At 42.9% G+C, this 72,089-nt stretch overlaps 2 long non-coding RNA genes across 3 annotated transcripts; one reads left to right on the top strand and one right to left on the bottom strand.

The window, feature by feature from the left end:
- Positions 1 to 32,980: 32,980 nt before the first annotated feature.
- LOC311518691 lies at positions 32,981 to 62,499 on the bottom strand. Of its 2 annotated transcripts, XR_014711079.1 has the most exons (4): positions 61,157 to 61,220; positions 58,539 to 58,687; positions 38,397 to 38,476; positions 32,981 to 33,617 (listed from the first exon to the last, which is right to left on the bottom strand). It is a non-coding gene; the product is annotated as an uncharacterized lncRNA (long non-coding RNA). The 2 variants fall into 2 exon arrangements; XR_014711078.1 differs by lacking the exons at positions 58,539 to 58,687; positions 61,157 to 61,220 and adding an exon at positions 62,409 to 62,499.
- LOC311518692 lies at positions 44,267 to 55,122 on the top strand. Its single transcript, XR_014711080.1, has 5 exons — positions 44,267 to 44,391; positions 46,803 to 46,926; positions 47,561 to 47,662; positions 50,401 to 50,510; positions 54,704 to 55,122. It is a non-coding gene; the product is annotated as an uncharacterized lncRNA (long non-coding RNA).
- Positions 62,500 to 72,089: the final 9,590 nt, after the last annotated feature.

Here is a 72,089-nt window from a genome sequence, read left to right as displayed (position 1 = left end):
CTTCCTCTCCCCACCCAGTCCTAGTCTCTCCCCCAGTGTTCTTTGTCCCAGTCTTTCCCCCGACCCCTGAGATCCAGCTTTTCCCCATTTGCATTCAACTCAGGTATCTTCCTTGTCTGGACATCTCGGGGGTGGGATGGGGTGTCATTGAGGGCACAGGAGAGGCCACCTGCCTGTTCTTAGTTCCAGTGCCCAGCCCCATCCTGGCCCAAAGCAGCCAGAAGCACCATTGCCCCCATACTGTAAGCTAGAGCTAAGCTAGAGCATGGTCCGTGACCCTGTGGAGCTGCTGCAGGCACAGTCTGGTCAGCATCAGGAGCAAGGAGAGGCTGGGAGCATTCTCAGTGAGGATGGAATCTGGAGATTTTAGCTGCTAATATTTAAGAAGTCTGTAATGAGCATGTGAAAACAGATTCCCCCCTCCCCCCCCCAAGGGCTTATACAGTGGCCAAATGGGTCTTATGGGAAGGGTTGAGCAACCTTGATAAAGGCGATGTTATCAACCCCACCTGTAATAGAGGCCATACTCTGGATTCATTTACACTGAAGGAAATCTATGATCAGACTCTGGCTTCTAGTCTCTTTCATTCTAACTAAAATTAGGAATAGGGAAAATCAGACTGTGGAATGAGAATCACCCCAGTCTAAAGGCCAGTTTGCCCTTCCCTAAAATGAGCCTGTCTAAAAGAATAGTTAATGGAATGAAACTGCTCCTCAGTGGACCACATGCCTGATTCTCATGTGATCTATATCCATTTTACACTTTTGCAACTATTTTATAGTGGTGTAAGTAAGAGGGAACTATGGGCCAGATTTTCAAGTGCTCAGCAATCACCATCAGGGCCAGATTTTAAAAATAGCTCACATCCCATTTAGGGTATGTCTACACTGGAATAAGAAACCCACAGCACAGCTGAGGCTGGCTTGGGTCAGCTGTTTCGGGCTAGTGGGGCTCAGGCTGTGAGGCAAAAATTGCTGTGTAGACCCCTCACGGGGTCCCAGAGCACTGGCTCTAGCCCAAGTATGAACATCTATGCAGCAGTTTTACAGCTGCATAGCCCGAGCCCCATGAGGCTGAGTCAGCTGCCCCGGGCCAGCCATGGGTGTTTAATTGCTGTACCTAAATAGGGGCACATTTTCAAAAGTGCTCCGCACTCAACAGCCCCCACTGTGACACCAATTTTGGGTACTGAACTCTTTTGAAAATCTGCCCCATGTGCTTTTTAAAACAGAGACTGAGCTGCTAGTGAAAGTTTAGACCTACGTTTTCAAAAGTTACTAGTGATTTTTGGGTGCCTAACTGGAGATCACAGTTGCCAACTTTCACGTGGTAAATAAACACCCCAACTTTCACAATAAGCCGAAAATCAAGCTAATCCCATTTCAAAACAAGGCCAAAACAAGCCAATCCCTAAGAACTCCAACACTCTATGTGACTAGATCTCCCCGGCATGCAGTCTGGGACTGTGGTGGGCCCGCTGTGCACCTCTAACTCTCTCCCCTTTGCCCCTGCTTGCCGTGAGCCGATCAAAAAAAAAAAAAAAAAAAAAAAAGAAGCAAAAAGCTACAGCAAGCTACAAGCCAAAAAACAGCCAACAAGCCAATTAAGCCACACACCAAAAAAGGCCCAATTTCTGCATTTTTTCCGCAGGTTTGGAATGTCTGCTGGAGACACCTTAAAGTTGCTTGATTTTCAGTAAGTGCTAAGCACCCAGCCTGTGAAAATAAGGCCCCTTTAGGTTGTCTCGAGTTCAACACCCGAAATCCCTAGTTTCTTTTGCAAAGAGATTGTTTCTTCTAGCTCATTTTTATAAGAAGAAAATAGTGAAGGAATTCCAAGCAGATCACTAAAGCCTTGGTGATGACCGTGCAATGTTGTGTTCCATTCCAATGCCAGGTACAAGCAGACAGCATGAGTAAGCAGCAAACACAGTGTCAAAAACAGTTGCATTTTTTAAAGACAGCCAAGTGTTATGTTTGAAAAGTCCTGGGAACTGTCAAGAACTTTACTGTCAAGAGATTTGCTGGCATGCAATTTCTCAGGGAGTTCAGCATTAACTTTATTGTGAATGTCTGTCTCTGAAATGAAGCAAAATAGATAACATATTTCATAATCTCTCATGTGCTCTTTATGAGGTTTTCTTGTTTTCTCAGTTTTATTCCCTGTGCAGTCCTGTTGCTTGTTAATAAACTAAAAACATTTCCAGCAAGCTCAGAATAGTCAAGTGTCAGGAAAAACTGGAGACAGTTCGGTAGCAATATTCATTTTAATTCACACATTGAAAAGAAACAATAACTAATTCAAATCTTTCCCATCAATCATTGTTCTTAAAACTTCTATACCCCTGTGTATCCTGGATATTGATTCTTTAGCTGCACATTCTGAAACGTAGCTAGCTTTGGTCACTCATGAGCCCAACTTTATCTGATAACAGGCAATTGAAAGAAAAAGAAAAACCCCTAACTGAAACCTCTGGGGGATACTCGGACTATTGAGGTAGGCAGCTACTCAAACTGATGACAATAGTTCAACAAGATTAGACAGTTCTCACTTGTTACAACTGTCGTTCAAGGATTCAGACTTGTGACTTTTTTGTTTTTCTAGCCAGAACAAGCAGTTTAATTTTACAAAGTGCTGAGGTCTAGGGTTGGGTCTGAGTGCTGATTAGAATGCAGTCAATGAAACATAGAAATAGTCTTGGTGCAGAAACTGTGCATAGCTGGAAAGAGGGGAAATTTGATCCTGTGCTATAGACCTTAGTGCACAGCATGGGTTGCCTCTTTGATACAAATGCGTATGTTGATACAGGGCAGTCCTTTATACAGCACAGTCCTTCGGTTCTGGTGTTGTATTTGTAAACACGGCCACTCTTTATTAGCTTGCTTTTTGACTTTCCCACTTATCAAGATCTCTTTCGCAAAACCACCACATTCAAACCAAATAACATAGAAGAATACGTTAATTACTCCCTCAGAGGCCTCACACAGCTGGGCAGTGACAACAAGGGCTATTAATATAGGGGAGTTTCCCAAAGGCTGCTATTAATGCCTCTGCACAAATGTTTTTAGAAAGTCCTGCACAGTTCCTTTAATACTTCAGTAAAAGTTTTGTGGTTTAAACCTCTTAGAAGATGCTTATATATAACTAGGTTGAAAATCCCCTTATGAGAACACTGTTAGTGGTCAGACAGATTCTTCATGTTTTTTATTACAGAGTTGGAGAACTACAGCGAGGTGCTATTTTGGCAAAGGTATCAGCTATGCAAAAGCTTCGTAAAAGGCATTAAGAAGCAACAATAGCCTGATTATCTTCTCTAGATCTAAGACTAACTAAGTTTAACAGCTTGAACCAGGTACAATGAGTCCTGATCTCAGCTGGGACCTCTAGGCACTGCTGTAACACAAATAAATAATAATAATAATAAACAACCCAGCCCTATGACCCTGGACAGGAACTTGACCTTTCCAAAGGCATTCTCTGTCTTCTGTCATCCAAGCAGCCAATGTATAGTCCTTTCCCTGAATGCCTGTGGAAAGAAAAGGGGGAAGCTGAGCTGTTGTTAAGCCTTTGTCACATCTATCCTCAACAAACTAGAAAAGATGCTAAGATTTTTGCTATAAAATGAAGCCACTCCTCCGTGGAATGTTTTGAGCTCTTACAGCTATCTAATGAACTCCTGTGCTGTACAGCAATTTGTATCATTGAGTAGATGTGGGCAAACTGAAAAAGGTTCAGATAAACAGGGCAGGATTCATGGGTACAACATGGCCAGGCAACATAATCTGACAAGCCCAAAACACAGGCAGGCCCAATCCCGTCTCACACTTTTCCTCACATGAACCGAGTCTTCTGCCTCTCTTCCTAGGCCATGTAAACCCTCCTTTTTGTCTCCTTCCCCCCTAGGCCAGGTAGGTGGCAGAAGTGGCCTGGACAGTATATTTTGTATGGCTCACAACATTCTTCCATGACTGCCCTCTGTTTCTCAGAGCTGTCTAGGTGTTGCACAGAGGTATATGATAGCCCAATGGCTTTGGTAAATCAAAGGGAATTCCAGTAGAATTTTGATGGGCCAAACAAAAATGTGCAGCTCAAACACCCCTACACTTTGGTAGCTCCCTTGTATTTGCTCTTTCTGTCTGGTGTCAAGCATGGGGGCTTTCTATCAGGCTCTTCACCTCTCCTGAGCAGAAAGGACACCACAGATGATCTTCACCCCGGCCTCCAGAGCTGGGAGTGGCAGTATGTGACCATCTTCATCCCCTCTACAGATTTTGAGCTGAGAGAGAATCTTGACCCCCATCTCAGGTCCCTGCTGGGAACCCAGGTTGAGTGAATGATGGGGGTTCTGAAAGTGCTAGGAGAATCTTCATATCCAGACCCCAGGTCTCAGGCAGAGTGAAGAGTGGGGACTCAAATCTTAGATCCATTCACTTCCTCTGTTTTAGTCTAGAACAAGTGGACTCTTCTACATAGGGGAAAATACTACCTTGGTAGCAACAGTGGAAGCTGTAAAGAAGACAGGCGATGACTGATTTTTATGACTAGCAGTGATGAAAATGCCTGCCCTCTTTCTGCACTCCGGCTTCTATTGTTGCTACCACTAATGGAGTTTGGCTCAGGAACTATAGGTCCTGATGTTGCCACTGTCGGTACAGCTGAAGAGTGAGTGGAGCACCAGTAAAAAAAATCCCTTTTCCATTACTAGCTGGGCTATGTGTCTAATGAAAGGGACTGGTCCCACAGGAAAATATCTTTATAGCCTCACACTGCAGTCTCAGCCTGTGGACGAAACACCAGAGAATTTGGGTATTTACCTGAAGTTTCTCTAAGCTATCCAAGTCTGCAAAGTTGGGCCGGAAATCTCATGACAGAAGACTTTCTCAGGAGACTTCTGGTTGTTTGTGCTTCCACCCAAGCTAGAAACACTGCAGGAACAGCTTCTTTGTGGTATTTCTGCACTTCCTCTTCCAGCTCTATTTTAAATCCACAAGTGCATGGAAAAAATAGTTTACAGAACTTCAGAAATGTTGCATTTCAGAAGAGGGCAGAGGTTCATTTGAGGGTGGAGTTTCAGAACTGGTTCATCCTTCTTTATCCCTGAACTCATTCCTTTGGCAGTGAAAATGTGGCTTTTGTGAAAATGGTATTTTTGTGCACATTCTCATAATCTTTTTTATAATTGTTATATCATTACCTTCTCCTGTCCAGGGGCCTTTTAATAGAATCGTAAAAGATGGAGTTGAAAAAGACCAAATAGCTGGATGGTTAAAATTATTTATTTGTATTTTTAATACTCCAAGAATTGGTTGTCTTGCTCTTCTCTGATCCTGGTGGCCTATAGCAGATGACCACTGTTGACTGTTCATTCACATCTTTTACCCAAAGAAATTTAACCCCATTATATTCATTTTTGAACTGGAGCTTTACAGTCTGCAGGCACTATGCATGCTCTTGAGTTATACTACCAACACTCCACTAGCTTTTCCATTGCTGTCTCTCGTATATAATTTATATTCTTCATTATAGACATTCAGTTGTGGGAATCATCCCACCATAGTTTAGCTATGTCCACTAGATCACATACTCTCTCATTTAGTATTGCATCTGGTTCTTCTTGCTAGTTTCCCACTTTTCTTGTATTTGTGCAGACATTTTAGTGTACTCATCCTATTCTAGATCTTCATTTTTTATTTCAAAACAATTCCCTCTTCTGCTACGTGGGAATTACACTCCAGATTTATTTAATTTGTGCTAAAGCCCCCCATCTCCTTCTTGTCTACTTCGTTTAAAGTCTGCCTCACAAATCCTGCTAGTTTTGAAGTTGGAAGTATACTTCTGCTTAAATGGAGACTTTCTAAAGCAGTGCAGAAGGCCTCCATCTAAAAAAAGACTTCCATTAAAGAAGCCTTACATTCAGGGAATACCAAAGCCTGTTTACACTACTGTGTACATATCGTGTACATATCGTGTTTGGTCTCTAATTCTCCCTTTACTTGTGGTTGGCACCAGAAAACTCTCTCTAAGGCAATGTCTACACTGCCATGGTAAGTCGACCTAAGTTATGCAACTCCAGCTATGTGAATAATGTAGTTGGAGTCAAGGTAGCTTAGGTTGACTTACTGTGGTGTCTACACTGCCTTGGGTCGATGGGAGACACTCTCCCATCGACTTACCTTACTCTTCTCGTTTGGGGTGGAGTACGAGGGTTGACCAGAGAACGATCTGCGGTTGATTTAGCGGGTATTCACTAGACCCGCTAAATCGACCCCGGGTGCATCAGTCGCCGAATCATCAATCTGGCAGTAGTGTAGACATAGCCTAAGAATCACCATATTGGCGTTGCCCCAGTCTTCCATTTTCATCCCAGGTCCCTTGAAAGATTCATTATCATCATTAAATTTTCCTCCACTGGTGTCTTTAGTTATCAATGGAAATTTCTTAGCTTCCTCTCGGATATCTGATACTCTTTATTGAGGTAACCATCATCTTTTCTGTATCTGGATCACCAATATCTTGGTTCAGATTCCTCTAAGACAACTTTGTGGTTCTCAAATAACAGAAGTTATTGTTCTCAAACTTCAATGAAGATTTACTGCAAAGGCAGCCTTCATCTAGTGATTAGATGACTTAACTAGCAATTTACACCTGTGCAAACAGAATATAAAGCACTATGGGTAAGATTTTCAGCTAATGCAAATTGATGTTACTCTATTAAAATCAGGGAGGAGGATCTGGCCCTCCCAAATCAAAATAGAAGTTTTTTACACTAACTTTGTACAGGTGTAAATTACTACACAAAATGCAAGACCGTGGAGAATCAGATCCAAGGTGATGTTTGGTTTACATACAAAAATGCATCAATTTAAGTCAAGGTGTGAGTTTGTAGCAGTTTAATTAAACCAGTACAATTACATGTGTGGGCTCTCTTTTACATCAGTTTAAACCTGGCTTACATTGGTTTAGTTTGAAATGTTTAAACCAATATTAGAGTCCAGACACAAAACTGCACTGGTTTAACTAAGCTGTTTTCAGTTAAGCTGGTGCAATTTCTTTTTATAGACAAATGGTGAGTATGTAGTGCTTTATATGAACACTAGCTGATTAGCCCTGACTGCCATCTATTTATAAACAGAAGCGCATAGGCTGAATGACATGAAAGTTCCTCACCAAACTAATGTTTTGAATGTGTATATTCTTCCAGTCAGTTATACTACTACTAATTATTATTAATAAAAATTTATATTGCAATAGTGCCTACAGGCCTCAACTATGTTGGTGCCCCATTGTGCACTTAAGGAAACAATAATGGGATTGTGTGATCTTTGCTGAGCTGGCTACATAGGGACTGGACTTGGTTGAAAATTTTCTGTCAAAACAGAAAATTTGGTTTTTGACGAAATAAAAATATTCAGAGGCAGTGTCTTCTTTCCTCAAAAACTTTCTTATTTTTTGTCAAATAATTAAAAATCTTGCAAACTCTTTGATTTTCAGCATTTTGCTGACAAACTGAAAAGAAAAAAAGGTGAAACTTTCCATGGCCCTCCCCACTCCCCATTTTCCTACTAGCTCTGATTCAAACCTGATAACCCCCTCACTCAAACTGCTTTTACTCTGCTGTAGCTCCATTTACATTGTGACGTCCACTACTGTAAATGAGAGGAGATTCAGGACTGAGTGTGTTCTGGCTTTTAATTTCCCCATAAACAAAAAGAATTTCAGAGTCCTAGTTATGAAATACATTGGAAATGGGAGTTTGCCTCCCTGTTCAACAAAATATTTCTGAGAGGTTTTTTTACATTCTATTAGGAGCTGTTAATTATAAAAAGAGAGAGAGAGCTGTAGCCTTTGTCAAGAAAATGATCCACATTACAGAATAACATGGAAAGGGCCGTGGAAAAATGTATATAGATTTTTATTTAATATGCCCCACCAGAAGTCTTGGCAGCCTCAAATTAGCCTCTTGCAGCGACACAGCGTGAGAGAGGATTTGGCTTTAATAGTGGTATGATCTCATCATATGTTTTTTCACTCTGTATTCTTGTCCCAATCAGCCTTTATGATGGAAAGACATTCATTTAAAGACAGAAAGGTTCAGTGGTGAATCTGATACAGACTATATTCTGAACAACATCCTAGTTTGAACTAAATCAGCTCACTAACATCTGATCCGAACTGACTGTGTAGAGTTTTTACTGTATAAACTCTGGGTAACGTGCTTGGTGTTTCTTCATTTCCTGTTTGCTAGAGGAACGCTCTGCTATTGGTTCTGTATTTTGCTTTCTCTCTCTCTCTTTATTTTTCATAGCAGTATTTATTACAAAAGGGCCTCAACCAAAGCCCTGCATCTGAAGACCCCTAAGCTCTAGGCTTGTTGGATCTAGACCATATCTTGCTAGGGCTGATCTCTAGTATTTAATTCTGTGTATAAAAAAGTTATTTCAAATCCAATATTTTTGGATTCCTAAAGTGGTATAAATCTAGTGTTCCTCTCCTCTCTTCTTTGGATGTTACCAGGGTTTTCCAAACATTCCACATAAAAATGTCTGAGTTGAATTACTCTAATTTTGTAACTTGCCACGTGTTAATTGGGAATGAAAATACAGTGCTGGGTTAACTAAAACAAGGCCCACTTCCTACACACCCACTCTCAAATTAAGGGCCAGATTTTGAGCTGTGATTCAGTTCCTTTCTGCTGCTCTGGTGGTTCACAGAATGCAGACAGATCTCCATAGCTGGGGATTCCCCTAGTATAGGGCAGTCTACTGCTGGCGTAGTGTCAACATAGATAGGTCAACCCCCTCATCTGCAGCTGCTGGCATAGGAATGCACTACCAACAACCATTCACCAGCCTGAATAATTTAGGGCAGTCCCCTGGGTGCTCTAAAGTACATTGGGTATAGTGGTATTTCTAGTTTGAGTTGAATTAAAATATACTGGAAACCCCACAAAAAACCTGTTCTCATGAGATTTCTAGCCCAGTGTTGCAGATACCGGTAGTTTGGATAAGATCTCAAGTGGCTGAGTTATATTAGATAAAAATATATACCCCTCATTCTTCGGGGCATGAGTCAAGCACAGAGGCTGGGATTGTCATAGGGTCCTAAGGGAGTTAGGCACAGAAATCCCATTTAATTTTGATGGGATTTGAGCACTAATTATCCTTTTAAAAAATTAATCCTAACTGTCTAGGATTAGGAAGAAATTCTCACTCTGGGCAGATTTTTCAAAAATGTGCACCTTGCTCTGAAGCTTTTGCTATTAACCACTGTAAGAGAATGGGCCACTGATCTGATTCAGAACACCAGTTCCTATTGTCCTATGAATCTCTGAACCTTCAGAGGCTTGTCTTTCATTTAAGTCAATAGGATGAAGACTGTTTTACTACTGGTCTGCTGCTGAGAGTTCTTTGAGTGAAATGAAAGGCACTGTGAGGTGAAGAGGAGGACACACTTCTTTATGATAGATTAAATGGTGCCAGTTGTGGTTTTTAATTGATACTTTATAGGACATGCATTGCAGATATAGATGGTACAGAATATACTTCACATTCATGACATAACCTCCGCCTTTCAAAATCACAGGGATTAGCATAGACACCGCTTATGACATACTGCCAATATTTCCCCGCCACAGTTCACGCAACTGTCCGAGCCATTCTGCTACCTCCCTCCTCATTGCTGTTATCTATATCTAAAGAAAATACAGGTAGAGTTCAGACAGCTGAGGGATCCAGCCCTATCAATGTTAGTGGCCTGATTTATTTTCAGAGAGCTAAGCACCTCCTATTGACTTCAGTGGGAATTGTGGATACTTGTCTTTTCTTACAATTAGGCCACAGATGTTTTGTATTTTACACCACTCAGTTTCTTGCACGATCTGCCGGCTTTACTAGTCTCCACCACTCTCTGAAATTACCTTGTTTGGATTCCAAGTTCTAGAATGAAGGATCCCTCCAATGCAGTTTGGCTTCTGAAGTGTTAATGCAGAAACAGCCCCATATACATCGAAAGAAGCAAAGGTCAGACCTGTGTTAGGCATATATACTCCCTTGGCACCGTAGAAATCCACCCAGAGGCCTGCAGAAAAGTTGGTTACACACAAGAAAAAAATATGGTGGTAGGAAGACTAATTGAAGGAAGCTTGGAGGCTGGTGAAACCCATTATTTCAAACCCTAGCCCCATGTTAAGTGGAAGCATAGGTCTTGTGTGCATGTAGGGTTTTTATAATTCCTAACCTTGAATGATATTCCTGACTTTGAACGATATTGTTGTATGTTAAATGCTCAGTAAAATAGCTGCCTTATAAATGCTTTCCCCTCACCCTGGCTCCGTGCTTTTTTTTTATTAGAAGTGCATACTGTGGCCAGTGTTACTTAGTATCCTTCCTGTGCCTGAAAAAAGTGTTACTTTTATGGATGATATTATGTTTGAGTCTTTGTCCATCCTAGGCCTCATCTACCCCACTGCTGCTTCCTCTGAGGCTTTGCCGCTACACCGCAGGGTGTTAATTTCCTGTTTTGAGTCTGTCACAGATGAATTCACAGCCACCATTTAAAAACAAACCAAACCAAAACATACACACACACACACAATGCTAACAAAGGCACTCATAAAACCCTAAAGTTTAAAGAGTGGCCCTGAAGTTTCCTCACAGAGCAGCGTGGGCACCTTTCACCTCTTTGAGACACACTCTTTGGGAAGGACTCTTTCTTTTTTTCTTTCTGGCTCCATGGAACTGTTGGAGTTTAAGCAAGTTGCACTAGCATTTGGGGTGAGTGTTTAGTCTGCAGTCAGATGGACTCAAAAGCATGCACTGCTGACTTGAACCTTTAAAATGGAAAGATGCAGAGCCAAGCGAGCCTTCTGACATTTGTAGGAAATGCAAGGAGAAACAAAAAGATTGAGCTGAAAATATACATATTGGTGACAATCTGGAGACGGGGCTGGCACATGTGACCCGCTAAGGCTCTTGTCTCCTGTTCTGGTTACTGGCAAGAGGAAAAATCAGTGTTTCCAGTGCATATTTTCTGTAATAATCCCCTCATCTGTACTCTTGAATATTCAAAGTCCGAGATGGAACTGACTTACTAGATCATTCCCCTGCCGGTGTAGGAGTCTCATAGTGTTTTTTTCCCTCTTGCTTTTCATCTAGTTTGGATTAAAAATATCTCAACTCACGTCCCTTAGGAGATGCTCCTCTAAACTAACAGGCTTTTTTTGACATTCAGTCCACATTTTTATTTTCTTAAATTCATCCCATTGATCTTACTGCTACTCTGAAACCCCCTTCTTCCCCCCCTTAGAGCATACAGGTGTACAAGGGTCATACTCATTTTATACCCAGAACAGTTTAAATTGAGGCCTCTCTGTTTTCATTTAAAGATAGTACCTTCTTTTCTGTTCACACCAGATCCTCCTCCTACACAATCTCTCAAGGAAAATTTATTTATTTTATGTATTTATTTAGATTTAAAATAATAAAGATGCCTATCCAAGCCTCTTGTCTCCATAATGTAATTACTCATACAATTAAATTAAGTTTCAGCAGCATTAAAATCAGTGCCACAGGAACTCAGCCAGCCAGCCACCTACTTCCTTTGTCATCTAGGAAGTTTACCCCAGCTTTCAACAATTTCTGGAGACTGGGAGCACTCACAGGGAGCACTTATAACGAGGGGATCCAGCTTGAGACCCCCTGCTGACCACAGCTGAAAATCATTATGCCTTTGTAGAAAATTAGATGGTTATGACTGGCATACCAGATCCACTTCTCCACCCCTCCAACTTTGGGGAAATGTGAGATTTGGATCCAGGCCTGAGCTCAGTGACTGAAACCTGACTTGCTGATAAGCTAGGACTCTATTCTCTGTTCTGGCTTAGCTCCTCAATGCTAAGAAGTGTGTGTGAGTGCATGTGCATGATAAGCCAGCTTTACACAATCTCTGTGCTCTGGATATTCGGGGTTCAGCCCCCAGGACAAGTTAAGGCAGTTCAGGGTTGCTCTAACTTTTGCCTATGGTTTTGCAGTAGTGCTCCAGCCATCGTCCATTTCCTCCCCGTCATGCCTTCTAGAAGGAGGGTGACATTGTGTTGCTACCCCAGTTCACTTCCTCTAAGGGATTCCCCTTATACTGGGGGAATTCATAGGCAGACAATTAAGCCACCTAGACGGCTCCCTTGTGCTAGCATTGTGGCATTAGAGAATCAGGCCCAGAAATCAGGATACTGAATTCTGCAAGCACCTCTGAACTTGGAAATTCAAACTTCATAGCCTGAGCCCATGGTCCTTAATAGCTAAAAAATCCTACGGGGCCTGATTCAGAGGAGTGCTGAGTGCCCTCAGTTCCTATTAAGTTCAGTGTACTGTTAACAGATGACTATCAGCACCTCACAAGATCAGGTTTAGGGATCAACCAGGAATGGGTCCCCATTGTGCTAAGGACTGTACAAACCCAGGATAGTAGATGATCCCTGTCCTGAAGAGTTTATTCTCTAAATAGACCGGACAGACAAATAGACCGGTGGGGCAAAGAGCAGAATACCCAAGCGGAATGAACAATAGAATGGCAACAAATGTCACATTAGCTCCATGATTTTTTTGGGAGGGGGGTTAGTTAGGAGGGGATCAGTAGCATGGAAAGAAAAGGGAAGAGAAGCGAAGGGGGTGAAGGGAACAGGGCAGGCAAGGAAAGGGTAAACGAGGCAAGTATGGAGGGAGGCTGAGTGGGCTGAGGTGACAAGATTGTGAGGGAGGGTTGTAGCAAAGAGCCAATTAGCACAGGGCAGAGAAAGTCCACTAAAAACTGTAGGAAGTTCTCTGACTGTCCAAAGGTCCCTGCTTTGGCTACGTCTGCCAATGCTTCTACTGGCTGGAGTCTCTGGCTGGCTCTTCTCTGCAGTTTTTCCCCAAAGCCACATGGCAGGGGTGGGAGGGAGAGGAGGGAGGAAGCATCACTGGGACCCTAATTTCCCTAGAGTTGTGGGGGTGGAATGTCTTGCACAGTTCTGAGTCTGGGAAAGTGCTGGGGTGGGTGGGGGGAAGCTAACTTGGCCCCATTTTACCCGTCTTCTGAGTGCAGCCTCGTCTGCTTCTGCAATGTGACATGTAAATGCTTGAGAATGTCAGCTTAGACTATTGGTCCATCAAGGCCTAGGATTTTGCCTGTGGCAATGGGCAGTATGTGACACTTCAGAGGAATGGAGTGTTGCTGTAGCCGTGTTGGTCCCAGGATGTTAGCGAGACTGGATGGGTGAGGTCATATCTTTTGTTGGACCAACAGAAGTTTGTCCAATAAAAGATATGACCTCACCCACCTTGTTACTTGAAAGGAAAGCAAACAAGGATGCAAATAGCACCACAAACATATGTTGTCCACTTGGTCACCAGTGCAGTGGTGTTCATGGAGGAAAACACTGCTACCTGCCAGCAATCACTTTACACCAAGGAATGAGAAACCCTTATTATAGCTTGCATAACTACAATTGAAGGGCCACAGCCTGATGGCAAACCTCACCTTGAGAGGCTCCAAAGAAAGCTGTAGTGGCTCACCACCCCTGAGGATCAGGACGTTTTCAGTACTTACATATAGATGTAGGCGCTTAAAGGCACATAAGTTTGAAAATGTTGAACTTTCTCTTTCTAAGTAATGAGATCACCTTGCCTCAAAGGTGAAATGTATCCACCTCATGGAGTGGACCACACAACAGTTTAGGGCAAGAAGTGAATCTGGATATAGAATCCAATTGCAAGTGCGAAAAAGTTAGGGTTGTGGAACGTGATTAGCTGAGTAGGAATTTGGCCAGAACAGAGAGGTTAACACTGTATCTCGGGATTTTGAATGACCTCGAGTGGTCAGAAAGATCTTGATTTTATATCCCATCCAAAAGTCAGCTGAAAGATTGTTCTGATGGTATACCCAACTTCTTGGGTGTACTATGTGTCATGAGAGCAACTTTACTTAAATGAGCTCTGTAGATCTATGTGTGCAGTGTGATGTTTGAATAACACACAGCACTGGAGGAGAGAAACACAGAGAAGTCTTAGGGGTAATTGTGATCTAGTATTACAGGAAAGGTGGTGGTGAATCCAGTAGTCTAAATTGTGTTTGCAGCAGAGGAAAATGCTTATTAAAGTGCAATAGTTTGGATGCAGGGAGCATTTCTGAAGCTCTCACATCTGCATTTAGCAGAAGCACACTTCTGTTATTTTATTGTCATTCAGGGAAGCTGAGATGAATAAAGGTTTGTTACGCTTAGCAGGGTTAAACTGAGTTTTTTGAGGCAGGGGCTGTCTTCTTGTTCTGTGTTTGTACAGCACCTAACACGGTGGGGTCCTAATCTGTGAATGGGTCCCCTAGATACTACCATAATACAAATAATAATAGTATTTGCTGGTATCTGTTCTGTGTTTCTCCTTTCTTCTTCCCTTGTGTGACTGCATATTCTGCATTGGTCATGTATTCAGTGACTTGCTTGTGGAGTCTAGTAACCTAGGGTATAGTACATTGCACCTGCCTGTGTAAAACTTTTCGAAGTCTTAGTGACAAGAGTTTGTGTTGTCATCGTCTTTTTTTAAAAAAGCCGTCATCCAGGTATTGATGAAGAGGAGAAGTCATGATGATAAGCTCTTAGGTGAAATCAGGGGAGCCTGAGGCGTTTTGTCATTCCTAGACTGTTCCAAAGCAGGGTAGGCCTTCTTGGGCAATGTTTTCCATTGTTAGATTGAGGAACTGAGCAAAGTAGCTCCACCCTGCATTCCTTCTGTACAGAGATTTTATAAACAGCAAGCATTTCCCTCCCACTCCAAACTATAGACTTCTATCATGTAGATCAATATGGAAAAATGCACATGCTTGGTATTTTTCATCTTGTGCACTTTCACACTTAAAATTTCTGTCAATGACAATCATTTTAGATTATTTTAATGAATAATCAGCATTTAATGTACACTGTTATTTAGTTCTCTGCATGCAATTAGAATCTCCATTAAAGTGTTGGCATTTACCATTGGGAAGTAATTAGCTTTACAGGTATTCTTAAAATAGGGAATCTGCCGTAATGTTAATTGCATTTTTAATCATGTAAATCAACATTTTGAGAGCCAGCCACTCTAGATGGGATGTGCTGTGTGAAAATGAGTAAACCTGGATCATGTTTAAATTAGGTAAATGTGAAATATACCATATGCAGGATGTATGCATTTCTCAGTACATCATCTGTAAGGCTAGATTTGTGACCCAGATCTCATGAAAGTCATGGGTTCCACGTATTTAACAAAACATCTGTGACCTTCGACCTTTCCAGATTTGTGTGCATATGAGTGAACGCATGGATGTGATTACAAAGTGTAGAGCAAACTTCACTGAGAGCTGCAAAGCTAAATCCTGGAATGCATGAGAAAGAGAGGCTAATAAAGAGCTAGAGGCTAGTGGTAACACTGTGTGACGCATAAGACCAGACCAATGGATTCTCACTAAGAACCGCAATTCCCCAGTGAGCTGAGGTTCTCTGCTTCACTTTGATTACAAAAGAAAAAGAAGGCATTATTTTATTTTCAAAAATGACTTCCCCCTCATTTACCCTGGTGTAAATCTGGAGTTACTCAACAGTCACTAGAGTTATCCTGGTGCAGAAGTGTTACAAGTGAGAAGAGAATCAGGCTCATTGGGTCTCATATAATAACTCCAATATTCCAGACAGTTCCATATTACCACAGCACACACTATTTACAAATTCATAGGGCCAGTCTGCACATGGCTGGATGTTAACCTGGGGGACATGGGATGAAGAAACATTTCTAGATTCCCCTAATTTTACCCCTGAATATGGAGTGTTGTCTCACTTCATGGCCTTGTCTATGCTGGTGGCATTATGCCGGGACGTGTAGCTAGCTACATGCTGCAGTGAAAGGCAGGTTGTGTCCACACTGTGGTGGCAATGAAAGGCTCTGGCAAGAGGGAGGCCACAGGACACAAACTGCTAAAAATAGCAGTTAGACATGGGAGGCAGAGCTTGGGCATGTAGAGAGCTGTGTAGGGTATATACCCTAAGGCAGTGGTCCCCAAACTTTGTCTGTTGCGCCCCCCTTGCCCGTAATGGGAGCTGTCTGCACCCACCTGGAAGCCGGGGCTGGAGCTGCGGCTGGGGCTGGGCCAGAGTGGAGTGGAGCTGGGGGCAGAGCAGGGCTAGGTGGTGCTCCCTCCCTGCCCCACATTGGGGCTGGCCTGAGCCCCATCACACCCTCCTGAACATTTCTCTGTGCCCCCCTAGGGGGGCATGCCCCACAGTTTGGGGACCGCTGCCCTAAGGGTTCAGGTGTGTCTTTACTCTGTTCACCTAAGCCGTGCCTCACCATCTACACTGCTATTTATACCATGCTAGGGGGGACTAAAGTGTATGTACTTTACATGCCACCATAAATGTAGACGTAGCCTATGAATACAGAAGAGGCTTTTCTGTTTGAAGTTTAGTTTTGACCACTTGCTGTTCCCTGATTCTTTTTACTCCCCTCCCGTCCACTCAAAAATCTGCATCTGAAGTCACCTTTCTCTCTCGCTGCATAGAGCACTTCACTTTTTGAGCCTCTTCCCTGACTTCCTCTTACTGTCTTTTCCTCACCTTTAAGGCCTTCTCTGCCCTACAGCGTTTTGTCAACAAAAGTTATGTCGACACTCAAATAATAAAAATAGGTATTGTATGTTCACACTCACTCCTTCTGTCAGCAGAGAGCACCCACACTTGGGACACTAGCATCAACATTGTGAGCCATCCCACAGTCCAGCTCGACACCTTCTGCCACTAGGTCTTGTGGGAAGGCAGAGTGGATCACTGTGCATCTTGGGACCAGGCTCAATGTCCCATGATGCATTGCTTTCTGTCCCAGCATCTCATGGACTTCCGACTTTCTTTCACAGCATTTTTCGGTGGCCTTTATTTGCTGTGCACCACAGCATCTTTGTGAAAAGGGATGGATCCTGCACTGCTCTCCTAAGCTCAGATAACTGTCATTAACACATCGCAGATGGCAGTGCAGTTAATTGCAAAGTTCCTACCTGAAGAAGACTCTCAGTTGCCTGACATGCCGTGTAATATGGATAGGAGCAACTTTAGATTGCTTTTGGCATTCACAGAGCAGCTGCACAGTATACCGTTGCTTTTGGGCTCTGGAAAGAAGCACTGAATGGTGGGATCATATCGTCATGCAGATGTGGGATGACGAGCGGTGGCTACAGAACTTTTGGATGTTGAAAGCCTCCTTCCTAGAACTGTGTGTGGAGCTCGCCCCAGCGCTACGGCGCAAGGACATCAGAATGAGAGCAGTCCTATCAGTAGAGAAGCGTGTGGCAATCACTGTCTGGAAGCTGGCGACTCCAGACTGCTACTGGTTGATCGCGAATCAATTTGGAGTCAGGAAGTCAATTGTTGGAGCTGTGTTAATGCAAGGGTACATCAATAGGAAGGGGTACTTTTCCATGGTGTTGCAGGCGCTTGTGGATCACTGTGGGCGTTTCACTGACATCCACATGGGGTGGTCTGGGAAGGTGCATGACGCACGCATCTTCAGTAACACCAGGCTGTATAGAAACCTACAAGTGGGAGCTTTCTTTCCAGACCAGAAGATTACAGTGGGGGATGTTGAAATGCCTCTAGTGATCCTGGGAGACCCAGAGTACCCCTTACAACTGTGGCTCCTGAAACCTTACGTGGGACACCTGGACAGCAGTAAGGAGCGGTTCAACAATAGGCTGAGGAGGTGCCGGATGACCGTGGAATGTGCCTTTGGCAGATTAAAGGTGCGCTGGCACTGCCTTTATGGCAGGCTAGACCTCAAGGAGGAGAATATTCCCATGGTCATAGCCGCGTGCTGTACGTTGCATAATATTTGTGAAGCTAAGGGTGAAAGGTTTGCTCAGGGGTGGAGTGTTTAGACAGACTGCTTGGCTGCTCATTTTGAGCAGCCAGATACCAGGGCCATCAGAGAGGCCCAGAGTGGGGCCATTCGAATCAGGGAAGCTTTGAGGCAACACTTTGACAATGAGAATCAGTAAAGTGTCTCTCTGTGATTGGTGCTGCAATGTTACATTACATGTAGTTTTCCTAGGAAACAATAGTGACATTTGGGACCTTACATTCCAGTCAGCAAATGATTAAACTGCCGTAGCTCACGAAAGCTCATGCTCAAATAAATGGGTCAGTCTCTAAGGTGCCACAAGTCCTCCTTTTCTTTCTTTCTGCGAATACAGACCGACACGGCTGCTCCTCTGAAACCTGTGTATGTATTGGTAGTGCCTGCTATCTCAATTTGTAGGAAACAAATAAAGATGAGTTACCATTCAAAAACTTTGCTTTCATTGCACAAGAAACAACACACACACACACACACACATATACACAGAGATGCTTGGTGGGAAAGGAGGTGCCTGGGAAGGGCAGACTTTCAGAGCTGTGTGTAGGTCCAGCTATCGTTCTGAAAGTTGTCCAAGGCGGTGGAGTGAAGGGGAAACCAAGAAGTCCCGGAAAGTGGAAAGGAATGTGCGGGCGGAGTTGGGGGGGGGAAGGGCATGGAAAAGTGTTCTGAATGTGCTTCAGGGGAGGGCGGGCACACATCTGCTCAGACTGCAGCATTATTAAGGACTTCAGCATCTGCGTTTGATCCTCCATGACTTTAATCATCCGCTCAGTAGCATCCTTAACAGACTCCTGATTTTCTTTTCTGTCCTGCCTTTTGGCTTCCCTCCACTCCTTGTGTTCCCTTTTCTCTGCATTGGAGGAGTGCAGGACCTCCCAGAACATGTCTTCTTTGCTCCAGCTTGGGCACTTTCTTATCTGGCGGAGACGTTCTGCCGGTGTGTGTAGGGTGTCCCTCAAGGCCAGAGCACAAGTGCAGAAGCACAAGAAACATTTCACAGAAGCCTGATTGTTCAGTTCACACACAGCATTGAAACCTTTCAGTAAAATACACCTTTTGTAACATAACCACCACTTTCTCACTGACCCTTGGCAAGCACACATCTCTGCGAACACCCAAAGCATGGTGAGTGTTGGCTGGGGGAGGGAGGGAGGCGCTCTACCTGGGGAAAATAGTACTCTGCAAGGGTTGTGGTGCAGCCGACTAGGGAAAAAATTCTAAAACTCTCCCACACTTTTCCACAGGCGGGGATCATTCTAGCGGATATCTTGCTGCTGAGGATAAGTAGGGAAGTGAGGGTACATCTATTACATGCATCTTGGTCCTTATGCTGCTCACTTGTGTGCCACTTTGGTCCCTGCACAAGTGATTGCCGAATGGCGCAGGAAAGTTTCCTACAATGGGGGAAGGAACAAAGCAGCTCTGCCAAGGAACCTTCAGCAAAGGATTGCCAAGTACCTCCAGGAAACTTTCCTGGAGATCTCTCTGGAGGATTCCCCTGAGATCTCGGAATGCAGCAACACCCTGTTCTGCTGTACTGATTAGCTGCACAGGGAAATGTCCAGCTCAGAGAAACACAGCCAGCCTCCTGCATTTCTGTATCCTGAACCTACCTCCACACTACACAAACCACAGCCACTTACTTACTCACCGAACAGCAACTGCTGAGACTGGCTAGACACCTCCGGAGTGGTAAATTCAGAATTTTTTTGTAAAAACTTATTGAGGTCCTTGGATTTTAACCTGAAACAAAAGGAACTGCACATTGTGCCATGTGATGCATAGAACAATGCAGATTGTAAGAACCGCATGGCTGTGTTTTTCTCTCCTCCTGGCCCCTCCCCTCCTACCACATATCCCTCTCCATAGGTTCCAGGCATAGACTTTTGGATAAACCAAGACCTTTTAACACATTAGGGCTGTAATTGACTGGATTCAAAAGCATCATTTATGATTAGTTCTACATCAAAAAGGGACAGCAACTGATGGAGCTATGAATTCTGCCTGCTGCTGGGCTTTCTATCAAGCACTAACTGAGAAGAAGGGGAGCGGGAGGGGAAAATCCCAAGATCTGTAAGTAGCCAGACTTCCTTTGCCAATTATTAGAATTAGGACATAAAATTAACTGCTCAATAAATGTTATTGTCTGAGCTCATATCCACCACAGAGAAACAAAGTCCTGGAAGGAAGATGAGTTGTCTACCTTAAAATCAGATTCATTATTATCTTGTCATATTTTCACTTAACACTCCAAAAGCAGGACACAGTCTGTTCAAATTGCTTCTGCTCAGATCACCTTTCCTGGCTCCTAGCTGTGACTAAAGCCCCTTTCCTCTTGAACTCCTGCCACTGGTTTCCCCTCCTCCACTGCAAAGAGCAAACTTCTTGCCCTTACTTTCAAAGCCTTTTGCAACTTAGCACCCGACCTACGCAGCCTATTATCTTACCATGATTGACCCTAGCTTTGTTTTGCCAGCAGTGCCAGCCTCCTTTGCCCACTTATTTGCACAAGCACCTTTGCCTGTTGGAAAAGCCATGCATAGGAAAAACTCCTTGTCAAAGCCCATAAAGCCATTGCCTTCGTCGTCTTCAAATCTGCAATATATTGGGCAGGAACGCAGATCAAGGCAAGCGGTAGTGGATGAAGGGAGAGCTTTGGGATTTGTGTAAAGGTAATTTTTGAGTCCAGGCATCAGGAAAGGGCAACAGCTGAGAGTTGAATATTATCCCAGTGATACCTGGATAGCATCCAGGTGGGCATACAGTAATGCTATTCAGCACATTTATTATTTGATTTGTCTCTCCCTACTCAGGATAAAGTTCCATTGAACAGTAAGCATCTGGCCTGAGCCTCTAAACATGAGAATCACTAAACCTGAATTCTGACCTCAATGAGGCATAAATTGTTATCAGCCAGGCTTATGCCAGACCCAACAATGAGGCAGAAAACAAGGCCACATTTTTCAAAAAAGATGCCTAACGTGAGGCGTCTCAATCTGTATTTAGGCTGCTAAATCAGTGACTTTCGTTTCAAAAGTGCTGAGTACCCAGCTAATGTTACTGACTTTAATGGGAGCTGCTGGGGACTCTGCACTTTTGAAGATCAGGCCACTAATTTAAGTGCTTAAATAAGAAGATATGAGCCTAACTTTTGGCATCTATTTTTTTTAAAACTGTGGCCTAAGTAAATTGAAACTGGGACAGGATGAATTAAATTGAGCTGTCTATTTGTACTCTGCAGTTTGGGAGGCCTCTGCAGTACAGAACACAGCAAATATATGGCTAACAAGCTGTTTCCACATAGATGCAGTTGTGAAAGACTTTCTGTTGGTCACGTCTACTTCTTGTTTGAAAAGGAAAAAAGGGAAGCAGTCTGTGACTAGTGGGGAGAAGAGAGACAAGAAGCCGGGCTGTGGCAGTATGGGGCGTTGGCTTGACATTGTTAGCACAGAAAGAGGTTCTGGGCTGTCAGCTGCAGAGAGCGAGCAAACACTCATCAAATAGCGAAACAAGCAGGAGGCCTGAGGCAGGGCTTCCTGAAATGGGGGAATGCTTAGCAGGCTGTTCCTGCTGCAGAACTGCTAGCAGAAGCAGATACTGAAATGATATCCATGAGAATATCTATATATATTTCTGCATTTTGTACCCCGGTCAACGGATAGTAGAGGGTCAGAGCAGCAGCCCTGACCACCTGACTCCTTGCCACGAGGGCCCAAGGCCAGTTCTGAGCGCATCAGGACTTTTCCGCCCTCCTACTTGCCCCAGGTCAGACTCTGTGGTGAGTACTAGAGCCACTGCTGCTCCTGATATTGATGGAGGAAATTGAAACGTACTTGTATTAGAAACAGATGAGCAGAGTGTAGAGATGAGTCGGAATTGCCCTGAGCAAATGGCAAGACTGATGTAATTAGCCAGGCCTGTTTGTGACTTTTTTGTTTATGGCTCATATTAGGGCATTTACCATAACTTAATAAAATGTTAATATGAAAACAAAAATTGAAGCTAGGCCTGCACCTAAACCTTGGATTTGAGCACCCCGTTGAGCTTTTCAGCTGCCCCCTAGATCTGCAATAGGCCAAAGCAAAATGTCGGAGCCTGATTCTCCTCTAACACTGGTTTTACACCAGTGTAACTCCATGAAAGCCAATGTAATGATTTACAATGGTGTGAAAGCTTCCCTGGATAGAAATACTTTCTCTTCCTCTTCTCTCTCCTTTTTCCTGTCCCCCAACTTTGCAGATGATCCAAACTCTAATAATGAGCTGAACCAAAACTCCAGGTCTGATCCTTCTCCTGAATGTTGAAGAATATTCAGTCTGGATCTGGATTCTGTGTCTTGGCGTGGTGGTGGTGGTTGGGGGGGGGGGGGGGAGAGGGGAACACATTGATTTTTGTGAAGCTATTATCTTGGATTGGGTGGATTGGGGCCCCAGAATAACTCGTGTGTTCATTGGTTGCTCATGCATTGGCCTTTGTTATTGTTATAAGTGGGTTTACACTTACACTTGGTTAATGGGAGGGCCCAGAGATCTGACTTTTTTGAGTTACCTTTCTTAATTCCTAAGCTTACATTTTGCTTAAACTCTTTATTACTGAGTGAAGCAGCCACAACCTCTGCTCATGCATCTGGGCTGTTCTCTAGGAAGGGGTGGAGTAAGGCTTAAATGGGGCTGAGATCCATCAAAATCTCAGGGCTTACTCAAAAACGTATCTCCACCCTCAGCCAGATTCTTTCTCCTCCTATTGCTCCCATTCTGTTGATCCATCTTCTAGACTCCTTTGCATTTGTGACAGCAGCAATCTGCTGACTTGTGTCTGCTGCTTCTAAATGAAAAATTTGGTGGCTCTTTCCACGTGTCTTGATCATTGGTGTTATTCAAATCTGGGAGAATCATTACCTCTCTCACAGCAGTGTTGTAGAGCCTTTTGAGATACTCAGTAGTCACGTGCTTTAGTGAAAAGCATTATCGATTTTTATTTTATTAATTAATGACAAATTAATATAAAACCCTCTTCCACTCTAATACCTACAAGAAACAATAACAGCCAAGATATACAGTCTTTGGGATTGGGACTGCATATTGCATGTTGTGCGAGGCATTTTGCAAACATAGAGGTACACAGTCCCAGTATTGTGTACCGTACAATATAAAACACAAAGGCAAATGAAGGGTGGATGGTAAGAGATATAGAATGCAAGAAAAGTGATCAGAGCATATAACTTATTAGTTGCAGATTTGTTTCTTAATGTTATTGAAACAAACTATGAATGAGAAGCAACCCAAAAAGAACCAAGAAACAAAAATGGAACATGTTGAAAATGGACTATTATCCAATCGAGATACTATGGTCTTGTTCCCTGTGTTTCAATTAAAGAAATTATAGTCATGCAGCCAAATTTTCAAAAACGATGTTGGGATGCCTGTGTTGTTTATCCTTTCTCGTTACACAGGAACGAAGGGTCACCTAATGAAATTAATAGGCAGCAGAATTAAAAGAAACATAAGGGAGTACTTATTCGCACAAGGCACAGTCAACCTGGGGAGTTCATTGCCATGGGATGTTGTGAAGGTCAAAAGTATAACAGGGTTAAAAAAAGAATTAGATAAGTTCATGAAGGCTAGGTCCATCCATTGCTATTAGCCAAGCTGATCAAGGATGGAACCCCAAGCTCCAAGTGCTCCAACACCTCTGACGGCCAGCAGCTGGGACTAGACAACAGGGGTTAGAGCTCTCAAAATTGTCCTGTTCTGTTCATTCCCTCTGAGGTATCTGTTCATTCCCTCTGAGGTATCTGGCATTGGCTACAGTCAGAGACAGGATACTGGGCTAGATAGATTATTGCTCTGACCCAGTGTGGACATTCTTACATTCTTATTCCTCAATTTTTGGATGGTCAGTTTTACTTCTTGGGCCTGGTGTTCAGAACTGCTCTGCACCTGAAGCTCCCATTGATTTCGGTTGGAACTGTGAGTACTTCATGCTGAGTAAAAGACTTCAGCCCTATGATAAAGGTGAAACGTTTGTGAAGGTGCTGGGGCTGCGGGGAAGTGGCCCAGGGAACTATAGCAGCATAGTGGCTCGTTAAAAGGGACACAGAAGTATGTGGCTGCTATTCATACGGTCCCTGGGCTGGGACCTGGAGTAGTGGGTGGGCCTGGCTCCTCCCACCAGCTACTAGGGAAGTGGAGTTGAGAAGGGGCTGAATATTGAACAGTAAATACCTCCAGAAGAGGATCAGATGGTTTAGTGGCCCAGCTGGAGACCTGGGACCAGAAAGGCCCAGAGCAGGTGAGGACACTGCCTCCAGGGAGGAAGCTCTGGGGGTATGGCCCCATACCAGAGCTGGGAGTTTTAATGACACTGAACAATGGATGGGTACTGGGATGGGCCCTTGTTGTACTGTATATCCCAGAAGGGATCTGTTTTGTTTCACATTCAGACTGTGTGTGTGTGTGACTCGGCTGAAGCACTCTGGCATTCTGAAAATTAGACTATTTAAGGTGCCTCATATTGGCCTCTTCAAACTGGAAGCACTGAAAATCAGTGACCATTTCATAAAATTTTGGCCAAGTGTACTGCCACAGTCAAAGGGTTTGTCTCGAATAGGATGAAAAGTAGGGCTGGTCAAAATTTTTGCATCAAAACTGGTTTTGATGGAAACTTGGGGTTTTGACTGAACAAAATTTTTCATGAAAGTATCTGCCTCCTGTGGAAAATTTCAACTTTTTCTCAAAAAACCTGAACATCTGAAATATTTTTGTCAAAAAGATGAAAAATTTCTATTTGGAAATACCACCACGGTGCCTCATAGGAAACTGTAGTCTGGATGACCCAAACTGCCATTCTCCTTTCTTGGCCAGGTTCCCCAAGTGGATATGATCCACCATAGCCAAGGACTCTAGTGATGCGCCATGGGGGGTCAACAAGAGGGGAAACCATGGTGCATTATGGGAGATATGGCCAGGTAGCCAGACTGATAGAGGAGAATAGGGGCACAAGGCACCCAAACTACAACTCCTATGCGGTACCGTGGCAGTATTTCTGAATAGAAAATTTCAATTTTCAGTTGAAAGTTTTCAGACAAAAATGTTTGGGTTTTGATTTGTTTGTCAAAATTAAAATTTTCCATGGGACTAAAAACCATTTTCTGCGAGCTCTAATAAAATACGTTGTTTTAGTATGTATTAGCTAGCACACTAAAGTTTGGTTCCCCCTTCAGCTTCATCTTGACCAGCTAGCTAAAATAAAACTTTTGTATTACCCCCCTCTAGTTAAAAAATTGAACTGGATCTTAATATTATTAAACCCTCTAGATCCACTTCAACTGTATGAAATAACTGCTTCCTTCTTCACTGTTAATGTAAATAAAATTATGATCCTGCAAACCTTACTCAGAGTGATAATCCTTCATCTGAGTAGGCCAGTTGGGCTACCTATGTAGGTATAAATTATGTGAGAGAGGCTTTGTAAATATGGACCTTAAGGCTGAGATTTTTTCATAGATTCCAAGGCCAGAGTGGACCACTGTGACAATCTAGTCTGATCTCCAGTATAACACAAGCTACTACTTCCTCAAAATGATTCCTAGATCATCTTTTAGAAAAGAAATCCAATCTTGATTTAAAAATTGTCAGTGATGGAGAATCCACCATGACCTGTGGTAAATTGTTCCAATGGTTAATTACTCTCACTGTTAAAAATTTACGCCTAAATGCACCTAAGTGACTTCAAAAGTCTCAGCCTACACAAATAAAATAAGAGACACACCATGGGCGTTGTATCTCTTTACTGTTCACTGTCTCACTTTTTGTCAGGATGCATCAAGATGGAAAAAAGCTAAAGCACTTTAATATGCATTTTTATTTCTTAAAATATCTTGTTTAAGAGACCCCTTTGTAATTCCAAAATAAAGACAGGCAGAGTGGTGAACCTGACATGCATCCAACGAAGTGGGCATTCACCCACGAAAGCTTATGCTCCAGTACGTCTGTTAGTCTATAAGGTGCCAAAGGGCTCTTTGACACTTTTACAGATCCAGACTAACACGGCTACCCCTCTGATACTTGAACCTGTGTAGGTACTGATTCTGGCAGTATTTTTCATCTGTGAAATGGTCTGAGAGGGGAGGAAGCCTTTTATTAACTTAACATATCTTAATGGTGCTAGTAACAAAGTTAAAATGAAATTCATCTCAGCAGGAAACTTGGACCCTGGTGCCTTTTGTCTGTTCTGTTTTGTCCATGGTCAGCTGCATTCCAATAATAGGAGTGTTTGGCGACGCTGCTGACATCAGCAAACGAAACCCAATATCACTCCCTGCGATACTGTTGACTGGTTTGAAGAGAGCCTTTGTTTTCTGAAGATGTATAGCAATCAAGAGCAACAAATGGAACAAATTGCATAATAGATTACTCAGGGAGTTCTAAAAGGCAAATCAGACTGTTTGTACTTAATGTACCCGATCTCCCCAATGCACCCCCTCACCCTTTTGTGTCACCAATCACTAACTGCATCAGTTTCTTTCCCTTTTGTTTTAAATGGTGATCCCAGGGCTTTCTGTGCTCAATCAGACAAACACTAACCAGGAGGTAATTGATTTATGCTTCAGCTGCAGGAGCTTGGAAAGAGCTGTGTTGTAATATAGGAGCAGGACTGAGCACTTTGATTGCTACAACAAAACTGTCCAACCTCCTCAGGCTCTTAGGTTCAGAACATGAGGAAACCTAAAGTGGACTGGCCACCAAAAGCAGGAAATCTGCTATAGCATAATCCACCATATGCTCCTGGCTGGCCTTGTTTGACCAAAGTCAATTGAAGTAAATGGAAATTCCATTGATCTAAGGGAGTGACAGCAGTAGAAGTGATGCAAGTTACTATTGTCATTTATTATATCTGAAATGTGCTAGGCACTGTACAGATCTATAAGAAGAGCTAATCCCTGCACTGAAGAGTTTACATGATCAGATTGTGCAACCCAAAAAGAAGCAATGAGAGAGGCTTTGTACATATGGGCATGGGCACTGTGAGGATGAACATTCTCTTTGGTTACCTGGAACTCCAACAGCCAAGCCATTTGAAAGCCATGTACTCTCCACTCTGCTTAAAAACTGGCCTTTATGTGAATTTTCAAGGTGTCACCACCGTCAGAAAACCTGCAAATTTCAAAAGTATGTAGCCTCAGCTTCATGAATTCTTTTGCTTGTGCAGCAGGGACAAACTTGACTCATTCATTCTTGCAGTTCCTGCAGCTTCACAAATTATTTGGTTGACCTGAATCTGCATTTTTCAGTGAAAAAGGGTTTAGCACAAAAAAAATTGACTAGCTTTACTTTGGGGCAGTCCCTGAAGACAGTATGCTGCCTAACATGTACACTTGTATAAGTTTCACTATATAGTAAGAGTTGCAGAAAATAATGATGTAAAGATATTGTGCCAAACAAATTAAGGCATCAATTCATAAGGCCACTAACACAGGGAAGTGACAAGAATATATTAACGTTCTATGTTTGCTATATAAAGAAAATCCACAGTTCATAGCCAGAGCTTCAGACCAGACTTTCTAATTAATCATGAGAGTCAACTCCTAGCAAAAATTCTGGCACACAGCATGGAAATATGCCTCCTATACCAATTCACTAAAGTCAAACAGGTTGCATGTTAAAAAAATTGCCAGCAGAGTTTAGACAATGTGAGACAATTTCCAAACAGTGAGTCTCAGTGAGAGGTTTCAATTCAGCTTCAATGTAATCTTTATTATGGAAAAACTACCTCTGAACTGGTGTGAGTGAATAAGGATCTCAGAGTTTGGCACTCATAGAACTCCAAAACACAACAAAATGGGTAAACTTGTTGTGACATTCTGCCTTGTTATGGCAAAAACCTCCAATAGACTTGAATAGAGAAGTTAGGAAAACACTGGGCATCAGTGCAAGCTTCTTATGTGGGCAGACCTTCTTTATATTAAATCTATGGCTTCACTACTGAAAAATAGTACTGGTATATGGTCTATGAAATTCCCACTGACCAGAGGCACATGGCAAGAATAGCATTTGTCACTTCTGTTTTCCGAAATTCCCGTGTCACAGAGCCACCTGCCTTATACATTTGTAATCCAATGACACATGGGATGACAGCGAAAGATACAGCTGATGCTGGGTCGTGGTCACCCCTGGCATAAGCAGGGACAATTCACATTGAAATCAAGATAAATTTGGTCTATAATGTCTACAAAATTTACTATGGATGTCCCTCCATCCAAAGTTTGACCATCTCCCTTGCCCTTTCTGCAATTACCCAATTGTGACATGACAAGAACATCCCTGTCACTCTTATGGAGAGAGCTTTTTTACGGATGGTTTCTTCTGGAGTTAGCAACAAAATGCAAAACTGCTTCAAGCTTCTAAAAGAATCTCACCTAAGAGTGGGACAAAGTGTCAGGCAGAATTAGTCAAAAATGGGAATGGGCACCTGTCACACATGAAGAACTTGCCCAGAAGAAATGACACTTTATCATTTCTTTGAACCCATAATGTATTCCAAATTTTGATTTAAAAAAAGACAAAGCAATGAAAAAAATAAAAGTTCCAGCACTATTGTTATGTGATGGAGTTGAGAGAAAACAGAAGACCCAACCTTATGGTTGGACTGGGCTTGGAGAGGAATGAAAGCATTAATCTAAGGAAGCTTCCCTGTCAGAAGGCCAAAAACCCTTATTTGTCACACTGTCTTAAGATATATCTAGATGCCAGACAGTCTAACAGCATCTACTTGGTAAATGACCTTTAAATTGGAAGATGTCCTTTATACTGGAACTAAAAGCTGTTTGGTTCTAAGTGGTTTAAATTGGAGCTAAAAGGCAGCTTGTCGCTGGAGCCTGTACACTGTTTCTGCTGAGACTGTGCCCTTTTATAGAAACTTTGTTACTGCATTATTTATATAGGGGTTTGAGGGGAATTCTTAAAGACAAAAAAGAAAATACTTAGATAGAAATGCAGCTTTTAATGAGTGGTATGGATGCCAACCAATGAGAATGGGAGATTACAGAGGCAGAAATGTATTTTCTGAACCCACCCCTTTGAAATGCAGCCCTGAGAGCTGTGCATGTTTAATACACACAGGGTGAAACAGCTGCCGCTGTGACAGGGCCCTATAAATCAGGACTTTGTAAGGATTGTGGATATACATACACCATGCCAGAGGGAGGCAGAATGAGAAAGCAGCAAGGATGGGTGTTACTCACTGAGACCTAACTTTTACTTACATCCAGAACCAGCTATTGTGATGCAAGGCAGGAAGAGGAATGGAAAGGAGAAGGGAAAAGAGGATCTAAGAAAAGAAAAAAATGCAAAGAAACACTAAGTACATCCGATGAAGTGAGCTGTAGCTCATGAAAGCTTATGCTCAAATAAATTGCAAAAAGAAAAGGAGTACTTGTGGCACCTTAGAGACTAACCAATTTATTTGAGCATAAGCTTTCGTGAGCTACAGCTCACTTCATCGGATGCATACTGTGGAAAGTTTAGAAGATCTTATTATATACACACAAAGCATGAAAAAATACCTCCTCCCACCCCACTTGTGTGTATATAATAAGATCTTCTAAACTTTCCACAGTATGCATCCGATGAAGTGAGCTGTAGCTCACGAAAGCTTATGCTCAAATAAATTGGTTAGTCTCTAAGGTGCCACAAGTACTCCTTTTCTTTTTGCAAATACAGATTAACACGGCTGTTATTCTGAAACCTGTCAAATAAATTGGTTAGTCTCTAAGGTGCCACAAGTACTCCTTTTCTTTTTACTAAGTACAAAGCCATTACAATATCTAATGCAGGCAAGTTATAGAGGAACAAAGACATTTTTGAAGACCCCAGAGATAGCCTTTATTCACTGGATGATGGACAATAGCAGCCTGTTTTCAATTTGCCCTATACTCTGCTCACACCTCAGGGTATTTGTGCTCCTGCTACCTACAAATGGAAATGGCTGATAAGGGTTATATGAGAATGTGCACGTAGCAGCCAGCTGGGCCAGATCCCTCCACCCACTGTTTGTGTTTGAAAAGTGCAGTGTGTCAGAATTTCCACCTTTTTTGTAATTGTCTCTGTACTTTGCAGTTTCTTTTGATCGAGCATAAGATGGCATAAATTCACTTTCCCCCACCCTTTTCTCCAGGCACAATCAGCTTGGACGTGACTGCAGGCATCTGAAGGGAGGAATGATTGGGTTTACTTTACTAAAAGGAATTGCTAGCCTCATATTTCCTTTTAACCCTCACTTTGCTGGGTAATCCTGAGACATTAAAGGCCAAACACAAAACCAAACTCTGTTTTAAGTTTATTTCACTCCTGTTTGACCAACAGCAACGACTGCTCTTTACATTGCCAGGTTGCAGGTGCATAGAACAGAGAGATAAAGAAAGTGGAATTCTGCAACCAGCAACTGGCCTTTTAACAGATGTCACAAATCTTAATAGTTAATCTAAACAATCTGTTCCACCTTGTATTTACCTGTGAAACTCTGAATATCTTTCCCAGATCTGACAAAGAGCGGTGTAGCTCAAAAGCGTGTCTCTTTCAGCACCAGAAGTTGGTCCAGTAAAAGATTACTTCACCCACCATAGTTCTCTAGTGTCCTGGGATGAACACAACTAGAACAACTTTGAAACAACATAGTTAATCTCTAGCAATAATACTTATATAGCTTGTTTCATCTGCAAGTTTTGGGGCCCACTTCTCTCCTGTATCCCATGCAATCCCATGGACATCAGTGGCTACACAAGGTGTGAGTCACAGCACGGTTTGGCCCAGTATTCCTAACTGCTAGACACCTTTTTATTTATGATTTCCTATGTGAAACAAAAGACAGACTACCTCACCTTCCAAGCACAATAAATAAAGAGTTAATAACATGTAATGGATGCTTTATAATTTGTAGAGATGAGATGAATCCACACTTTGGAGTCAAGCTCCACAGATCCACTTATTCATTCAGTTCAGTTAAAATGTAAAGGTTGGACTTTCTTAAGTGCTCAGCATTGGCCTACCTTTGCCCTCACTGAAGTCAATGGGAAGTATTTGCCCTCACCTCAAAAGCGTTGGCCAAGTATGACAGTATCTCATTCCTTTCAGTGAGAGTTTAGCCCTTGACCTCAGTGGGGACAGGATCAGGCCAGGAGCAGAACTGCAATGAGGTTGCATTATTCCCTACTAGTGTTTTGAATTGTCAGCTAAGGGTATGTCTACACGATGAAATTAGGTCAAATTTATAGAAGTCAGTTTTGTAGAAAGCTTTTTTATACAGTCGATTGTGTGTGTCCCCACACAAATGCTCTCAGTGCATGTAGTCAGTGGAGTGTGTCCACAGTACCGAGGCAACCATTGACTTCCGGAGCATTGCACTGTGGGTAGCTATCCCACAGTTCCCACAGTCTCCGCTGCCCATTTGAATTCTGGATAGAAATCCCAGTGCCTGATGGGGCTAAAACATTGTTGATTTTAATTCCCTGTACGCCAACCCTGTAAGCCATGTCGTCAGTCGCCCCTCCCTCTGTCAGGGCAATGGCAGACAATCGTTCCGCGCCTTTTTTCTGTGCAGACGCCATACCACGGCAAGCATGGAGCCCACTCAGATCACTTTGGCAATTAGGAGCACATTAAACACCACACACATTATCCAGCAGTATATGCAGCACCAGAACCTGTCAAAGCAAAACCGGTCGAGTAGGCGATGTCAGCACGGTGACGTGAGTGATGAGGACATGGACACAGACTTCTCTCAAACCAGGGGCCCTGGCAATGTGGGTAATTATCATGGTGGTAATGGGGCAGGTTCATGCGGTGGAACGCCAATTCTGGGCATGGGAAACAAGCACAGACTGGTGGGACCACATAGTGTTGCAGGTCTGGGACGATTCCCAGTGGCTGTGAAACTTTCGCATGCATAAGGGCACGTTCATGGAACTTTGTGACTTGCTTTCCCCTGCCCTGAGGCGCATGAATACCAAGATGAGAGCAGCCCTCACAGTTGAGAAGTGAGTGGCAATAGCCCTGTGGAAGCTTGCAACGCCAGACAGCTACCAGTCAGTCAGGAATCAATTTGGAGTGGGCAAATCTACTGTGGGGGCTGCTGTGATGCAAAAGCCAACGCAATCAAAGATCTGGTGATATCAAGGGTAGTGACCCTGGGAAATGTGCAGGTCATAGTGGATGGCTTTGCTGCAATGGGATTCCCTACCTGTGGTGGGGCCATAGACGGAACCCATATCCCTATCTTGGGACCAGATCACCTTGCCAACCAGTATATAAACCGAAAGGGGTACTTTTCAATGGTGTTGCAAGCACTGGTGGATCACAAGGGACGTTTCACCAACATCAATGTGGGACGGCTGGGAAAGGTACATGACGCTCGCATCTACAGGAACTCTGGTCTGTTTCAAAAGCTGCAGGAAGGGACTTTATTCCCAGACCAGAAAATAACCGTTGGGGATGTTGAAATGCCTATATGTATCCTTGGGGACCCAGCCTACCCCTTAATGCCATGGCTCATGAAGCCGTACACAGGCAGCCTGGACAGTCGTCAGGAGCTGTTCAACTACAGGCTGAGCAAGTGCAGAATGGTGGTAGAATGTGCATTTGGACGTTTAAAAGCGCGATGGCACAGTTTACTGACTCGGTTAGATGTCTGCGAAACCAATATTCCCACTGTTATTACTGCTTGCTGTGCACTCCGCAATATCTGTGAGAGTAAGGGGGAGAAGTTTATGGCGGGGTGGGAGGTTGAGGCAAATCGCCTGGCTGCTGGTTACGCACAGCCAGACACCGGGGCGGTTAGAAGAGCACAGGAGGGCGTGGTGTGCATCAGAGAAGCTTTGAAAACCAGTTTCATGACGGGACAGGCTACGGTGTGAAAGTTCTGTTTGTTTCTCCTTGATGAAACCCCCCCGCCCCTTGGTTCACTCTACTTCCCTGTAAGATGAGCACCCTCCCTTCCTCCCTTCGATCACTGCTTGCAGAGGCAATAAAGTCATTGTTGCTTCACATTCATGCATTCTTTATTCATTCATCACACAAATAGGGGGATGACTACCAAGGTAGCCCAGGAGGGGTGGTGGAGGAGAGAAGCACCAGGAGGGGTGGTGGAGGAGGGAAGGACAAGGCCACACAGCACTTTAAAAGTTTAAAACTTGAAAACTTATGGAATGCCAGCCTTCTGTTACTTGGGCAATCCTCTGGGGTGGAGTGGCTGGATGGCCAGAGGCCCCCCTACCGCGTTCTTGGGCATCTGGGTGAGGAGACTATGGAACTTGGGAGGAGGGCGGTTGATTACACAGGGGCTGTAGTGGCCGTCTGTGCTCCTGCTGCCTTTCCTGCAGCTCAACCATACGCTGGAGCATATTAGTTTGATCCTCCAGCAGCTTCAGCATTGAATCCTGCCTCCTCTCATCACGCTGCCGCCACCTTTCAGCTTCAGCCCTCTCTTCAGCCTGCCACTTACTCTCTTCAGCCCGCCACTTCTCCTCCTGGTCATTTTGTGCTTTCCTGACATTGTCTGACATTGTCTGCCTCCATGCATTCGTCTGTGCTCTGTCAGTGTGGGAGGACAGCATGAGCTCAGAGAACATTTCATTGCGAGTGCATTTTTTTGCCTTCTAATCTTTGCTAGTCTCTGGGAAGGAGAAGATCCTGTGATCCTTGAAACACATGCAGCTGGTGGAGAAAAAAAAAGGGACAGTGGTATTTAAAAAGACACATTTTATAAAACAGTGGCTACACTCTTTCAGGGTAAACCTTGCTGTTAACATTACATACATAGCACATGTGCTTTCGTTCCAAGGTCGCATTTTGCCTCCCCCCACCGCGTGGCTAGCCCCTTCCCCCTCCCTGTGGCTAACAGCAGGGAACATTTCTGTTCAGCCACAGGCAAACAGCCCAGCAGGAACGGGCACCTCTGAATGTCCCCTTAAGAAAAGCACCCTATTTCAACCAGGTGACCATGAATGATATCACTCTCCTGAGGATAACACAGAGAGATAAAGAACAGATGTTGTTTGAACGCCAGCAAACATACACTGCAATGCTTTGTTCTACAATGATTCCCGAGTACTTGTTACTGGCCTGGAGTGGTAAAGTGTCCTACCATGGTGGATGGAATAAGGCTGCCCTCCCCAGAAACCTTTTGCAAAGGCTTTGGGAGTACATCCAGGAGAGCCGCGAATGCCAGGGCAAATTAATCCTTTCACATGCTTGCTTTTAAACCATGTATAGTATTTTAAAAGGTACACTCTGCCTGGCGGGTCTGGGAGGCAGCCTTGGGTGGGTTCGGGGGGTACTGTCTCCAGGTCCAGGGTGAGAAACAGTTCTTGGCTGTCGGGAAAACTGGTTTCTCCGCTTGCTTGCTGTGAGCTATCTACAACCTCATCATCATCATTTTCTTTGTCCCCAAAACCTGCTTCCGTGTTGCCTCCATCTCCATTGAAGGAGTCAAACAACACGGCTGGGGTAGTGGTGGCTGAACCCCCTAAAATGGCATGCAGCTCATCATAGAAGCGGCATGTTTGGGGCTCTGACCCGGAGCGGCTGTTCGCCTCTCTGGTTTTCTGGTAGGCTTGCCGCAGCTTCTTAAGTTTCATGCGGCACTGCTTCGGGTCCCTGTTCTGGCCTCTGTCCTTCATGCCCTGCGAGATTTTTGACAAATGTTTTGGCATTTCGAAAACTGGAACGTAGTTCTGATAGCACGGATTCCTCTCCCCATACAGTGATCAGATCCCGTACCTCCCGTTCGGTCCATGCTGGAGCTCTTTTGCGATTCTGGGACTCCATCATGGTCACCTCTGCTGATGAGCTCTGCATGGTCACCTGCAGCTTGTCACGCTGGCCAAACAGGAAATTGAAATTCAAAAGTTCATGGGCCTTTTCCTGTCTACCTGGCCAGTGCATCTGAGTTGAGAGTGCTGTCCAGAGTTGGTCACAATGGAGCACTCTGGGATAGCTCCCAGAGGCCAATACCGTCTAACTGTGTCCACAGTACCCCAAATTCGACCCAGCAAGGCTGATTTCAGCACTAATCCCCTTGTCGGGGGTGCAGTAAGGAAATCGATTTTAAGAGCCCTTTAAATCGAAAAAAAGGGCTTTGTCATGTGAACAGGTGCAGGGTTAAATCGATTTAACGCTGCTAAATTCAACCTCAACTCCTAGTGTAGACCAGGGCTAAGAGTGTGACAAGGCTTCTAGCATATGATGGAATTTCTCTAGCTATTTCAAACCTCGGAATCAGCTCCTTTCCAAATTCATGTCCAACCTAATGGCTCCTTGGTAACTGAGCAAGCAATGCAACATATATTTAGAATGGATGAATGGTACATTTTAATAGCTGAGGTACATTTTAATGGCTGAGGGCCTCCCTTTTTGCAGGCACAGTTAGTTCTACACTGCAGTTTGCTCAGAGCCGTGCCTTTACAGCATGAGTGAGCCCTTAATGTGAAGTAGGGAAGGACAAAGAGACTTAATTTAACTTGAGTTCTTGTAGTATGCTCTCTCTTGGTTATTCACGGAGGGACAAATCCTGCAGTCTTTCATCCGGAAAAATTCCCTCTGAAGTCACAGAGCTGAATCCTGAGGTTCCCATTCAAATAGACTCTTACGGTTCTCAAAGGGGGTTTGCCTGAGGGTAATATTGTGCTACCAGTTTTGAAGCACAAAACTGCTGGCACAGTATGGCTTTGAATAGGAACTTCAGGATTTGGCCACTGGGAATTTCTTGCGTGAAGACTGCAGGATTTGACCTTGAACTTTGAGCATGTAAGATTTACTCCACTGGATGCATATCTTCTGTTTTAAGGAGTCATAGTAACTGAATGCACTCACAGATTTCTATCGGGATATGGGGAAATGGATAGCTAATAGATATTAAAATATAGCTATTGTTTATTAAATTAGAGCAGCCATATTACCATGCTAGTATCATGACATATGTTAAAAAGTAGTTTGATAATGCCAGGTCTAAACTGCAGTCCTATGTAGTAATAGCATAATAAAATGTGTTCTGTAGTTTTACTGAGACAGCTGGAGTTCAAATATATTTTTGTTATAAAATAATACAGATTTCACCCTGGGGTTTTTATTGGTTTCTTTCTTTGCATAAGTCCCAGAATGCGATGCAGTAAAACATGGTTTGAGATGTTAAACTGGAGATAAAAGTGTGGTGCAAGGCTTTCAACAGCCCTTTAAAGTGAACAAAGTACAAGAACTGGTTACAATGTAGAGCCTTCACCCATTAAAATGAATTACTCCTGAGGTGCTGCACAAATTTTTGCAAAAACCTCTGTAACAAGAGTGGAGAGTGAGAGGCAAGTGAGGTTTCTAACGAAAGAAATAAATCTCATCATGAAACTTTGAAAAAAGAACAACCAACGCAGCCCTAAAACCCCAGGGTGGGCTTTTCAAAGGAGCCTAAGGGAGTCGTAAGTCACTGGTTGCTGAGAACCTAACATCCAAGTCTCTTTGAAAATTCCAGACCAAGTCACAAAACGGCACCATTCCAATGATACCGAAGGTGAATCAGTCATCAAAGAGGTCTGAACCTTCTGATAAGCATACATGATTCCCGTTGAAGGGATGGAATTCACTTAGATAAATAATAATATAGAGCCTAATTCAGCACACACTGAAGTCAGTGGACAGATTCCCATGGACCTCAATGGGCTTTGGTTCAGTAGCATAGTTTTTCTGAGTCCTTGAGTTGTATGCATCTCTCTCTTTTTCTATCTCTTTTTTGCCTTTAGCAAGTTCGTGGAACGATTACAAAATATAGTGAAAAGCAGTTCCAACCAATATAGTTACACATTTTGAGTTGCCAGTGTGGAGAAGTCCAGACAGTTTTGAAGCCCAGAGTTCTACCAATTTACCCCAAAACTGAATTACTCACTTTCAGCTTATTCCCACTGGTCTGTGTTTAAAAGCCTCATGATAATTTACAAAACCAGTCACAAAATGCACTTGCTGGACAACATTTACTCACTTCCCCTTTAGAATGAGGATGGTGAAAAATAAATGATAACTTACTGCCATTTAACAACCAGACATGAGTACAGATTACAAATAATTCCCATTGACTTTAGTGAGAGCATAGGGGTCCTTGGTTTAAACCATTTTAGCTAGAAGTATGGGTTAAACTGAGCTTTCAAATGGTTCAGCTAAACTGGTTAGAGAAGGGGCCTCTCTTTCTTCCTTCTCCCTGTGGGTACACATTCCAAATTTGATTATGAATAACGAAGTAACCACACCACAGTAAAAGTAATAAGTGTCACCCAGGACTTTCTCTCTTGCATTCCTGTATAGTTCCCTTTAGCTCTACAAGCAAGAACAACTGAAAGCAGGAATATACTAAAAGAGAGAGAAGGGGGGAAAAAAATCTATTCCTTGACTTTTACTGCACCCTCTGGTGATGTTTTTACTGCTTTGAGTTGACTGTTTTTCCATATACAGTCATACTGGTAGAGGCGTTCCTCATTCCCCTACTGCTCATTCAGCACATAGGCATGCATCGGATGCTGAAGAGGTTGGAGATTTCTCTCTCTGGGGAGTCAGAGAAAGTTTTTCCAGCCCCATTAAAATATGAAAACAGATGAGGGAAACAAGGGAAGAAGATAAGAAAGTAGTAAGAAGAGAATTAGAAAAGTGGATGGGGCAGGGTAAGAGAGCAAAACGTAGGGCAGGAGAAAAGGAACTGCAGAGGTCCTTTGTGTGTGTCAGGAGAGTGGGCTAGTAGAGGAAGAAGAGGGTTAGAGTACATGAGGAGCTAAATGTTAGAGTTTACATACTCTGCTGAGACATTGAAAGGTTTCAGAGAGATCGCTTCCACCCCACAAAAGTACAGTTTATTTAATGTTATAACGCCTATCTCTTCTTCCCCCATCTCTGTGGGATGTGAGGTGTCAAATCCAGGACCTGGCCAAATCATGATCAGTATAATTCTGATTCTGAATTCAATGTCCTGGCCTGTCCAAATTCTAGCAAAGTTACTTCTTTGTACTGTGAACGTCATGCATGGGTAGTTGAGTGACATTTTTAGAGACGAAGCGCAATTGACCAGGCATTGTTGGAGTGGCTGCATGACAGCTATTTTTCTTGCGTGGATGAGATATACTATTGCGTCTTATCATACTTCCTTTCTGCCCAGTATATTTGCACAGAATTGTATTCAAAGCCCAATGACAAATGGCTGCTTTCTATGAGCCATGTAGGCATCTGTGTGAGGGGAAAACCATCTCTGGATATAAAAACAGAGTTTCAACCTGAGGAGCTTCCTCCAAATGTTTCTTTTGGGAGTGGAAGGATTTTCCCATCCTTATTCCCTACCACTCACTGAACGAAGTGACCTTGGCTCTCTAAATTCACAGGTAGTCCAGGGTGTGCAGAAAAACCATGCAATCAGGATATAAGGTCATCGACAGCTCTGGTTGTGGCATTCGCACAGAGGCTCAATACCTTTGCATTCTGCTCCCTTTGCTGTGATGCTGGCATGGAGTAGGTCCTCAGTGGGTTCCCCAAAGTCTCATGGGGAGCATCTGTAGTGCAGAGGGAAGAAGCATCATAAGTGAATGCTGAAGCAACATTATCTTACACTTAATATCCCTGAGGGAGTGAGAGGGATGGTGCTGTGGTCCTGCCTTTTCCTCATGCAACCACGCCCTCCGCATCCCATGGATCCTTGACCTCTCAGGGTATGGCTACACCGCACTCTGAGCCTGGGACTGTGGGACCTGGGCTCATGAACTCAGTGTTTCCAAGCCCCTGCTTGAGCGTCCACACTTCATTGTAAACCCAGGCTTGTAATTGATGGGCCCGAGTCTCTCAGTCTTGCTCACGCATCCACACTGCACTACTGGAGACCTTCTGGACCTGACTCACAGTGGGACTTGGGCTCTGACCCAGCCACCTAGCCAAATTGTACAACTTGAGTCCTAAGCGTTTGCTGACCTGAGTCAGAGTGATTTGTGTGTAGACAGAAAGATGGCTTGGGCTCAAAGCTGAGTCAGAGCTGGGCTTACTGTGCAGTGTAGACATTCAGCTTGTGTACAATGGGATCCCAGGAAGGGGGGGAGCATTCTTCAGAGCCAGGGGTCCTTGTCTGATGTGTTCCACGCTTCCTCACAAAGATCTCCCACACTGAGTTCTACACAGAGCTGCAGGGACACATTGGTGCCTGTGCTGTTGTGCATATTCTGCTGCTGAGAAATTATTTCTGATGCCAAATGCAGTCACCAAGAAGGCGAACTTTCCAAGCATGCTGCACATGGAATCATTGAACAACGCTGTTATTTCACATGGGTACTGGCATGCAGCGTGAGCTATGCAAAGAACAACCTCCAGCTGAGAGGAGCTTAGTACAGCTCTTTCCAGCTTAACGGGAAGGAGGCTGCCTTTAGACTCACCTCATAAAGCTTTTGGCTTCATATCACATGGGCACTGGACTAAGTCTTGGATGAAGTGATGGGCAGGATGCACACTTAGCCATTGTATGGGGGTTGGATCACAGAAACCCGCTGGGAGCTGCCACCTGATGTGCCAAGACTACTTCTGCCCCTGCTTTCCTGTCCAGGACTCCAGTGCCCTGTCTGGTGTGAGCTAGACCCGCTAGCCTGCTGCAAACCCAGACCCAAGTCTGAAGCACGTCCCCTAACAGCTGTTAACTGAAAGCAGCTTACAGAAGTGTGCCTGTCTTTAACACTCAGGTGCCCAACCCCTAATGGGGTCCAAACCTTAAATAAATCTATTTTACCCTGTATAAAGCTTATAAACTCATAAATTGTTCTCTCTCCTATAACACTGATAGAGAGATATGCACAGCTGTTTGCCCTCCCCCCCAAGTATTAATACATACTCTGGATTAATTAATAAGTAAAAAGTGATTTTATTAAATATAGAAAGTATGCTTTAAGTGGGTCCAAGTAGTAACAGACAGAACAAAGTGAATTACCAAGCAAAATAAAATAAAACACGCCAGTCTAAGTACAGTAATAAAAACTGAAAACAGATAAAATCTCACCCTTGGAGATGTTTCAATAAGTTTCTTTCACAGACTGGAGCGGGACACCTTCCTGGTCTGGGCACAATCCTTTCCCCGGTACAGCCCTTGTTCCAGCTCAGGTGGTAGCTAGGGGATTCCTCATGATGGCTGCCTCCCTTGTTCTATTTCTCCCACTTATATATCTTTTGCCTAAGGTGGGAATCCTTTGTCCCTCTGGGTTCCCACCCCTCCTTCGCTGTGGAAAAGCACCAGGTTAAAGATGGATTCCAGTTCAGATGACATGGTCACATGTCCTGTGAGACCCCCAGCCTTCATTCCTCCCAGTCTGACACACAGGAAGGCCTGCCTGCAAACAGCGTCATCCACAGTCAATTGTCCTGGTTGATGGGAGCCATCAAGATTCCAGACCACCATTAATGGCCCACACTTTGCATAACTACAATAGGCCCTCAGAATTATATTTCATATTTCTAGTTTCAGATACAAGAGTGATACATTTATACAAATAGGGTGACCACACTCAGTAGATTATAAGCTTTGTAATGATACCTTACAAGAGACCTTTTGCATGAAGCATATTTTAGTTACATTATATTCACACTCTCTATATGAGTGCGTCACAGGGGGAAACTCTGCTAATTGGTTAAGCCTGCACTAGTCTGCCCACTAGTTGGCAGACAAAAGAGCCTGCACCATATACTATTAGGAGTTTTATTAATTAGTCACACCAGCAGTGAGGCATCCACTGGCACGTACAGAAAGAATGCAGTCTGTAATGAAAAGCATAAGTGCCTGTTTTCACAAAGCAGCCCCTCCGGCAACTCAGCCAGAAAAGTGAAATGGAGAAAATGTACGTAACTCACAGACTGAACTATGCAAAGAACATTTTCGTCATGGGCAAGAACAGTGAAAAATATAATCTTTTTGTGTCTTTGCTAAAGCAGAAGGTGTTTTAGAAACTGGAGTTCCTGGATATGAGTTATTCACAAAGCAAAATGTGTTGCATCACATGGCTCTGTTTGCACATCTCCTTTGCATTCACAACATAGTCTTAACTGTATCTGTAATTTAGTGATTACAGACTCATGTTGTCTGGGGACACTACCCTAGAAATGGGCGCAGCTGTTTCTGGGTTATGTAATCACTTTATTGAAATAGAAGGCTCTTTTTAAGACTGCACATCTGAATTAATGCCCCAGCATGGGCTAGTGGTCACTGTGCGGCTGGAGGTGCTGTTTTTCAATGATATATAACACCAAGACCTGATTGTTTCAGTCATTAAAGATCCCATGGCACTTCCCATAAGGAAAGTGTACAGTAAAGCTTGCGGTTGTTGTGTGCTGTTAATCAGGAGCCACGTTTCCCCCCAGAGGTGGCTGGATTTCAGTAGAGGGTGAAATGATGCATTTAATCTGTGTGTGTGCATGCACGCCTATTTAGTTATATATCAGTTAATTCATGGATGGGGTTTTCAGAGGCACCCTGGGCTGCTGTAACGCTGCTTCCATTGAAGTCAGTGCTTTTGTTATTGGCTGAGGGCTTTTGAAAAATCTCATCTGTAACCCCTCTCTAGAGACTAGTTTCAGGGATAGATTCAGCTCAGGGTTATTGGTGGCATAACCCCCTGCTAGATGGGCACGGGTAGTCATAGCCACAGCTTCCCTTTATCTCCCCACTGGGGGCCATGGAAAGCAGTGCAGCCCAAATGTTGCCTTGGCTGAGAAGAGCATGGCTAAGGTGTCAGGGGGTGTACTGATTCAATGCACTTTCTGCAGGTACAGCTCCTGTAGAACTCCACTCCTGTTGCCCCCCAGGAAGAAACCCAATGGAGGGTGAGGATGGTAAGAATTTTCCTTTACCTGCTCTGCTTTGGGATGAACCTTCTAGGATCCAGGGAACTTTGTAGACACAGGAAGACTTACTTTATATCTCCCACCACTGACAAGAGGGAATTTGGCACTAATTTCACATACTGCTTTGAGATCTTTAGCAGTATGATAAATGGAAGTGCTCTACAGATGGAAAATGTGAATGATTATAAAGTTATTATTTACAAAGCAACCTTTGCTTTCCTTTGGGATGCAGAAGTGTAAGTGGTTTGCAAGCCAATGAAACCAAAATCAACTTCTTTGACTCATTTTATGTAACTTTTGTTAACACTCCTCTGGGTATTTTCCTCTCTTCTTGCTCTGGCCACTTCATCAGCACAATGGTGCAAAATTAGCTATTGAATCTACAGGAAGGAAGCTCCAGGAAACAGGTGACACAATATCAGGCTAGACTTTAAAAGCACACTTCCTCCACCAGCTCAGATTTATTCTGTATCAGATTTTTAAAGGGAAATAGTAAATTACACTGGTGTGTCCCTTAGCTGAGAAACAAGCCATTTTTGATCAGATGCATTATTCTGGTGCAGAGGATGCAGTATTCCACCGGGTATAGGTGAGGCTGAAGTCTGGAGTCATTCATTTTGTCCTCTATTCAAAAGTGAGCATTCAGAGATGTGATTTATTCATCCTAGAGCTGTGTGAACATTTGGAAGAAACTCCTTCAGGAACACTAAAAATAGCTCCCTCTCTGTTTAGCCTTTTTTCTGCTGTAAAAAGATCAGATGCTTTGACAAGAAGGGGGATTTTTTGATGTGTGCTTGCACATTGTTGTGAACACACATTCCTGATATACATATGGGAAATCAGACCAATAAATAAATCATACTAGTTTTGTAATAATGGCAACTAATGCCTACAAGTTTATAGTCAAAGATGCCCTCAGAACAACTGCTTTGGGAATGTGTAAGAACGTGTGCCTCAGGGCAGCATATTTCTTTTCATTCATTAGCGATGACCATACACACTCACAACTTCCTTTCCACTCCACCTTGAGTTATATAACACATAATAGTGGGTTGATCTATTGGATACCCTCTGCTTCATTACAAGGCACTCTGCTTTCAACCTTGTGCTTCTCAGCACAAGTATCTTCTATAGCCACACATCCTGGGCCAACTTGAGGTCATATGATAAGAGGATGGTCACCACTCCTGAAACAGACTTGCTGGTATGTGAATCTGCAACCACATGCACACAAAGTGCAATAATTTCTACTGCTCTGCTCAGTAACTGCACCTGAGGGTGTGGTATATAGGACAAGTTAGTAGGTCAGAGTAGGTGGGTGTGAATGATGATAAGTTGGTTTAACACACAAAGTGGGGTGGAAGGGCAAGGTTGAAGCAGGCAAATCAATCACTAAGAGGGTGTGGTTTTTTTGTTTTGTTTTTTTTGTTCTTAAAAAGCCAGGATGGCAATAAAAAAGGTCTGCCTTACCATGTAAAATAAATGTATTTATATTTGCTCTATTTGACCTGTAACTTACCTTCATATATACACTCTGAATTTGTCCCCTTATTCTTTGGTGTTGGATATTGTTTGGGATTTTAAATATAGTTTTGTTACATTTTTAAATGAAAGGAATTTTTCAAAAAATAAAGGGACTTAATTATAACCATATTCATGAAAAGTGATTATTTTATTTAAAAAATAACTGAAAATAATTAAATCTTTTCCCCCACAGTAAGTATTGGACCGTCCCTCTGTAATGAGTACTGAAATTTACTATTTCCCTCCCATTAAAATGTAATTTTGTTTTTAATAAGCATCAGCAAACCAGCTTGGATTCACTAAGAACTGGCTTGAACCTGTTCTGAGTTTTGAATCAGTTCAGTTACTTCAAAATTTCATGTGACTGCACTTCCTGAGCACAGCTGAGTCTGGAAGTAGAGGTTTCATAGGAGTGGCTAGGTTAACTTGTCAAGATTTCTAGCCAAAATACATTAAATAATCATCCAGTCCATTATAGTTTTAGGGCAGTTCTTTCGGTAAAATCATTGCAGACAAAGAATCATTGCACTGCATAGTCACGTTGTATAATGACTAACAGAATGTCTATGGAACAAAAAAGCACTTTTTTCTTATTGTCCCTTTTGTGTAGAGTTTGTGTAAGTATGAAATCTAAATAAATATATAAAACAATTACATCCATTGTCAGTGCCAATGAGCAGAGTATGCATAAAGGGTGCCTTTTACACTATTGTGAAACAGATAGGTGTTTGTGATATTCAGGCAAATTTCTTGTCTCAGCTGCCTTTCTGTGCTGATCTATCTTTTTTGCTGCAGTTGTTTTTAAAATGTCCTTGGTGCTCCAGAAAGAAGAATACTTTTGTTGAGTGATCAAAATCAGGTAATAGACACTGCTTTTAAAGACCCCATGTTATTCTGGTTTGTCTCAAGAGAGTAAAAATGACATGTTATGCTCTTTTTCCATTTCAGTATATTCAATATACTCTTCTTTCATTTGTGGGTATAAACTTGGCTCAATTTGCAAGAGGAATACATCTGAGGCAGAGTTGGGAGTTTCAGGGAACAAATTGAACAGGCCCGTCCAGACAAAACTATTGTAAGTACTCAAAGAGGAGTATAGTGCACTAGATATAATGTAATTCATCCAATGGGGTCCAATCTAAACCAAACAAAAATGTGGGAGATTTAATTGAGTTTGCATGGCAAAAATGGCCAATTTCTCCATTTGTAGGTGATAACACATATATTTCTCACAGGCCGTTAGACCGTAAAAAATTTATGAGACCCTTAAAGTAGAAACATGAAATTCAAATATCTCTGAACCTAGAGGCTATGAATAACCCACACATAGTTGAGAGATATTTTTCATTCTTTTGCCTTTGTCTGCCCTAAAGAGCATATACAGCAATCATTGCTGTATTTTACAATGCTGTTTCCAGAAGGACATTACAGTGCTGAAAAATGCTGAGTCATCTAACATCATTGGTAGAACCAGCCAGATGATACGTCCCAGTGTGATTTCAGCATGGTAGGTCAGCATGGGCAAGCACATGGCAGGGAAGGCACAGTAGTTGGATGCTTTGATATCTATACATCCCTTTATTCAAATGTCTTGTCTATTAAATGTTAATGATAAAAATGAATGGCACTGTAACAACATGAAATAATTGGTAAAAACATAGAATTTAAGAGGTAGAAAAGACCTAATAGGTTTAGATAGGGGTCTGTGCCTAAACTATGATCTAAACAGTCCCAAAATTTGCATCGGGTTCCAAGCTGAACCGGACTTCAGAACCACAGACTTGGGGAAGTGTGAATCTAAACTTTGCAGATTAGGCTGCTCTCTAATTATGTTTCCTAGCTCGTTCTCCTGCCAATACAGGATTAATTTTGTTTCTGTTTTCTTAGCAAATGGGACATCCCATCTTCATCAGTCTCTGGTGTTTCCAGGGCCAAGTATGTTGTATCATTTCACAACCTAGGTTTAACAGATTTAACATACGATAAGAGTTCAGTACCACATGGTCATGGTAAATATAGAATTTCACAGATGTTAGGATGTTTTATGACTTTTGGATTTGCTGGGAACTGTAATTGTAAGAGGCACCAGACATTAATGAGCATGGAAACTAAACTGCTGCAATGTTGAGGAAGAAGAAATCATTCCTGTTGGTCATGAATGATGTGAAATGATGAAGCAATGAACTGAGAGGAGTTGACAGCACACTACCCACTGGCAATTGTTTTTGGACTGTTGCTGTAATGATTTCCAGTATGTTACTAAAAAGATCTTCCATCTTTATTATACACAGAACTGAAATAATAATACGAGGTTATCCCATTACTGAAGGTAGAGTCTATTTGGCCAGTTATCAGTATCTATATAAATTCCTCTTCTGGAAATTTGAACAGGCATAGGCAACTATCATTGAGGTTATAAAAACAAACTGCATTTCTCTTGGCCTAAGTTAGCCAGCCAATCTGCTGCACTGCAATTGCAAGCTATTCTATTTTTGCAGTACTGGATATTGTTGCCAGAGTTGAAAATCAGGAGCACTCCTGCCTAAAGGCAACTGACTCTAGGAATGCAGGCCATTTAATGAGTCTTTGCCTTTTCCACACACCAAGTAAGAGTAATAATAGCCTTGGAAAGCTTATACAAGAAGCCATTAAACTGATCAAACAGAGGGCAGTAAACACATGTGCTGGGAGCAAAATTATTACTGGAAACTAGATAGACAAAGAGTTGCTGTTTTGTCCAGATTAGCAGAAGGCAAATTAATATTTCTGTTATTGCACTCAGACATAGCAGCCTGTTTAAAGATGAACCATGTAACCCAACCGCAGGGAGATAGTCTTGCTAACCAGAAACGAATAGAATCACTCTTTTTAGCCGTGATTTTGTTTGAACAAACCCAAGATTACTGATTTAAATGGGATTTCTTATGTACTAAAATGCTTTGTTGGATTGGGGCCTATGTACAAGCAGGTGAACAACTTAACAGGTGCTGTGACTTGATGTGGTCTGATGAGATGAGTAGACAGGGAGTGTGATTTATAGGTTCTAGAGTAAAACTGTGGACCTTGGTGATCTGAATTAGCAAACAAGCCTTTTCTCCTTTTAGCTTGGGGGTTTTTGCATTTTGCTTTGAGTTTTGGGTTCACACAATCCCTTGAAATCAAAGCCAAAGATGAGACTGCTGGGTTTTTGCTTGGCTTGGGATCCAACTCATGTAAAAATCACAGCTTCTCATGGCTTCTGCTTAAAAACACAAATTATCCTAATTTACTGGAAACTCAGCCTTAGCTGATTGGACGATCAGATCACCTTTTGGTGAACATGGCAGGAGTTTCAGGTTAGCAGTGAAACCAGGTTTCATTATGAGCATTTATTCTAAATCCAGGCATAGGTATTATAGTGTAGGAGCAGAGCAGCGTGTGTGGGATGATTGTGGGTGATAGTTTACAGATACAGATTCACATCTGGGGATACCCTGACTTTTGTAGGTATGGACTGTGGCAGAGGGCAATGGCAGTGGAAAATCCAGGAGGGCATGGGTTTGCAGCTGTGGGGCCATAGGAAGTCAATGAAGCTGATGAAGTGGTCAGGAAGGGGATATGATGAATGCAGGTAAGGAGAACACTGATTTGGTACCTCCCCTTGACATTTTTTGCCCTGGGAGCTTATATGGTGCTCCTGTGTAATTCAAAGCTGGGCCACTCTGCCTTCCTGGTGTAAACTGCAAAGGAAGATGGTGGTAGTAATTCTTCCCTAGAACAAGCCCCTCCGTGTGCAAGATCTCTAGGCACTCTGGCTGATAATATGTTGTATTTTCTACTCTTTACACTACAGTGACACCAGGCAGAATCTGTGTAGTGTCAGTAAAATGTGAACACTTTGTACAAGTTAAAACTGGAGTCAGAGAGAGCTGCTGCAAGCTCATAGAAAACTGCAAAACATTTGATTTAGAAAGAATTTTGCTTATAATCAATGCAATATGTTCCTGCATTTGTCACCCCCTTTACTTTATTACTAATGACTGTTGCAAGAAAACAGGATCTTTGTTTCTTCAGGGTTCGTCTGCTAAAATTGTTTATTCCCCACCCAAAGTCATAATGTTTGTGTTCGTGTAATCGAAACTGGCTACTCTGGTGATTATTGGAGTGTCAGAGAGGGGTGTAATGTTGGTGGAAGGGTAGCAAAAAGGGAAGATATTCATGCTTAAGAATCAAAGTTCTTATTTTCATCCACATGTCTAATGAAGCAAGAAAGAGAATGACATAAAATATGACGCATCAGCGGAATTATTTTGAAATAGAATATTTTGCCTTGTTTTCCACCAGGCATCAGAGACTCTACGTTTAAGGTAATGGAACTCACTTGTCCTATTTATTATTTTAATCTCATGATTAATTTTATTTATTTAAGGCTAGACTGTATGACTTACACAATTAAATTTTGGAAAACTCGTGGGTACTGTTGCTCTCTGATAATCTAACTGCAGCTGGGGATTCAACCACATCCCTAAATGGAATTGTGAATTCAAGTGACAAATGGCAAGCATTCATCCTCAGTTCAAGGGACAGACCTAATCCTTGCCTTCTCTTCTGACTGTTTCTCTGAATGTACTACTATTTGCTTTGGTCTTACCCAGAATGAACCCCCGTCAGTTATCCAGGTCCCATTCACTACCAAAAACAGCTAGGATGTTTGACAGCACTGACAGATGACAATATTGTATTTATATGGGGCCTCTCATCTCAAAGTATCTTGGTTCTAAGTGCCCTCAGTTTCCTCTGAAGCCATTGTAAACTACAGCTGGGCCAGATTAATACATAGGCAAACAAACAGCTGCACAGTATACTCACCGTGGCTGGGCTGGGCATGCTGTGGAACTGCCAGGACTGGCTGTGCCTCTTGCTGCTTCTTGTGGCACTGCTCACCATGATGGGGAGGTGCAATGTCACTTATTCAGATTTGGCCTGGCCACTCCCCACCCATGTCATGATGGAGGGGGGCCCCTGGGCCAAATTTGAGTGGGTGTGTTGTGACTCCCATCATGATGAGTAGGGCCCTGAGCAGCATTGGGATGTGCAGCCCGTCGGGCAGATCCACAGCATGGCAGCTAAGCTGCAGTGAATATACTGTATGTCTCTTTGTTGTTGTTCATGAGTCCGTAAGTGTATTTTGCCGAGCGCCCACTGATGGATTAATCTGGCTCTGCCGCTCAGTATCACACAGCACTAGGCCCTTATCAAACTGATATTCTAACTATACACTAGAGCTGGTCAGGAATAGTCCACTTTTTGATGGAAAATGCAGTTTCCACAAAGTGAACATTTTCCATAGGAAAATTTGATTTTGCTGATATTTTTCAAATTTCCATTGATAAAATCTAAATGAAGTATTTCATTTTGAATCATATTGTCTCATAATGAAACATGGTGGTGTGTTGAATCAAATCAAAATGTTTCATTCTGAGTCAATATGACACTAATCTGTGTCTGCCTGAGCTGCTGCAGTGCCTCATGGGATTTGGAGTTCAGGTGCCATGACTTCTCAGGATGCACTGTGGTATGATCTCTGGCTGAACTTCCATAATGCCTCATAGGAGTCCCATAACTCAAACGTATCATGGGAAATATAATCTGGTTGGGGAGCTCAGCCCTGAGAGGAGAATGGGGTATTGAGCACCTGAACTACAACTCTCATCAGGCACTGAGGCAGCTTAGGCAAAACCAAATGTTTAAACATTTCTGAATTGAAATTTTTCAGAACTTTCCATTCCATGAAAAAATTTGAAATTTTTGACTTCTTGTCCCAGTTTGGGATGAAAACAAATGTTGAAATAGCAGTGTTTCCTGCAGAATGAAAATTCTGATTTTCAACCAGCTCTGCTGTATGCAGAGATTATTTCATATCCTCTGGTGACCGTTTTCTACTGTGTGGAATGACTAGGAATAAATCCCTATTTTATAGCAAAAAAATCTTGTTGTTAGTGCCCAAGTGCAAGACTTTGCACTATTAAATTGAATCCAATTTCTATTAATCCAGTTTTCAAGGTCATCCAGATTTTCTTGTATGATATTTCGGTCCTTCTCTGTATTGGCAATAGCTCCCAACTTTGTATCATCTGCAGAGTTTATTAACCCATGCCCACTTTTTATGCCAAGGTCAGTAATAACAATGTTAAATAAGATTGGTCCCAAGACCGATCCCTGAGGAACTCCACTAGTTACCTCCCTCCAGCCTGACTATTTACCCTTCAGTATGATCTGTTGTAGTCTATCCTTTAACCAGTTCCTTATCCACCTCTCAAGTCTCATATTAATCCCCATCTTCTCCAATTTAACTAATAATTTCCCATGTGGAACTATATCAAATGCCTTACTGAAATCCAGGTAGATTAGATTTACTGCATTTCTTTTGTCTAAAAAATCTGTTATCTTCTTAAAGAAAGAGATCAAATTGGTCTGGTATGATCTACCTTTTGTAAAACCATGTTGTATATGATCCCAAATACTATTAACCTCTATGCCTTTGGCTTTCTGTTGCCATCTTGGCCTGCTTAGTTGGTGTTTCTGGCTGTGTCTATTCTCTATCAATAGTAACACTGAAACAATACCCAGCCCTCTGTGTTTGTATTCAGCCCCCAGTGAAACCCCTCTCCCCACATAGCTCAGCTCCTGACTGGCCTTGCATGTTGCCTGAGTTTTGGGCAGTGGCTCCTATTGTTTTAGCTAACTTGCTCCAAAAGAATCTTAACTGCTTCATATAGGAAGGGTAGCTGTCATACCCACCAGTTTCCATGAGGCTTCACCCAATCCCCAACATAACACTATTAACCTTTGAGGCCTTTTTTGATTTATTTTCATCTAGAATTTCACTGATAAATAACTGAAGGGATCTTGAGTTCCTTCTGCCCAGAATCATGACAGCAGGAGTCCAAAGAGCACTCAAAACTAGAGAACAAGTAAGAAGTAATCAGGTCCCATACCATGGGCACAGTAATATTAGAGCTGATCTGCATTTCCAAAAGGACAGTGTTGCACACAACTCTTTGTCAAGACACGGGCTTAAAACATTATTATCACCCCTACACAGGTTAAAACGGGTCTATAACATGGTTGTACGCTGGAGCTGTGGTCATTTACACCAGCTGATGACGTGGCTCCACATTTTCAGCCAATGCAAACAAGGAAATCCTTTGCGAGGTAATAACTGCAGCAGCAAAGTCATTGCTAGCATGGTTCTTTCAGTAGCCCCGAGGTACTCAAAATACGCTTGTTAATAAAACTCCTTTGGTCCCATTGCTATGAAACTCACTTGACTGAAGAACTTAGTTGAGAAAATGTTGCTAGATTCCATGCAATTTTTGTGGCTTGTCGTTGGTGTTGGTGCACCTGTATAGAGCTAACAGTACAGCAAGTGAAACATGATCCTTGTTTAAACGTGGGACCAGAATAGGAACTGGTCTGAACCTCTGTCCTATTCTTGATCTGAACCAACCTTTCTTTTAGTTTCAGTGTTGGTTGGCATGGCCTTCCCGCTTCACCCATACACACGTACCCCTGCCACTAAAATGGTAGTGCAGCCAGCTGGAGCGGCCTCTCTATGGTGGCCTAGTGTTATTCTGAATGGAAATTTATGTGGTCTGGCATGCAATATTTATATTCCGCCTGGAATACAATCTCTGCTGAAAGGCTGCCAAAGCTGATGGGCCCTGAAACTTAATGTCAAAGTCTGAGTGATTTGTGCAGATGTTAGGAAACTCAAAGGGTGGAGCGTGAGGGGAGCAGTGGGTGTTTGCAGGTTGCTAGGAACCTGTCATAGGGAGGAGGAGCCAGGGAATATTATGGAGGCAGGGCAAAGAAAGAGAAAGAGACTTGCAAAAGGGGAAATTTAAATGAACTTCTAATAAAACAACTGAATTTTTCAGTGCTTATATTTTAAGTAAGCCAGACCACATTCTCACATTTTCCATCTGTGGACTGTATGCCACCTACCTATCTCAATAGGGCGTACAGTGAAATAATCTCACCCATTGCTCGGGCAAAGCACAGTACTGTGTGGCAGGAAGAAAGGCTGGGTATTCAGCTATAATTGTTGAGATTATGGACTCCAAGATGCATTAACAATCCTCTATAGTGTTCTATGGAATAAAGGACCTTTGTGTCTAAGCAGGGGGTTTTCTATTCTGTGTAAATTGATGTTATGGCGGTGCATCTGCAATGAGTGGCAGTTTGCTGGAGCATAGTCACTCCTTCATAGGCCCTCCCATTTTTTGTTTACACACATTACTTCTCTTATCTCACTATCTGTTTTTGTAGACCTCTGCAAATCTATAGAAAGTGGAAGGATAATTTGCTCCTTTTGGGGTCACTGTCTATCTCCCTCTCCTCCTCTAACATCTGTGGTTTGTATGATTTAAGGGAAGCACAAGAACGGAATGGACTCCGATAAGCAAACATAAAGAATAGTTGACAGGTCAGTATAGTGCTGTTCATGGGATACATGTCACTGTGGATCCCATTAGTGTTACTCTAGAAACAGTTATTTCTTTCCAGTGAACACAGACAGATTTGTGCAAGCCTAATGCCTGTTCATCACATGATTTCAGATGGAAGAAGCTATTAAAGAAATCTAGTGTGTTTCCTGACTCACTGCCAGAATTAGCTAGTTTAGTAAGTTTGGATGAGCAAACACATCAATCTTTTAGAGCTGGCAGAAAAGGTACTGCTTAGGAAGTCATTTGAGCTGACACTGTTGAGATGGCAAAGATGCCTGATGTGTCTGGTATACAGGCGGCAAATACGCTTCAAGAGAAAGCTGCTATCTGTAGACCTCAGAAAAAAAGACAGTTGCCCAGCTGACTACAGGGTGAGTCTGCTCGTATGACAGCTGCAGGAAACCATGAAGTGACTTTAATCATTTCTTCAGCTAGGCTTTTGCCTACTGCTGAGTTGGGGATCATGTTGACTCTAGTCTGTCACATGCTGAGGAAATGGATCTTTGCTTTCATAGTCATAAACGGTGTGTGTGTCAATCTGTGAAAGCGACACAGTCGCTTTCACAAAACAGGCTGATAGAAAAGTCTGAAACTACCTGTAGTCTCAAACCTAGACTAAGCAAAAGCAGACCACATAAACTGCCAACAGTAGTGAATTGTCATTGTAAAGAGTTGCTCTGACAAAACCAGCAACACAGCTGCCTCCAGCCCCCCCCTCCCCCCGCCACAAGCCTTAGAAAGGTTTATGATATGTTTTTAGATAACTATAATAATTGAGGGCCATATAAAGGGCCAAATCCTCAGATGGCATAAAATGGCATAGTTAAACAGCTGAGGATCTGGCCCTGTAATAGTGCTTTGCATCTTAAAATATAGTGCTAAGTCTCTTCCCAGGCAAAACTCCCACAGAGTGCAGTGAATAGAAATACAGTAGTAGGGCTTAATTAATTATTATATATGCGCCAAAACCTTAGCAGGCAGCTCTTTCTATTAATCCATTTTATTGATTAGTTTTCCACCCAGTTATCCTTTGCCAAACTGTCTTCGTGATATGAGAGTTCCTGTTCCTGTCTAAAGTATATGGATGAAATCTCCTAAGGGCCAGATTGAGATACCCTTCCTCAGAATAAGCAATGCCTTACTCTACAGGTAATCCCCTTGATTTAAATGGAAATACTAATGACATGAGGTGCTATTCAACTCAAGTCAGGATATAAAATCTGACCCTCAGAAGTTTGGTATCCAGGCTTTTCTTCATCTTTAATACTTATACAATTATCAACACATTCTGAAGCTTGGAGGCTTTCCCCCTTCTACTCTGGTATTTAGACTATTTTCAATCGCATATACCAGTCCCCATTGACGTCACTCTGAACTTTGCTTCCTCAGGGATCTCAGGATTGGTCTTACAGGCTTTTTCTTTTTTCTTGATAAAAAGAAAATGCTGCCATGAAAGATTCTGAACACACAACACACATTTCTTCCGCTTTATAGACTTCAACTGCTTCATTCTGAGTCTTTAGCAGCAGCTCCAGTAACCACACAGCCATGTGTACACCACTGTGGTTACGGTGAAATAAACAGTGAACAGGTTTCTGATAATACCAACGCAGTGGGGCATAGTTAACATGTTATCCATCTAATATTCAGTTTGAAAAAGAAAAATATTTCTGTGAACTTGTCTCCCAGGATGTATATATTATTGGTATGCAGCAGATATTTTGATACAAATCGACCTTGAGATCTAAATGGGATCAGCAGATTCTGAGAGGTACCTGGCTTATTACAAATAGTTTAAGCACAATGTGGTTTTCAGAAGCTGCTACTCGGTGCAGATTAGAGCTGGTTTATCTTGTTTTTTCTGTGTGTGGTTTTTCTGGCAAAGAAAGGGATTGGGTTTATACCTACAAAACTGGCCTATAAATCCTAGTGTTATATTTATAGATTATATTATATTTTATATTATAATTTTCATCAGTATGCAGATGCCAATATTCGAAAGCAATTAATAGGCTTTTAAGGGAAAATTCTGGACACACTGTTAGCTCCCACTGAAACATTGCAGTAGATATATTTTTTAGTGGGACAGAATGGAAAGAATTTTCCTTCCTGTCTTTCCCCCACCTTCAAATTAGTGATCTTCTCTCCTAAATAGTAGTCTGTATAAAGTAGTTTTCTTTCTTTCTTTCTTTCTTTCTTTCTTTCTTTCTTTCTTTCTTTCTTTCTTTCTTTCTTTCTTTCTTTTTCTTGAGTTACTCACATGTATAGGTGTTTGTAGAGTCAGGGCCCAAAAGTCCTTCTGCTTTGTAATTTGGAAAACGAAAGAAGCCCTTATGGTGGAAACATAAACAACAAAGGGCAAATAAATTACCTGAAGGTAAGAAATGGGCCAATATCAACACTGGAAAAGCATTTTCAAAATAAATCTAGAAAACTGTAGTACCTAGGTCTGCCACACCAGTGTGAGGCATTTATTAAGATGCAGCTTTTCAGGCATTTTGAAGATAAGTCCCTATCACATCTAGAGATACGTTTCAAGAATAATAAAAGTAGTGAGCAGCCAATGTTATGAAATCATGCCTGTGAAAGGCCATACTACAGTTGCAACTCATTTCACTGCAGTGCAGCGGGACACAGTTTCAACACAGAGAAGTTTTTAAATATGTTCCGTCCAGAACTTCATAGTTTAGAAAAATTTTATCCATGACTGCAAAGTAGAACTAGTGCACAACGATATTTTGGTGCATGTGGAAATAATCCAACACAATTAGTCATTTAGCCCTTTATGTTTATAAAAGGGGAGTGCAAAAATTGCTTTTTTGGAAGGAATTTGAAGGCACTTCATTAAATGAACGGCTTGTATAAAGTGAAAATCTTGCTGCTTTACTCACTCTGCAGATGATTTATTGGAAGTGCATCACCATTTAGTTGATTCCTGTGGCTGAGAACAGACAGCTGATGAATCTGAAGATTAATGGGACACACCTGATCCAGTCTGCTTGTTAGTGCAATCAGTTCTGCAACTCTAATCTGCTTTGAAGTTATGTCTCTCACTTTGTTATTGTTACCAAACCAATATGTCTGTCTAATTTGCAAAGTTATTGGTAAGAAACCTAAGCATTTGTTGTGAAATCTCGGTTGTTGAAACCCACTGAAGCCACTGGGCCTACCTGTTTTGTTAGTTTGAGGCCTAAAATTTCCTAATCTGTGAAAGAGTGCTGGACAATACCAACATACTTTACAGAATCATTCCTGCATTCTAGAGAAGATATACAATATAACAAATAACCACATATAGGCACTTTCACAGTTTGTAAGGGTATGATCTATCCCATCTAGCACTGCAAATCATTTTAGATTTTTGTATATGTATGTGAAACACTAAAAAGTAATTAAAATTATGGTAGTGAAGTTGATTGTGATGTATTTATTTGGAATGGATGTCAACGAGACTTTAACGATACAAGTCCACCCAGGATCCTGGAGATGTACTTGAGTGGCTACCCTGTGCTGCTGAGGTTTCACCGCTATTGTTGTTTGAGCTAGCTAGATCAAAGCTAGCTTGGGTATGTCTACAACAGCTGCAGTCACACCTCTGATTGCAATGTTGCTATACCTACAGTGTTAACGGGAAGTTACTCACAAAGGCCCAATTGCTCCTACATCCTCTGTGGATGCTTTGGACCCCTGTTCAGATCTTGGCCTTTCTGATGAGTCTTACAAGAAAAGTGACGACCATTCCCAGCTGTGGTAGGGTTTTCTGTAATGTGGACACCTGTCCACTAGGAACTTGGCTGACAGCACTGAAATGAATGAGGCAGTTCCTGTGAGTAAGAGCTCATCACTGTGAATAAGAAGGTCACAGTCTGTCCCTTTGTGTTTTACCATTGGAAACAGTCAGCATGACCCTGATCATGCAAACTTTGACTTGAGTTGTGTGAGTAAAGTTACCCACACGTTTGCAAGAGCAAGGCCATGTATGGCATTACAGTTTTTTGGTATTCTAGTCTCCAAAAATGGAAATGATATTTTCAAAGTAAAATAAATTAGTTGAATTTTTGCAAGGTAAGCTAGAAATTAAGGATGATGTTCATAGATATAGGGACATCTAGAACAAAAAGCAGATTGGCAGGATCAAAATGATCAAAATACTGGCTTTAAATCTGCTTTTCTTTATTCAAGTGATACTTGAAAAGTTTACCAATAGGCTTGAAATATTGCCAGTGGGCTATTTGTGATGAAGAAAAAAAGCATTTCCCCTCAAAATTCATTTGAATACCCCCCCCCCACAGTTTAATTCCAGAATTTTTCATTTTTTGTTATTTCTTGGTAGCTATGAGCCAAAATTATTTCCTTTTCAACATATATGTATCTTCATCCCATTCACACAGTGTTTTGTTGCTTATTTGTGCTCTCTTGCTGGTACTAATCTTTTATTCCTGGAAAATAAAGAGTATTGAAGATACAAACAACACACCAACCCTCTATGGGCTTGGAAAACAGAAACGAGAAAAAAAAGGCACAGTAGGTCATATTTTGGGCACACCGACCTTGGTAGTGTCTCTTGACATTTCTTTCCACTTTAAGTATTCCAGTATTTGGTATGGGGCGGTGGGGGATGGAGAGTAGAGAGGAAATATTTTGAGGTGAATTCAGGGACATCCTTGAACATCACGGCAGAAAAGGGACATATTCATTCTCTATGCTTAGTGTTATAATAGCTGGCAGCCAGGGATGCTAGGTGACTCTTAACTGTGGTAGACAGGCCAGTGAGAATTGTGTCCATAGTGCCCTTAAGGAATTCCTTAAGAAAGGAAAAAAATGGATTTTGATTTTTTTCCTACCTGCTTGCTGCCAGAAAAGGTATGTAGGCCTTGGCTGATGGCCTACAGAGCTGAGAGAGAGCACATTAGAAAGGTCATTCCAAATGCAATGTTTACGTTTTATCTTCATATATTTTGTTCCTCTTCCTGTGCATCCAATAGCTCTGGTGTGTAACTGGTGTGTTTATAGATACTGTATTATAATATAATGGACTTTCATATATTTTTTGTCTCTTAAAGTGAGATGCTAGTCATCTTTCAATTATAATATTCTGTGTACCCGAAATATACACAATTCTGGTGATATTCAATGACGGCTGTGACTTACTCATTCGCAGCAAACAACAGCAAAGAGAACAACTCTGTACCACAAGCTTCTGAAATGAACTTGGCTGGTGAGCAGGGAATGCACACACAGATCATATTCATTTCCTTACGTTTACTGATACCGTCAGGCTAGTCCTCATGAGATTAGTTGCTAACAGCCCCCAGTTCAACTGTGAGCTTATTGGATGAGTTCTGAATTTTCCAGTCCTCTTGCTTACTGAACCGGTTCATTAAAACACAAATGAACTTTTTACATTAGGACTTTGGCTCCTTTTGGACACTGTTTACATTTAGCCTTTATCTTATAACACTCAAATAGTTTGTTCAGTTGAACTCTGCTCTTGAACTAGGCAGGGCAGCCAAGTGTCCCTCATCTCAAGGAAGAGTTATTTATTTCAAGGCAGTCTCTCTCTCTCTGACATGCTGTTAAATGTATTCAATAGGAGATGGCAGAACCAGGAGAAATTTGGGCTTTGGAGAACATTAGAAGTATAGAAAAAAGTTGAACAGGTTTCTTGAAACTTCTGGAAAAAATATTTTCCAACAGAATCACCTCAAATGGGCCATAAATATTTGTTGATTCCATTGTGCTCATATCAGTATTATAAAGCGAATGCTTTTAAAATAGGGCCGGATCCAAACCCCACTGAAGTCAATGAAAAGACTGTCGTGTTGAGTAGGACCTGAATTATCCCCCTTAAGGATAATAGTAACTCCCATTTAGTCCAAGTGACTTCTGTGGGACTGACTCATATGCTGCACAGCATAAGGAGGGAGGCCAAATTAGGCGGAGGTTTCTTCCTAGTAAAAGACCACTACCATAAACCATTGGTCAGCCAATAGAAAACAAGCCATGCAGAGCACAGCTACCAGCTGTTCTTTGGGACAGACTAAAGAACAGCTAAATGAGTTGGTCAAGGCAGTAGGAGAAATAGGCTCAGATTTTTAAAGATGTTTAGGTATTTCTTTGCTCAGTGTTGCAAGGATTAAGGTCTAGATTCACAAAGGTACTTAGGTGCTTAAGCCCCAGATTTAGGCACCTAAGTGTGGGTTGAGGCACCTAAGTCCCAGTTTTAGACTCCATAGCTACTCACAAAACTCTCACTGAATCCTATAGGCACCTAAACTCACTCAGCTTCTAAATTTTTTCAGTTAAAAGTTCCCTCAGCATCTAATTTGTGCCTCTGGGCATACACACTGCTGCCTCACTCTAAGCATCTGGGTGCATATCTCCTGGCTAAGTAGAGTGACCAGATGTCCTGATATTATTGGGACCATCCTGATATTAGGAACTTTCCCTTATATATGCAACTATCCTCCTCCGCCCTATCCCGGGGGGGAAAAAAAAGGGGTCCCGATTTTTCATACTTGCTATCTGGTCATCCTATAGCTAAGCTCCAGAGTGATTGCAACCATAATCCTAACTTGCATGTGCAGTCTGATCCATCAGGTGTGCTTAGAGCATTCCTATTGGACCACTCCCCACCCCAGGCTAGTTCACACAAAACAGATAGTCATTGGGTATGGGAGAGCAGGAGGACCATCTCCCTCAGAACTTTTAGCCCAGTGGTTAGGGTACTTACCTGGGATTTGAGAGATCCTGGGTTCAAGTGCCCCCTTCACCCGATGAGAGGAAGGGATTTGAACAGGTCTCTGCCATCTCTCAGATGAGTATGAGTCTGGAATATTCTGATGTGGGGCTCCCTCACTCTCTCCCATTGAAACTGTTCCACTGTGGAAAAATAGTCATTGGAGCAGAGGGACTGGCCCTGCGTCTCCCACCTCCCAGGCAGGTGCTCTAACCACAGGATATAGAGTCATTCTCGTGCTTGTGCACACTTGCTCTCTCTGGCCCACTGTCTCCTTAGTTTTAACTAATAACTCTTTTTATTTGTATCTTGATGTAGCTAGTTCAGGTCAAATCTATACCCAAACCTGGGATTTATCTCAGCTAGCTACGCTGAGATAATGACTGTCTGTGCCATGTCTCCACTAGGGTTTTGGAGTGAGATCTATCTTGAGTTAGCTATCGCTACATAAAAAACAAGCCTTTTTTCCCCAGTAAAGACATAGGCTTAGTTTCTCCTGGGAAGTGGGGTGATAAGAGCCCTGCTGGTGCAACTTTCTAATGGGATGTGCTGAATCCCTGAACTTCCCCAGATCCCTGGCCACGTACTCCTCATAGCCAGTATTGCTTATGTTTCAGGCATTGCTGGCCATCTGTGGGATAACCATCCAACTTGCAGCCCTACCTCACTACCAGGCAGATTTTCTATGCCTCAGTATCCCATCTGTAAAACGGGGATAATACATTTCACTACATGACAGGGGTATTGTGAGGATAAATACATTAGGATTGTGACACGCTCAGATATTATGGTAAGGGGCATTACTGGCAACTTGTGGGGTGACTCTCCAACTTGCAGCCCTACCTTACCACCAGGCAGACTTTTCCACCACCTAAGGTCCCATGAAAGCTGAATTAAACCAGGGGTGAATGTAACTCTTAGTCTAGAAGTGACATAGTGAGATAGAAGCAGATATTAAACCGATTAAGTAGATAAGATACTAAATGTGATGGTTTCTTTCCGTTGCTCTGTATATGCTTTACACTGCCATCAATTTTGGTCTGCTTGTATTCATGAAACCTCTGAGTTTTGGTTCAAACAGTCCCCGTAATTCAAAGTGAAACTGTCAAATTCTCCCCATTTCACTTGGTTTTGACCTGAAACTGCACATTTCCCATGGCACTTTCGACTGTAAAGTATAACTCTGGTTTGTTTGAGGCAGGGCTCAGGTTGACTCAATAGTTTTGCAAATATTTGCAAACTTTTCCCCAGAGCTGAGTTTCAAGTTTGCAATGAAACCTGAACCCAGGCAAGTTCTGTGTGGTTTTGGGTTTCATTGCAAACATTTAGGCAATGTAATAAAGCTAAGCCTTTTCCCCCTTACCCCTAGAATGATCTAATAATCATTTTTCTCAATTCTCCCCATTTTGGTGCCCCAGCAACATTCAATATTATTTTGTATTTTAAAATCTGGTTATATAGTGCCCATCAGATAAAACATTTGCTGCCACTTTTCAACCCATTACTATTCATTCTTGGCAATTGAACTTTAACCAGTATCACACTTACTAAGATTTTAGTCAACAGAGCAAAAAATCTTCGCTGTTTTTCTCTTGGCATAGACAGAGAAACCCAAATGTAATTATTTTTTGTTTGCAAGTATGCGTCATGTTAAACTGAGGCCCAGTTGATTAGATGTGGATGTATAATCACCTTCTCTCTCTGCCAGATTTCATATTTGTGTCCAAGTGGCTGTTGTCCATTATTTCTGCAGATTGGCATAAGACTTAATTACGCGGAGACTTTCCTCCCCCTTTCAGGAGACTGGGATCTTTAGGCTGTGCATTTCAAGCCACCAAAGTCTCTTCCAAGTGCAGGAACCAGTCCAGGTCTAAACAATGCTAATCAAACTTCAGTCTCCGAAATGCAATGGTTTTTATCAATTATCCCCTTTTGCAAGTTACTCAGAAGCGTAATATGCAAGGAGGTTACTAAAATTTTTGGTTTGTGAGGGAAAGCTCTCACTCTTCATTTCAATTCTTTTGTGTACCATTTAAGTAAAACAGGCCATTAATGTGCATAAATAATTGGGAGGAAAACCTATGCATACAAATACAAACACAGAGCATTTGTACTCCAACCCATGAATTGATGTACTTGGCTTTCATACCCTTGCAGGCAAATCAAGAACTCTTGGTTGATACTAGTTTAGAGCTTCAGATGACATGTTTTGAGTGGGAGACAGTATAAATTTACTACTAAACTGTAATTTTTCTGAGGAAAGCACAAGGGCTTGGTTTACTAGCAATTACCTAAAACAGCAGTTTAAGTAAACAGAATCTGACATGTTCTGTATTTCTGCCTGAATTGTTTTACCATCTTGTTATTAACAAAGGGATTATAGGAACACAGGGTTGCCATACCAGATGTGATTATTCATTGGTCTGTCTAGTCTGAGATCCTGCCTCCAGCTGTGGTGCCCAATACCTGATGTGACACAGAGAGGGCTCTGCAAAGCACATTAATGACCGCACAATGCTATGCAGTGGGTGGGAATAATTTTGAAGCTTTCGAAGGCAGCCTGTTTATGCCCAGAAGCATGCGACTTAGAGACTTATATACTGTATAGTTACCTCCGAGTGGTGGTAATGGTCATAAAATGATCCGACCCTTTTTAAAACCCAGCCACAGTATTTGTCTCGATGGCCTCCTCGGGCAATGAAGTGCACAGGCTGAATGCCCATATATGCTTGGCAAAGAATTATTTGCACAGACATACTCCTGTTCTTTGCCATCATTTTATAGCGCTTCACAGAAGACCTGAAAAAAATAATCATCCGAACCCCAAACATTTTACAGGAGAGCCCTGTGTGGCACTATTTTTTTTAATCCCACCCCTGTCCCGCCTTGCAATACCCAGTCCCACCTCTTCCCGCATTGTTTCGGGCACTCTCATCCCGTTCCCACCCACAAAAGCCTTTGATCCCACACATCCTGCAAGAGAGACTGATTCCCCCATGCTACTTAAAAACCCAAAAACAAACCAAAAAAGGGGTCAGTTTGTGTATATATATATATATATATATAGACACACACACACACACACGGAATTCAGACACAATTTTTACCACCAATAGAATTTAACAAATCTTGTTTAAACCATGTAAAAATACTCCTGTTATAACAGACATAAAAACTTTCTTATTCTTCACTTAAATTTAACTATTAAACCTTTATTTAATAAAAAGAAAAAGAAAACTTTCTTTACATTGCTGAAATTCTATTTACGACAAACTTACAAGAGATTTAATGTTTTCCCTCAAGTTACCGCAGGCAGGGTTTGTTTTGCCCACTCAATCCTGCCTGCAGTAAAGTACATTTTACCCACTCCTGCTATTATGGCAGCAGGTCCTGTGGGACCTGCAGGATCCTAGTCCTGCTGCAGGGCTCTAATTTACAGTTCGCATGTTAGACGTGACACAGTAAGTGGAGCACAAACAGCAGGGAATGAGGAAGAACAAAAACTACAGAATATGATTCCATAGTTTGTAGGAATTTTGGAATTGCCACACCAGGTCAGACCAGTGGTCCATCAACTTCAGTATCTTGTCACCAATTTGGCCAGTACCAGCTGCTTCAGAGGAAGGTGCAAGAACTCTGCAGTAAATAAATATGGGATCACCTGCCCCTAGGCAAAGTTTCTTCCTAACCCCCAACAATTAATGTTTGAATTATGCCCTGAAGCATCAAATTTACCTTGAGAGAGAGTGACCACTGCAGAGGAAATGGCCAACCTATACCCTACAGAAAGCAGATATCTATGTATATCTTCAAGGCAATCCAATTGTTGTAAAACATATACTCCCAAGTATCAGCACTTATTACCTTAAAGGAAGGAAAAGATCATTGCTTCTTATTGTTGCACTTCTGTTTTAATGAAGAACCTGAAGATTTTACAGTGCTAGGTTGAAGATCTTGTTTCACAATAGCTACTACGTTTTTCTGCCTTCATTTATATTTGCTTTGAAATCCTAGATGAGTCAACAGACTTGTAATTTTGAAAATTTTATGCAACTCCACATTTGCAGTACACAGCCCGAGTTGCAGTGCCGGCTTCTCAAAGGAGTTGCACAATCTTTAAACTAAAATCTCCCAGTCTGTCTGCAGTGTAGTTCTGCAAGTTCTTTCTCTAGCTGACTGCCTATTTGGAGTAGCTTGAATTCAAAATAGTTCACTTAACACCCTGAACTCCAGTGCCAAGGTGTTTCTCAGGTCCCACCTGCCACTATTTTTATAAGGATTAGAGATGAGTAGGTTCTAACATTTATAGGACTGATATAATCAACCTGCTTATTGCAAATTAACATTGCCATCTCAAATGAGTGTGAGCTAATCCCGTCGTTTATTTTCCATGAATCTCAGGTGCTACAAGCACTGACTGCTATGTTCATTAGTCAACAGAATGGTTTCTTTCACTTTTCCTCCATGTGTATTTCCGATACAGCTTTGCTGTTTAAGTCAGAACTTCTCCTGATTAAAAATAGTAAACAAAAACAAAGACAGTGTAGAAAACATCTGAAAAGGTGAATGCCAGCTGCAGTCATGTCAGCAGCCTGGTTTATATTTAGTGGGGAAGCGTGCTGAAGGGGAGGTGAAGAGTTCAAACTCAGATTCAACGTGGGTGCTTGGATCTAAATGTGAACTGCTGGTAAAGGTTGAATTGGCCTTTACAGATAACATGTGCAATGCTTTTCCAACTCCATGTGCCAATTTTCCAGTTTGCAGCTTATTATTCTCTTTGGAAGAGTGATCTGGAAATAGGGGGACATTTGAGCACCCAAACTTTTGACCGTGTTGGGCATTCAGCTGTCTCCTCTATTGCCTGTCACACCACCCTGCACAAAGTTCTAATAGCTTTTTATGCCAGGTCTTCTGACTCCCAGTCCAGTGTCCTATCCACTGGACCTCAATCTTAAGAAGTTAGATATTTCTATGTGAATGACTGTATTTCCCAAAGGAAAGATGGGACCTCCTGGGGGGCTAGCCTGAGCTGCTTGCCTGAGCACTGCCCTGCGCCCTCCCTGCGCGGGACTGGCATCACTGCTCACCCAAGCACTGCCTGGCCTCCCTCCCCCATAAGCCTGGGGCTGGTGGTCACTGCTCACTCAAGCCCTGCTTGCAGCCCACCGAAGCCCTGCCGCCCCCGCTGCGCAGGACTGCCGTCGCCATTCCCCCTCCCCCTCCCACATTCCGCTGCTCCCCACTTTTTTTTTTACAAATGTAGGCATTTGTTCCATTTGCTCTTGCTGACTGATCAAGCTGGCAAGAGAAAACGGGACAAGTGCCTCCTTGTTCCAAAAAAAAGTCGGGATGGCTGGGACAGGGCTTAAAAAAAAGGACTGTCCCAGCCAAAATGGGATGCATGGTCACCCTATTTATATGCCCACTACGATATCTGAATGTCTCACCTCCCAAGTATCTATGGATTTATTCCCACTGCACCCATACGAGACATGGAAATATTATCATCTGTAATTTGCAGATGGGGCCTGGAGTGCTGGGAACTGAACTCACATCTATTGAGTCCCAGTAGAAACTCCACAACAAGACCATCCTTTGTGCCCTAAACCCCCACTCTGAACTGGAAAGCTTACAAGAATACACTTTGTTTGGAGATTTCTTCTCCCTTACTTCTGACTGGGTCAGAAAAACAGGCTACTTTAGAGTATTGAAGTGCTTCTGCTTTTCAAATGTTAAGAACAAAAAATAAGTACCCAAATACATTCAAACTTCAACATTTTCTTGAAAGTCTGCTTCAATTTTTATTTTAGCTTCTTGCTTTGGAGATAAGTGCATGTAAGGGTATGTTCCCTTCTCATTGTTGATAGCACCAAAAACCAATTTCTTTTGAGTTAAGGTTCCAATTAGTAATCAGCTGGGACATGGAACTTAAATGCTAGTTTTGTAGTGCTCTGAATTCAGAAAGAGGGCAAGAGCAGCTTATCTTCACTGCTATTGTCCCTGCAACTAGTTCAGCCACCAGGAATTACTGTTGACAACCATTCCTAAAATGATGACAGTTCCAGACGTCTAAGGAATGAACCTCTCGCAGGGTACTGAGCTCTTTCAGGATGGCCTGGAAGCACAATGTCTATCTTCGCTTTTACCATTCTAAACACTTTTGCAGGGTCTAGCCTCATGCTTTGGCAGCTGGGAGGGGCTAGCCTCATAAAGCTAACTATCTTGATCACAAAAAGAAAAGGAGGACTTGTGGCACCTTAGAGACTAACAAATTTATTTGAGCATAAGCTTTTGTGAGCTACAGCTCACTTCATCGGATGCATTCAGTGGAAAATACAGTGGGGAGATTTATATACATAGAGAACATGAAACAAAGTGTGTTACCACACACGCTGTAAGGAGAGTGATCACTTAAGGTGAGCTATTACCAGCAGGAGAGCAGGGCGGGGAGGGGGAAACCTTTTGTAGTGATAATCAAGGTGGGCCATTTCCAGCAGTTGACAAGAACCTCTGAGGAACAGTGGGGGATGTGGGGGGAATAAACAAGGGGAAATAGTTTTACTTTGTGTAATGACCCATCCACTCCCAGTCTCTATTCAAGCCTAAGTTAACTGTATCCAGTTTGCAAATTCATTCCAATTTAGCAGTCTCTCGTTGGAGTCTGTTTTTGAAGTTTTTTTCTTGAAGAATTACAACTTTTAGGTCTGTAATCGAGTGACCAAAGAGATTGAAGTGTTCTCCAATTGGTTTTTGAATGTTATCATTCTTGACGTCTGATTTGTGTCCATGTATTCTTTTACGTAGAGACTGTCCAGTTTGACCAATGTGCATGGCAAAAGGGCATTGCTGGCACATGATGGCATATATCACATTGGTAGATGTGCAGGTGAATGAGCCTCTGATAGTGTGGCTGATGTGAATAGGCCCTATGATGGTGTCCCCTGAATAGATATGTGGACATAGTTGGCAACGGGCTTTGTTGCAAGGATAGGTTCCTGGGTTAGTGGTTCTGTTGTGTGGTGTGTGGTTGCTGGTGAGTATTTGTTTCAGGTTGGGGGGCTGTCTTTAAGCAAGGACTGGCCTGTCTCCCAAGATCTGTGAGAGTGATGGGTCGTCCTTCAGGATAGGTTGTAGATCCTTGATGATGTGTTGGAGAGGTTTTAGTTGGGGGCTGAAGGTGATGGCTAGTGGCGTTCTGTTATTTTCTTTGTTGGGCCTGTCCTGTAGTAGGTGACTTCTGGGTACTCTTCTGGCTCTGTCAATCTGTTTCTTCACTTCAGCAGGTGGGTATTGCATCCGATGAAGTGAGCTGTAGCTCACGAAAGCTTATGCTCAAATAAATTGCTTAGTCTCTAAGGTGCCACAGGTACTCCTTTTCTTTTTGCGAATACAGACTAACACGGCTGCTACTCTGAAACCTCTCTTGATCACATTGCTATAGTTTGCTGGCAAAGATTTAACAGCATCAGTAGCTTTTAAACAAGGCTGTCTGCAAAGAGAGCGGCTCTGTGGTATGGTAGAGATGTAATTTCCAGCTATGAGAAATATCCCTTCCTGATATTTTTTTTATTTTTGGTATGAAGGCCTCCTACAGCGAAGGGGTTAAGAATGCACAAGGGTGAGTCTTGTGGCTGAATTTATCTTGGTAACAAGAGATGTTCATGGATGTGGAACACTCATACTACTGTCGTTATTCTTGTACTGGCTTCCCCTCCAAGTCCTGACATGCTTGCTTACATACATGCTTCTTGGGTTTCATTGGGGGAAAAGTTTGGGGGGATCTGGTGACAAACAGGCCTTGATCTCTTGGATGCGGTGCAGGGCAAAGTTGTTTATACTTCCCTTTTCCTTTTGCCATGATGGAATAATTGAAGGCATATTTCTTTCCCCTGTACTTTGCTGTATATGTGTGCATTAATTAGCATTGAAAACCATTTAAGGTTCCCTTTTAAACAAAGCAAAAAAACAGAAAAGCAAACAAACATGATGATCCAATTTTTACTTTTCTGATCTGATATATTCAAGAAACTAGAGAGACCAAGGCAAAATCCTGCTTGTGCTTATGAAAGTTGGATAGATTATGGCATTTAGCCACATTAGGGGAGGTGCTGTGGAGTTGCATCATCCTAGGAGCTTGGTGGGGGAGTGTGCCTCTTCCTCAAAACTCCCCAATTCCTGCTGGAAGTTTGCAGGCTGCACCATCTTTGAGGCAATGTGCAGTCATGGGGAGCATGAAGAGAGCAGTACCTAATCTCTCTCAAGTACAGGGACTATAATTGTTCCTGGCTGTTATAGGGATGGGCCCAAATTAAATCCTGAATCAGAACACTCTACAGATTTGGGAGGTTTGGAATCTGAAGTCTGATCCAGAGCCAAATTGTATAGCTGGGTATATAATGGGCTAACCCTGTTCCAAACACCTCTGAGCTGAAAGGTGTTCAAAATGTTGATTCAAATGTTGTGGCGTGGGTTGGCCCCATTTTTCTGTAATGCACATTCATTTTGCATGGCGCTCTGTCTCTCTCTACTGGCTGGGCCACATGCAGAGATTGATGAGCCTGCTACAGTGTTGGCTAAGAGAACTGGGTCTATTAGCTCAGACACAAGAGGCTCATGCATTTAGATACAAAGGAGCTGGGTTCAGCCCACCCACGAATGTCATGTTACATTTGCTTACTGGACAGGTGTGTTCAAATGCATACTAATTAACATCAAGGGGCACACCTATTATAAAACACATTGCAGTATTATATTTGCCCCAAGTAATGTCCAGCTACTTATCCATCCTGGGTCCTGGAGCTCATGAAGAATCCGTGTTAGAACAATCTAGGTTTCAGCTATTATAATGAGAGATAAAATGTGAATTCATTTACAAATGAATGAGTAGTGATTTATAATTCAAGAGATGATAACAATGTTGTTCCTATTCACTGCTTACCTGCACTGGAATTTTGATGAATGGTTCCAATGAAAATGTTTCACTTCCTGTATTCCTAGGGATACAATACAGTTCACATTCAGTTATCTGAAATTCCTTGTTATCTAAAATAAGAACATTGAAAATTCCATGGAGTATCTGAAATTTTGTTTATGTGGGCAGGGGAGCTTGGCAGCAGGGGAGGAATGACAGATCCACTTGGCTCACAGCTCTCCTAGGATGCTCCCAACACATCTATATTATTTGTGGGGCAGTCTTTGTTTCCAGTGTCCCCAGGTAGGGTGTTAGGAGGCAGGTTCCCATAGACTCATAGACTTAAAGGCCAGAAAGGACCATCATGATGATCTAGTCCAGGGGTCTTAAATATGTGGCCCGCGGGCCGCATGCGGCCCACAGAGTTATTTCCTGGGGCCTGCCATAGGCGCTGTCTCTGCTGGCAGCCAAGCTCCCCTCCTTCCCGCCCGGCCCCTTCCCCCAGCGTGCCATGTCCCTGCTCCTCCACCTACCTTCCAGCGCTTCCAGCTGCCAAACAGTTGTTTGGTGGTGCTTAGGACTTTCCAGGAGGAAGGGGGGAGGAGCGGGGATGCCGCACGCTCAGGGGAGGAGGCAAAGAAGAGGCAGGGCAGGGGCGGGGATTTGGGGAAGGGGTTGGAATAGGGGTGGGGGGGCAGAGTTGGGGAGGGGACTTTGGTGAAGAGGTTGGAATGGGGGCGTGGAAGGGGTGGGAAGAGGTGGGCTAGGGGCAGGGCCGTGTGTTTGAGACCCCTGTGACAGACTGTTAATTAGGGGCACCGGGCACCATCCCCCATCGCCCAGGGGTCTCTCTGTTAGGCCTGGGTCTCAAACACACGGCCCGCAGGCTGCATGCATCCTGCGGAGTTATTTGCTGCGGCCCACCAAGCTCCCCACCCTCCTGGAGTTATTTCCTGCAGCCGTCAAGCTCCCCTCACCCGCCGGCCCTCCCTCCCCCTGAATGCACCGCTTCCCCGCTTCTCTGCCTACCTTCAGGCGCTTCCTGCCACCAAACAGCTGTTTGGTGGCGCTTAGCACTTTCCAGGAGGGAGGGGGGAGGAGCAGGGAGCCACGCGCTCAGGGGAGGAGGCGGAGAAGAGGCAGGGCAGGGACGGGGATTGGGGAAAGGGATTGGAATAGGGGCAGGGAAGAGGTGGGGCAGGGGCAGGGCCTCATGGAAGGAATGGAGTGGGGGACAGAGGAGAGGGCTTTTGTATCTTTATATAAAAAGGTGTCAATGATGCTGCCCTCGGGCCAATGTACTAGTCCTCATGTGGCCCTTGTGGTGAATTGAGTCTGAGATCTAGTCTGACCTTCTGCACATTGCAGGCCACAGAACCTTACCCACCCACTCCTGTAATAGACACATAACCTATGGTGATCAGTTTGACCCTAAGCATGCGGGCAAGACCTACAAGCCAGACTCCTAGGCTGGAATTCTTTGTCGTAATTCAGACCCCTTTCCAAGGAGGGGGACCCTCAGTCTCTCTTGGATATCTTATCTCTTCTCTTTCCCTTGCTGGGAAGTATTGGGGTGGGGGGCAGGGGTTAGGTAGTGGTGCTGATCCAAGACCTCCCTCATTTATGCAAGCCATTACATGTGCCTCCAAAAGAGTAAATAAAATGTTTAGGAGCAAGGTTTTTGGCTAAAACACAATACTTGAGTCTGAGTTCTCTTCCTAGCTCTGCCAATTGACTTTGAGTCATCTTGGGGAACACATTTGGATCAATATTTTCAGACTTGGGGGCCTAAAGTTAAGTATCTAAATCATGAATTGGACATGCAGATAAGGAGTCTGCAATTCAGAGATGCCAAGTGCTCAGACCTTGGTGGGGTAATGGCTGCTCAACACTTTTGGCCATTTCTTCAGGTGCCTAAGTAAGATTCGCTTTAGACATCCCAGTTTGAAAATATTGGCCTTAGCCTCTTTGCACAATTCCTCATCCCTAAAATGGGGCTGATGATACCACTTCACAGCTGAGTTTGGGAGGTTACATTATCAGTGCTTTGAAATTCTTGGGTACAAGGTGCTAGAGAAATGTAAAGTGTTGTTATACTGAATTCAGGAACAGTGTACACCAAAACATTAGTTCATATTCCTCTGGTAGGACACTGTCAGATACAGTCCGCCTGCCACCCCATTCCTGCCATAAAGCTGGAATGACAGTTTCCCCCAACTGCTAGCACAACTTACGTGCAATTGACAAACATTATGAAAGGAACAAAGGGCGCCATGATGAACTTGTTTTTAAATATGTTGCATATTATCTTACTGATATGAGACTTCCTTTTTCAGAAATTACACTTGTCAGCATAGTATCAGCTGATGTCCCTTTGCTTCCCAATTCTATGCGAAAATAATCTTTGCAGCTTATAGGGCTGTGGGCTTTTCACTAAGCTGAGGCTGGCAGTACTCGCTATCCTGTCCAGCAGTACATGGTTGAGGGTATAATAATACAACCATTTCTACTAGTGCCTGTGGGGCTCATGAGCCAGCTTGCATTTGAATACTCCCTGAACCTTTTGGCTGAGCATAATTTCAGACTCATAGCAAAAGGGCAGCAAATACATTTCTTACCCCACAGACAGGCACACACCTCTACTGACTCTGTTCTGTAAATGTATGGGTCCTGGCATTCCTCATCAGCTATTGCTGGAGAAATATCATCACTAGCAGAGTCAGGATAACATTTGCCAGCTCTGTCTAAATAATCCCAATAAACAATAGGAGGAGGAGGGCAATAGCTAATCTTTATTACACTCCAGCCTCAAGGGTACTCTGGGGGATTGTCTCTGATTTTCCTTTGCTGTTGCCCTGAGTTGAGAGGGTTTTTTTCAGTTGAAAGCTCTTAGCTGAGCTATTGCCAAGATATGCAAGCTCCACTGTGGTTTGACGGCTAATTGTGCTATGACAGTAGCACTCAGAGACTACAGCATAGGTGCCAACTGCGTGGGTGTTAATTTGGGTCTCGGTCATCTGGTACCTGATGATCCCATCTGGTGTGTGGTGCAAGTCTCATCTAATAATTTAAAAAAGGGTGTAAATTACATAAAAATGATGCCATTTTAGGATTCCCAGGTTCAAAGCAGTCCATATGGTGCACAGGAGTATTTGCTCACATTCTGTGCATGCTGTCCAAAAAAGAAGTGTGGTCAGAGCCACATCCCTTACTTGGTGTGATACCCTCCCACAGCAGGGTAAGAAAACAGGAGCGAGTTAAAGCTTCTTAAGGCAACTTTCACTGGCACGTTTTCTGCTCTGCATATGGCGCTGCAGTGTATATCAGTAGGGCTGTATGGTGTGGGTGGTGATTGGCACCTAGAGGATTATGATTAGTAAAGAAATATTTATTTGTCCACTGGATGTCACATTAGTGATAATGCTTATAGCATGTTTATGGAAAGCATATGCATTGGGATGTGGGCTTGTGACAGGGTGGACTAAGCCTGGAGGCCTCCTGTTGGAGCCTTGTGGTCCTGCCACACTCTGCCTCAGTCGAGAGGGCAGTAGAGTGGTCCTCCAAGCTGCCTAGAGCAGCTGTGGGGGAAGAAGCCAATCCGGGGGCAGCAGGCTAATATAAGAAGAGCTGCGGGCAGAAGTGGATGGTGTGCCTGGCTGGAGCCACAGGGAAAGTGGTCCAGGGAATTGTTGCAGTGATGCAGTTTATTTAAAGGGACATGGCGGATGGCTGCTATGTATAGTGTTCCTGGCTTGGGACCCGGAGTCGAGGGTGGGCCCAGGTTCCCCCTGCTGAGGAAGTGGCCTGGACTTTGATGCACCCCAGAAGGGGAACTGTACTCTTTTAGTGGCCTAGCTGAAGAGCTGGGGCCAGAAAGGCCCAGAGAGGTGAAGAGTCTCCAGGAAGAGAGCCCTGGGTGACATGGCCCCACACCAGGGCTGGGAGTGCTTAAAGAGCAGGGACAATTTGAGGGAGCCCATAAGGGGCTGAGAGACAGTTTGGGCTGTGGTACTGTGACAGGCGCTGTTGGACTTATTGAAGAGTGAGCCCCAGGATAGGGCTGCAGATCAAAGGAACTCACAGAGGGCACTGAAATAGGCCCCCTGCTGGACTTATACCCCAGAAGGGGTTTGCTTTGCTTTTATCACACAGACAGACCGTGTGTGACTTGGCTGGAGGGCTGAGTCTCCAAAGACCCACCACAAACAGAGAGTGTGTAGGCACACACACTTGCTCAGGGGGCACTTGTGAGAGGTGAGCGTGACCCCATAATGGGGGTGTTTAAGGATTATGGGTATAAAATGTCGACTTTGATCCTGCAACTGGACTGCATGGGTGGACCACTGTGTCCACATGCAGCCCCATTAAGTGTGATAGGGCGCCACATGAGTGCAGGCACTGTCTGCCTGGATCCAACAGAAATATTGGGTCTTAGTTTGGTACATTGTCACCAGTAGCTTTTTTCATTGAATCAGTTAGATGTCTGTTCTGGCTATTACTGTTCATTGTATTGGGTTGATGCAGTGACGTATTAATGCCTAGGCCGACAAGGCCTAGGCCTAGTATGGCAAATTTGCAGGGGCGGCAAATTTATAATACAACCAGAAGCTGCTTCCCCCAGCGCTGGTTCACGC

Source organism: Lepidochelys olivacea (assembly GCF_965140295.1).
Source record: "Lepidochelys olivacea isolate rLepOli2 genome assembly, chromosome: 3".
Taxonomy (NCBI): Eukaryota; Metazoa; Chordata; order Testudines; family Cheloniidae; genus Lepidochelys; species Lepidochelys olivacea.
Note: the sequence above shows the minus strand (reverse complement) of the source record. Positions and strands in the feature narration are given on the sequence as shown.